Source organism: Arvicanthis niloticus, chromosome 22, assembly GCF_011762505.2.
Source record: "Arvicanthis niloticus isolate mArvNil1 chromosome 22, mArvNil1.pat.X, whole genome shotgun sequence".
Classification (NCBI taxonomy): Eukaryota; Metazoa; Chordata; class Mammalia; order Rodentia; family Muridae; genus Arvicanthis; species Arvicanthis niloticus.
Window position 1 is genome coordinate 2176645 of NC_133429.1, and position 66304 is coordinate 2242948.

Here is a 66304-nt window from a genome sequence, read left to right on the forward strand (position 1 = left end):
GGCTGTACCCTCTGTCCCAGAACCTTTAACCAGCAGCTCCTGTTGCCCTGGAACACACCATCTTGACAACTTCACTTCTATTTATTCCTTTTTCTGAGACAAAGTCTTATTAGGTAGACCAGGCTGGTCAGGAACGTGCCATGTAGCCGCTGCTGGCCTGCAACCTGCTGTGTAAACCAGGCTGGTCTCAGACTGCCAAAGATCCTCTGGTCTATACTGTTATACCACACCCAGCCCAAATGCTCCTGAAAGTCTCCTGTAGCCTAGGCTAGCCTATGTAGCAGAGGATAGATACCCTTAAACTTGTGAATGCTTTGAGCCCAATACCCCAAGGTCCAACTTAGTTCCCCCTTCAGGGTGGGGTATGATTGGACTGTTGGCCTCTAAGCTACTCTGTTTTCTGGAAATTGTGTTGGATGCATAGAACCACACATCCCTAGCAGACCCTGGGAAGGGAGAAACTGCACTACCCGAGGCTATACAGGGCAGTCGCTCCTACCGATCACCGTCACCGCGGGGTGAGCAATGCTGCCGCTTAGGGCTGCCCTCACTGCACTATTTCTACCAGATATTCGACCTGAAGGGCCAGGGATGGAAAGGTCGGTGAAAGTGAGGGGATGGGGGTGTGGTCAGGGTGGAGCCCTGGCCCAGTAGTCAGGAATTGCTGGATTTCATTGCAGATCTACCAAAAAAAAAAAAATCTAAACACCTACGTGGTCTGTGACCCCAGCTGTCTGCAGGGGCACTCGCCCGGACTCTGGCTCTGTCCCACACGGATCCCATGAGCACCGCCCAGCACTCCAGCTGCCCAAGCAGAAGTGTCAGGCGTGTGTCGAGAGCTGCTGGACATTCCTGGCTCCCACCCAAGCTAACCCCAGCTCTCTCTTTGCCTTTGCTTCTGGGGAGAGAGACGAGGGAATGAACCTGGCCACTAGTCTTCCACAGGGGTGGAGGGAGATGGACCTGCGAGTGGCGGTGTTCTCCTGACAGACATTTCTCCCTGAGGCAAGATGGAATAGTGAGAAGAGAGCGAGGCTCAGGAAAGCTGACAGGGCCAAGAGAGATGCTCTCAGCATGCACGCTGTTGGCTCGTGCCTGCAACTCCTCTGCCAGTGGCCCCTCTGCCCTTTCTGGGCACCTCGTGCACAGGCCGGCACATAGACATAAAAACAATAAAAATCTTAGAAAATCACGGGAAACCTTTCTAGTCTTTGAACAATAATGGGGAGAGGACTGGTAGCCCATGCTGGGGTGACCTTTTTCTGCGAGACCGTGCTGCCTGAGTTACTTCTGCCCTGTTGCAACCCCAATAAGCCCTGCTTCACAGACGGACCTGCCTCACTGCTGGTGTTTAGCCTGTGGCTGCCCCTCTCTATCTGGAGTAAACACTATCTTTTTATCCCAAGCAGAGGGACACCATGCATGGTGGCTCATAGCTGTGATGTCCGAACTTAGGGAGCTGAGACAGGAGAACATATGTTCTGGGCCAGCCTGGGCTATAGATGAAAATTCTGTCTCAGGAAGGACAGAGGTTTCCTGCCTGGGCATTCGTGTTTCTTGGTCCCTTTGGCAGGACCCAGGGTAGGTGACCTTGCCACCCTCTGCCTCAGTTCCCTTGGGGCCTGACCACACGGTTGGTGCTCCAGGAGTCTCATCCAGAGCTGAGCAGACACACTTGGTGAGCCTGAGCGGTGACTTTATTGCGTGCTCGGAGGATAGATGTTACACGGGGACCCCAGATGGTGTCTCACGTGCACCTGATGGAAGTGTGGTGCCACTGTGGGGGTAGTTCATATGGCTGTGTGGTAGGTGCCTCACTTGGGAGTCCACGGGCAGTGATGTGTGGAGGCCTGGCTGGGGGGTGTCTCACATGGCGTTGTGCCTGATGTTTGACTTGTTTCTATGGCGGGCAGCTATTCGATGTGGCTCTTGTGTGGTGCTCTGGTGGTCTAGTGTTTCATGTGGCTCTCTTGGGCAGGTGTCCCTTCAGGTCTCGTGGCCCATAGGTGTCCAGGCATGCCACTAGTATGCCAGATGTGGCAAAAGCCAGCAGTGTCTTGGGCAGCGCAGCTGGTGACTATATTCTGGCCATTTACAGGTGATCTCTGTGGTGGACTCGGACAAATAGTCCAGAGAGGAATCAGAGTGACAGGGGACCAGCAGATCGGGCACTGAGGTGTTGCAGGCCACCTGTGTCTTCTGGCCCTGCTTGTTGCTCTTGGAGCCTGCATCCCCTGGCTCGACAGGAGCTTTGCTGCCAGCCTGGTTGGGGTCAGGGGGTGTGCCGGGAGACTGGGCTCTAGGCGAGCCCTGGGCGGAGACGCTGACACGCTGTGTGGAAGTGGGTGCAGTTGTGGCTGCTGGCGCTGCCACTGCCACTGGTGTTGCTGCAGCAGCTGCTGCTGCCACCGCCGCCCGGCCTGCTGGCTGGGCTGCTGCGGAGACCTGAGGGGTCTGCTGGTTTGTTCCCGTGTGGCGGCCTGTTGTCCGACTGGGTCCCAAAGACCGGCCTGTGGGCTGTGAGGCACCTCCCGAGCGCATAGGCAACTGAGTGGACCCCAGTGTAGCACTGGGGAGCCGGGCACGCTGTGCAGCTCTGGGAGTCAAACTGCCACGGCTGCGATGGGGCCGGGACTTGCTGGGAATCTGGGAGCCGCTGACAGAGCCAGTGGCCAGCTGACCCCGGGATGCAGATGTGGAGCCTGGGCTGACCGGGGACGGGGACTGGCCACTCGCAGCGCGGGACGGGCTTCCTACTGGCTTACTTGGGCTTGAGGGTCGGCGCTGTGGCTGCTGCTGCTGCTGCTGCTGCTGCTGCTGCTGCTGCTGCTGCTGCTGTTGCTGCTGTGGTTGTGGTTGTGGTTGTGATTGTGGTTGTGGTTGTGTTTCCTCTGTCTGGGAGTCTGAAGAATTCTCAGAGGCCTGGGCATCATCAGCTGTGTGTTCCTTGTCAGTGGCTGGGGGATCCGCACACAGGCTGCCAGCAGACCTCACTTGTGGCTCAGGAGCAGGCTCTGACTTGACTTGGCTGTGGAGAGGAGAAAGGATGGTGTGTGAGGGTGGCTGGGGACCCTCCCGCCAGAGTAGCTCTGATGGAGAGCTGGTAAGAATGTGGTCTCTGCAGACATCTGAACATAGACCTGCACACTCTGCTCCTCCTGGGACATGCTTGTCCATGGGCACCTGCACATATGCATGCCCAGAGCAGCATGCACCGTATCCTTGCACACACATGCACACACACTATATGCACACTGAATGCACATGCCCTATAAATCTCTCCCAGAGAATTACATACGGTCCGGTTCCAGAGCGGCTGGGAGCTCCGATGTTGAGGCTGGGGTGACGAGAGCCCGGCCCCGAGCCAAGGCCTGTAGTACTGGTTCCCGACAGCCGAGGAGAGAGAGGCAGACAGTAAGAGAATAGCAGAGCCATGCAGGGGTGGTCGAGACGCAAGACAAGGAGTGTAGCCTGGGTCAGGAGGCTCGAAACAGGCGAGTGGGCAGACAAGCAAATCCAGTCACAGGGACAGACACGGACAGAGAGTCAATTGAGACCCAGAAGCAAGCTAGGGCAGGGTGATACTGTCACACCTGTCATCCCAGCACCCAGGAGGTAGAGGCAGGAAGATCAGGAACAAAAGATCACCCTCGGCTACATAAAATACTTTTTTTTGGGGGGGGGGGATTGGTTTTTTGAGACAGGGTTTTTCTGTGTAGCTCTGGCTGTCCTGGAACTCACTCTGTAGACCAGGCTGGCCTCAAACTCAGAAAGCCGCCTGCCTCTGACTCCCAAGTGCTGGGATTAAAGGCGTGCGCCACCACCGCCCGGCGCTTTCTGTCTCAAAACAACCTAATTAGCCATGGGTGGTGGCATGAACCTTTAATCCTAGCTCTCTGGAAAGAGGCTTAGATAAGTGGATCTTTAGGAGTTTAAGGCTAGCCTGGTCTACAAAGTAAGTTACTAGTGAGACCCTGTCTCAAAAAACAACAAAAGAAAAAACAAAAACCAAAACAAGCAAACAAACAAAAAACAAATTTAAGGAAACCCAAAGGGGGTGAAAAAAACAAAACAAATCCAGTATCCATGGGCATCTGCCCAGAGTACGCACCGTCCCGCGTTATCCCAGCTGCTAAGTCCAGTGCTCTTCCGCTTAGCTGGGTCGCCGCGCTGTCTAGTGCCACGTGATGTTTTAGAAACAGAGGTCTTATGACGCGATGATACAGTAGTAACGCCCCGTTCCAGGGCCCGGGGGTCATGCAAAATAACAGGAAGGCGCACTGCATAGGGACACAGTATGCTGTCACTCACAGGGCCCAGCCCCCCACATAGGAGCACACTACGTTGTCCCACAGAGCCCTGTCCCATACACAGGGACACAGCACACTGTCAAACCGGGAACCCACTGCTATGCTTCCCCACGTGCTCCCAGGCTGGCCAGTCTGCCCACCTTGCCCGCGTAGTAGAAAGGGAACCAGAACAGGAGTAGATCGCTGAAGAATTCGACCAGACCGAACAGGGCGTACACCACCCAGTAGGTTAGCCACACAGTGTCGTCGTCCTTGTTTGGGCTCTCGATAGCTTTGACTCTGTCCAGATGGGAATACACATGTCTGCCCTCAGGGTGCCATCTGGGAGCACCGGAAGCCTCCCACCCCTATGGACTGCTGCACTCACGAAGCATATGCGGGGTATACAAATCCGATGACATTGCACAGTAGAGAGGCCCCGTAGCCGAACAGAAGATACAGGCCTAGAAGGGCGAGGGCTCCTGCAAAGACAAGAGCATTGGGAATGCCTTGTGACACAGCACCTGACAGCTCCCTGTACCTCTTTCCTGGTGACATCCTGGGCAGTGAACCCCTATTGTGGCCTTGAACCCTGGCTTGATGCCCAGGGCTCAGTTTTGGGTCAAGAATTCAGCCTCTTTCTTCTTCTTCTTCTTCTTCTTCTTCTTCTTCTTCTTCTTCTTCTTCTTCTTCTTCTTCTTCTTCTTCTTCTTCTTCTTCTTCTTCTTCTTCTTCTTCTTCTTCTTCTTCTTCCTCTTCCTCCTCCTCTCTGAGACAGGGTTTCACAACACAGTCCTGCTTGGCTTCAGACTCATGGAGATCCGCCTGCTTCTGCCTCCTGAGTGCTGGGATTAGAGGCGTGCTCTGCCACAATGACTATCTTGGGGTGTTGTTTTGTTTTGAGGTTTTTGATACTGGGTCTTACTGTATAGCCCAGGTTGGCCTTGACTCTGGTCCCTCCCATGTCATCCTCTGGAGCACTAGATGACAGCGCACACAGATCACAAAGTGAATTCAATGGCAGCCTGGGCCCCAGAATCCATGTTTCAAACCCCACCACCCAAAAAGGGCAGGGGAGAGAGACGACACAGTTGAGTAAATGCTTTCTACGAAGGCCAGAAGATGTGCGTTTGGAACTCAGCACACACCAACAAAACAGAACCAACCGCTGGGCAGTGGTGGAGCACGCCTTTAATCCCAGCACTTGGGAGGCAGAGGCAGGTGGATTTCTGAGTTCAAGGCCAGCCTGGTCTATAGAGTGAGTTCCAGGACAGCCAGGGCTACATAGAGAAACCCTGTCTCGAAAAACAAAGAAACAAACAAACAAACACAGAACCTACAAGAACAGGCTTGCTGCAGTCTCTCTGAAACCCAGCACTTGGGAGAGGGTGACAGAGACAAACAGATCCTTGGACCTCTACCTGAAGTGAGGAGCTACAGATTCACAGAGCAAGTGGAGAGAAGCCAGCCAGATGGCTCAGCAGGTAGAGGCACATGCCAAACAAGTGGGCCATAAAATCTGATTGCCCCAACCTTCCAATGGAAGACCTCTCTGTCTCAGTGTCTCTGTCTCTCTGCAGCGTGTGCTTCCTGCCTCCCGAAAAACAGGTGAGCTGTTCCTTATTCTCTGGCTTCACCTGCTGTCCATGTGCAGGGGTGGCTGGGGTTGACTTCTGCACCCCGGGGCACTTGTGGTTGATTGTGGTCACCCTGTGAACTTGCCACTAGAAGGTGCCAAAGAAGAGCTAGGGGGTCTGTGTTTGGGGGATCTGGAGCCTTATTATGCTCCAGTGAAGGTCAGAGGCTGGGCAAGGGGGGGAAGGCTTATCCACATGAAGGGACCTTTGCCCTCAGGCAGCTGGGACTGGGATGGCTCCTCCTTCCTCCCCCAGAGACTTATCTGCAGGGACACGGGCTTCTGAGTCTAAGGTCAGAGTCCCTGCCCCTCCTTCCATTTGCTCTGGGTCTTATCATCTGGAACCTGAGGATGAAGGAGGGGGCAGCAGCTGGCCCCAGTGACCTTTGTACCACCCGAGTAAAGTTGCCAACCTCATTTAATGTCTAAGGGCACAGCGTGGCCTTCTGGGGCAGTTGCGATAAGGGTCCTGAAGCAGGTGGGGGATGTCACCCTATCGCTGGCATTCGTGGGGGTGGAGAGGGTTTTCCCAGTGTACTAGTCCCTCAATCTCTTTAACTGCAACCTCAGCAGGAGGAGGATAACCTTGAACAAAGGCAAAACCTTAGGGCAGGGAGCAGAGGCACAGAGACAGATCGACAGGACAGGTGAAGGGTTTCCCAATACAGCCCCTGCCTCCTGGTACTCAGCTCCCCTCCGGGCTGCCCCCTCTCAGGGTACTATGATGCAATTTGCCTAGTGATGTGGAAAGCTGGATGGAGGCTGCAGCTGGTACCTGGCCTGAGCAGCGGGACAATCGGCTGCCTTGTAGTGCTGAGTCACAGGTGGAATCCGGACGCAGATCTCAGACCCCCCCACACACACACATACACACACAGGGTATGGGAGCCCGCCCTTCAGTTGGTGAGGAAGTGACAGTACATGAAACCCTGGGGATCTGTGGCCAAGGGCTTTATGTCCTTCACACAGTTGCCATGGGCCTTTGATTCAGGAAGGGAGGCGGACTTCAGAACAAGGCTGTGGGCTTCTGAAGACCCCCAAAAAAAGCACACTAAAATCACTTCAGAAAGATGACGGACCAAGGCCTTTACCACACTACAGAAAGTGTCTGGAACAAGAATGGACCTAAATCCAGTTGGGGTGCTTGGATGGATGGTCCCTCCCTGCAGGCTCTCCACTCCTCAGGTCCCACACACCATCTCAGCTCAACAAATACTGACTCAGAGCTCTTGGTGCCGGGGCTCCGAGGACGGGAAGACTAGTGTCTGGCTGTTGGGTCAGTCCCTTTCCAGCCTTGGCCTCAACTGCCCCAGAGATACATGGGGACATTTCTCCATGAGAACATGAGAGAAGGGGTTGGTTGGGAACACAGTGGATTGATAGGGGCTGGGGGTGTTGTCTTGTTTTTCCACCCACATAGAGGCCAGTTGGGCCACTGGAAAAACCAGACTTGCGGCCTGGCATGCATCCAGGGCCCCAGGAGGAGGCAGGTCACATGGAGAGTGCTATAGGACCCTAGGGTGTTCTTTTCCAAAGACTTTGGAGAGGCAGGCAAATGAAAAGCCCCCTTCTTGCAATTCCAGGATGAGACCCCACAGGTAGGCCAGAGTCCCCAGATAATATCAGAGTCCCTGGAGGAACCAGAATGTGTTCCCCTTCCATGGATAGGGACTTAGGACATCTTGGTTACCTGTTGGGGACCCAGTTGTGCACTCCTTCCCAGGCAGAACCCTAAAGTCTAGTCTGGGTGCCTAGTACCTCATGAGGCCTTTTGCCAGATCTATCAGGGTCCTGAGATACGCACCCCTTCTAGGTCTGAGTCCTTATGGCCTTGTAGAGGCCCCCAGGGACCTAGGATGTGCACACTAGGTCAGAGTCCCCAGAACCTCACAGTGCCTAAACAGGGAGTTGTGATGAGAGTCCACTTTAGAGATGTGATGCCGCGGCTAAGTCTAAGCACCCAGGGCCTCCCATAACCCACAGGAAACCTAAGATGTAAACCCCTTCCAGGGTGAGGGCACCCAAACTTCAAGGAGCCCAATCAATACTTGGGTCATACAACTTATCCCGGGATGGGACCCAGGAGCCAGGTCTGGGTTCCCAGGGCCTCCTGGAACTCGTCTAGGACCCATGTCATGCGCTCCTTCCAGTGATGGAACCCAGGACCTCATGGAGCCCGCTGGGGACCAGGCGACAATGCACCCCTCTCCAGGCTCACCCGCGGCGAGATACCGCTTCTCTATACCGGTCCTGGCTTCGAGCGCCCCGAGCGCTTCGGTGGCCACGTTCTTCTGTTCCAGAAAATGTTCGAAGCGCTGGCGCAGACCGTCCATGGCAGCGGCGGGCGCGGGGCAGGCCGCTCAAGCACGCCCGCAGCCTCGCGCACCGGCCCCTCCGAGAACGCACCACTTTTGCCACCCGCGCACCGCCCGGCCCCGCCCCCGGCCCGCTGCTTTCGGCCCCGGACCCTGGCTCCGCCCCCGCCCCCCTGTTCTGGCCAATGGGAGGGCAGGGCGGACAAAGGAGGTGGGGCCTGCCCCGTCTCCCCGGCCGCATGGCCCTCTGGCCAGGGTGGAGGCCGGGGCGGCAGCGAGGAGAGCCCGGAGGGGGCGGGGCGCCAGGCTGCTGGCGTGTTCATTGGTCAAGAGGGTGTGGCAAGATACTGATTGGACAAGAGGTAGATTATTGACGGAGAGCGATTGACGTGGGTGGAGCTAGTTGAGGGACAGGTAGGAGGGGCCTGGTTAAGATCAGCGCTGATTGGACAGACCAGAAAAGGCGGGGTTCATCACAAAGGAGGCGGGACTACACTGAAAAAAACGTTGCTGATCTCGAAGGAGGGGCGTGGAGGAAAGTGGGCGGGGCCAAATAAAGGTTGAAGGCATCTGTTACCTTGAACCTGCTCCTAAGGGGCAGATGGAGGGGTTGTCCTTGTACAAGTGGGGAAATGAGGTTCCCGAAGGCTTAGGTCTGTATGGATGTGTCTCTCCGTGTGGGACATTTCCACCCGTCACGGATGTGGAGGGGGGTGGGGAGGGAGGAAGCGCAAGGCCCCTTGGGAGTTGAAAGCTTCGGGTTGCTATGGTGTCCAGGCTGGGGTGGCTTCCTGAAGCCCCGCCCCCGCCCCGCCCCCCGCTATGCGGCCCTCCCAGGCAGCGCTGTGGCTGGGTCTGGCTTTGGCTTTGGCCCTCCTGGCTGTGAGGTGGGCCTCAGCCCGGGCCCCCATCTATGTCAGCAGCTGGGCAGTGCGGGTGACCAAAGGTTACCAGGAGGCTGAGCGCCTGGCACGTAAATTTGGCTTCGTCAACCTGGGACAGGTGGGTGGGACATGGACAACCTCAGACCTGGACAAATGGGAGGGTGTCCCCAAGACCTCCCCAAATATGCGTCTGTGTGCCCATTCGTGTTCAATTTGGGATTCTGTGACTCTCATCTGGACCCCTGGTTGAGGTGTATAAAGTCGTGGAGACCCTATGAAAGGAGCTGGATCCCAGCAATGCCCCTGTCCCTCGCATTCCCAGATCTTCCCTGATGACCAGTATTTCCATCTGCGGCACCGGGGTGTGGCCCAGCAGTCCCTGACTCCGCACTGGGGCCACCGTCTGCGCCTAAAGAAAGAGCCCAAGGTGAGAATGAGCTCGTGGCTGCTGTGTCCTAACCAGTGACTGTCACTGTCACTGTTTTGAGTGGCCTATAGGGTTGTGAAGTGGGGCCTAGCTGGAGAAGCCATGTGTGAGCAAGGCGCATATGTAACACAAACTAGCATCGGAGGGGGGGACTCTGATGACGCCTTGCCCTGCTTGTCATGGATGGAAGGTCTCATGCACTGGTCCTTCCCCACACTGCAAGCCACAGGATGTAGGGAAGGGAACTGGTCCATTTCAACACACAGGCAAGTTGGAGTCTGCAGTGCAGTGTGCAGCTAAACTGGGGGCAGAGCCTGAGGTTTTGGTGCTTCTGTAGGTGTCCCACACACATTAGGCCAGTCTGCCTGCCATTAGGAACAGCCCTTAGATGGCAGTCAAAAACCAGGCATGGAGGTGTGGTAGTCTGAGCTATAGAGGGTTACAGGATACACTGGAGAGGGCTTCACCTCCACCAGGACCTGTCTTAGTTACTGCTATGACAAAACACCATGACCAACGTGACTTAGAGAAGGAAGGCTTTATTGGAGCTTACTGGTTCAGAGGGTGAGTCCACGGCCACTATGTCGGGGAGTACAGCAGCAGGGTTAGGCTGGCACTGATAGCTCACAAGGGACAGGGAGAGCTAGCTGGAAATGGCATGGGCTTCTGGAACCAGCCACCTCCCAGTGATAGGGATACACTGCCGCCTCCCACAAGGCCACACCTCCTAGTCCTTAACAGGTCCACCTACTGGGAATCAAAGCATAAAGGCCATGGGGACCATTCTCATTCAAACCACCATGGGGACACAGTATCTTTAGAGACCAAAGCCTCTGAAGGAAGAGATTGAAGAGAAATAGGAGGAGGGGTAAGGGGAAGAGGAGGAAAGGGGGACAAGAAGAGAGGAGAGGAGAGGAGAGGAGAGGAGAGGAGAGGAGAGGAGAGGAGAGGAGAGGAGAGGAGAGGGAGAGGGAGAGGAGAGGGTGTACGGACAGAGATCAAGCCAGGTCACCCAAGAGAACATGGCTCCTGAGAGAGACTAAGATGGGGTGTAAGGAGAAGGGGACAGGAGAGGCTTTGGGCTGATAAACAGCGCATGCAAAGGTCCTGGGGTAGAAGACAGGACTTTTTCCTGGTCACTAGCTGTAGCTTTGAGAGGAACAGGCTGGCTGCTGTAGGCCAGCCAGGCAGTAGGTATGGTGATGTTGGACAAAGGTAGAGCAGACAGGGGCAAAGACTCAGTGGGTAAAGTGTACAGTGAGACAGACATCCTGTGCTCCATCCCAGCAGTACCCAGGCATGGCAGCCTACTCCAGTCATCCAATCAGGAATTCAGTTATCCTCAGTTACATAGAATTTGAGGCTAGCCTGGGCTACATGAGACCCTATCTCTGAAAAGAGAAATAGACAGTGAGATGGCTCCGAGGGTAAAGGTGCCAGTTGCCCCGCCTAGCTGATCTCAACCCCCAGACCCAGGTAGAGGGAAAAACTGACTCCCACAGTTATGTTTTGGGGGTTTTGTTGTTGTTGTTGTTGTTGGGTTTTATTATGTACCCCTGGCTGTCCCCAGAACTCAGAGCAGCCTGCTTCTGCCTCCTGAGTGTTGGGCTTAAAAAAGTGCACCACCACCTCCCGGCCCCAGCTTTTCTTCTTAAAAGATTTCTAATTTTCTTCTTTGTATTTGTCTTTACTGACATGGATCAGTGCGTTGCCTGAGTTCTGTACCACATGCATGCAGGTGCCCAGGGACCTCAGAAGAGGGCATGAGATCTAGTCAGAACTTGTTCCAGGTGCCTGTGAGCCACCAGAAAATTGAACCTGGGTCCTCTTAAGCACTGAGGCATCTCTATAGGCCCACAAATTATCCTTTGACCTCCACACATATGTGATGGTGTGTGCACAAGAGGGTGTGCGTGCACGCACGCACACGCACACAGAGACAGAGGCAGAGAGAGACAGTGAATACAAGTGGGAAAGAGCAAGAGTAGATATAGGAGGTCATGGAGGGGCCGGGCAGTGGCGCACACCTTTAATCCCAGCACTTGGGAGGCAGAGGCAGGCAGATTTCTGAGTTCGAGGCCAGCCTGGTCTACAGAGTGAGTTCCAGGACAGCCAGGACTACACAGAGAAACCCTGTCTCGATAAACCAAAAAAAAGGAGGTCATGGAGGTTGTGTGGCATGGGCCACGGGTGTCCTGACCAACAGAGTCTCAGAAGTGGTGGCTTTTTTGAAGCGCTGCATCACTTTTGACCCCAGCACTCCAGAGGCAGAGGCAGGTGAGTCTCTGAGTTCAAGACCAGCTTCATCTCCATAGTGAGGCCCAGGACAGCAAGAGCTAGCTACACGGTGAGACCTTGTCTCAAAAGAAAAAAATCAGGTTGCCAGAGGGAGCCAGCAGGACTTGGTGAGAAGGACCTAGAAAAGGGGAGGAGACGGGGTAAGGTAGAAGAGTCCCCTACGGCTTCACTCATGAATCTTCAGACACTGGTGTCTGACACACAGAGCAGCCCCCGTCAGTGTGCCTGTCAGTTAGCAAGGACCTCACAGGTCTTCAGCCTTCCCGCCTCTGCTCCCCACAGCCCTGGAGGGAGTAGCTGGTTGAGCCCCTGTGCACCCTGCAGGTGTGCTGGTTTGAGCAGCAGACTTTGAGGCGGCGGGTGAAGCGCTCCCTGATGGTGCCCTCAGACCCCTGGTTTTCCAAGCAGTGGTACATGGTGAGCACTTGGACTGGGTAGGGTGGACAAGGGGGGGACCGTCCTGAGTCCCTCTGACCCCAGGCTTCTCCTCGCTTCTCATAGAACAAGGAGATACAACAAGATCTTAACATCCTAAAGGTTTGGAACCAGGGACTGACGGGCCGAGGAGTCGTGATCTCCATCTTGGATGACGGTATTGAGAAGGACCACCCGGACCTCTGGGCTAACTATGTGAGTTGTCCTGGGGTCGGAACAGCAGGCCAGGTCCCCTGGACACCGCTGGCCTCACGTCATTATCATCTCACGTCATTATCATCTCACTTTCCCTGCCTGCCCTCCAGGACCCTCTGGCCAGCTACGACTTCAATGACTATGATCCAGACCCCCAGCCTCGGTACACACCCAATGATGAGAACCGGTGAGCTAGACACCCTGGACCAGGCGTGCCTGGGGCTGCAGCATCGTGGGGCTGCAGCGATGCCAGGGAGGGGTGGGGCAAACGCCTATGTCTATTTTCCCCCTTGCTCTGGAAACAGGCATGGAACCCGCTGCGCTGGGGAGGTGTCTGCCACAGCCAACAACGGTTTCTGCGGTGCTGGTGTGGCCTTCAATGCCAGAATTGGAGGTACCAGGGGTGAAGGCTGGGGGTGGGGTGTCAGGTTAAGCTTGACCGGTGCAGGGACTCTCGTTCCCATCGCTGACTGCTGAGCAGTGCCAAGCCCTAGGCTGAGGGTGGCAGGGAGGTGGCTTGGTAGGGCAACCAGAGTTGGTGCTGGCGCAAGGCCCACGCCCACCCGCGCAGGCGTGCGCATGTTGGATGGAGCCATCACTGACATCGTGGAGGCTCAGTCCCTCAGCCTGCAGCCGCAACACATCCACATCTATAGCGCCAGCTGGGGCCCGGAGGATGACGGCCGCACGGTGGACGGACCGGGCCTCCTCACGCAGGAGGCCTTCAGGCGTGGTGTAACCAAGGTGCACAGGAACCACACCCTGGGAGGAGGGGGTGGGTCCCTGGGGGTTGAAGGGCTGACTCTGTTCTCGCGGGTCACTCCCCACCCAGGGCCGCCAAGGGCTGGGCACACTGTTCATCTGGGCCTCGGGAAACGGTGGCCTCCATTACGACAACTGCAATTGTGACGGCTACACCAACAGCATCCACACACTGTCAGTGGGCAGCACCACGCGGCAGGGCCGAGTGCCCTGGTACAGCGAGGCCTGTGCCTCCACGTTCACCACCACCTTCAGCAGCGGTGTGGTCACCGACCCACAGATCGTGAGCATCCAGCCAAGCCCACGCCACAGGTCCCGCCTGCAGGGGTCTTCACTAGACCCCGCCTCCTCACGCTTCACCCCCAGGCGTCCACCTGGCAGTGGCCCCATCCCTCCGGATAGCCGGATAGCGGTCCCCAAGCAAGTCCCACTCCACAAGACCTGGCCACACAGGCCCTGCCCCTCCTGTCCGCCTCCCTGGACAAGATCTGTGCCAATGCCTGGGCTGTTTGTGCCCCTGCTACATGGCGGCTTCCTGAAGACCTTTCCCTTTGCACGGACAGGCTCTTAGGTTCCCCACCATTGGGGTCATTGCCTGTGTGGGCACCCCCACTTTGACAACCTTTGAGGCTTGGCACGTTTTGGATGTAGGGCCGTGTAACATTTTGAACTCAGTGCTCAGCGGTTTTGGAGCTTAGTCCTTAGCAGACTCTTAGTAATTGAATACTTAATCCTCAGTACTTGCTAAACTAGTTAGTATTCTTTATTGGAGCCAGGATGGAAGTCACAGCTTCTCCTGCCTCTGCCCCAGTGAGTGCAGGAATTAAATGCCTTCATCACCAGTCCCTTTCAGTACCTTTTGGACTTAGTCCTCCATGTGTTTCCCCAGCTTAGTCTTCGTACTTAGCCTGATGTTCAGTACTTTATAAACCTACTCCTTAGTGCCTTCTACACAAGTTCTCCATCTGGGCTGAGCGCAAGGTCCCTCTGCTGTCTGTCCCCAGGTCACTACGGACCTGCACCACCAGTGCACCGACAAGCACACGGGCACCTCGGCCTCCGCCCCGCTGGCCGCTGGCATGATCGCCCTGGCGCTGGAGGCCAAGTAGGTGACCGTGGGGCCCCGCCCACCGCCCCGCCCCCACGGGCGGCCCCCGGCTCACCCGCCCTCGCCCCCCCAGCCCGCTCCTGACCTGGAGGGACCTACAGCACCTGGTGGTCCGCGCGTCCAGGCCGGCGCAGCTGCAGGCGGAGGACTGGAGGATCAACGGCGTGGGGCGCCAAGGTGCGGCGGGGCTAGGCAAGGGAAGGGGGTGCCGTGCACGCAGGGCCAGTGACGGCTACCCCTCCCGCGCAGTGAGCCACCACTATGGCTATGGGCTGCTGGACGCGGGGCTGCTGGTGGACCTGGCTCGCGTGTGGCTGCCCACTAAGCCTCAGAAGAAATGTGCTGTTCGGGTGGTGCACACCCCCACGTGAGAGAGGCCCCGCCCCACTGGAGGGAGGCCCCAGCCCCGCCCACTGGAGGGAGTCCCGGAGGTCCAGACTCCACGCCCACGCGGGAGGTTCTGTCCAGGTCTCCACCCTGCACTTTGTTGTAGCCCCCCCTTCTCCACTACCTCCCCACCCTAGTCCAAGGCAGGGAGGATGCCCCGAACCTCAGTTTACCCATCTGAGGAAAGAGTGCCTTCAGGCCCTTGGACACAGCCCCCCCAAACCCGCCTCTGGGCTCTACCTGGCCTACAGCAGACCCACACGCCGGTCCTCACCCCACCAGCCCCATCCCGCCTCGGATGCTGGTGCCGAAGAACGTGACTGCGTGCTCCGATGGCTCCCGCCGCCGCCTCATTCGCTCGCTCGAGCACGTGCAGGTCCAGCTGTCGCTCTCCTACAGCCGCCGCGGGGACCTGGAGATCTTCCTCATCAGCCCCATGGGCACGCGCTCCACGCTCGTGGCCATCAGGTGTGAGAAACCCCAAAGGGCCCTGGGAGCCAGCGGCGCCCTCCCTAGCCTCCCGCAGGTGGGACCCTGCCTGGGTGGGACTCAGAAGACTCGTGTGAAACGCCACGAGCCCTCTGTCTCCTGTGCCACCCACTGGCCAAAGACCCTTGGATATCAGCGGTCAAGGCTACGACAACTGGATCTTCATGTCCACTCACTACTGGGATGAGGACCCGCGGGGCCTGTGGACCCTGGGCCTGGAGAATAAGGGCTACTATTTTAACACAGGTGAGAGAGCTGGCTGCTAGCTTCGGGGCTGGGGATTCGGCCTTGGTTGGCACTCAGCCACAGACAGCGCTAGGGGTTTTCTTGGAGAAACCACGCCTTTCTAGCACACAGTAGATGGGCAAGTCTCAGCCATCTGTGAATAGTAGGTGTACAGCTGTTGGGGGAGTGGGAGGGAGGGAGGGAAGAGAATCTGACTCGTGGGGAAAGTGAGGATCTGGCCGGTGGTGCCAATTAGATATAAGGTCACCTAAAGGAGGGGGCAGTCTGAGCACAGTGGCACACAGTAGGTGCAGTCACTTAAGAGAAGTGGGGAGGGGGTCTGGCCACTGGCACACAATAGATGTGCGGCAGCCTGGGAGGAGCATGGGGGTGGTCTGACCAGTGGCAAATAAGCTATCTCCTACCTGGGAGATGTGAGGCGGTGTGTCCACTAGCACACAGTAGGCGCAGTTGCCCTGAGAAAGTGGGGGCCTCCAGCCACTGGCACAAGTAGGTGTGTAGCAGCCAGGCTTGGTTGATACGGGGCCCTGGTTGGGAGGCACTTAGGCTGGCTACAGAGCCTGGCAGGCCACCGACAGCCTGTCCCCCTCGTGCCCACCGTGCCCCCACCCAGGAACTCTGCACTACTACACACTGCTGCTGTATGGGACAGCCGAGGACATGACAGCGCGGCCCCAGGCCCCCCAGGTGACCAGCCGCGCGCGCGTGTGTCAGAGGGACACAGAGGGGCTGTGCCAGGGTGAGTGACCGCAGCACGGTCACTTGTTGGGTGAGGAGGCACAGCAGCCTGGGATGGGCGGACGGGCACTGGCTGCCCCCACCGCTGCAGCCTCACTCCCTCTCTTCCCATTTTGTCCCTATGCAGAAAGTCATGGTCCCTTCTCCATCCTGGCAGGACTCTGCCTCATCTCCAGCCAGCAGTGGTGGTGGCTCTACAGCCACACACAGCAGCCAGTGACCGAGGGACAGGCCTGCTGCAGCAGCTTAGCCAGTGGCTACACTGCCTGTTCCCTGTCCCTTGTGCTGGGAGACCCCCGGAGCCCCTCCAAGGCCACCCAGCTACCAGTCTTGTGCTGGCCCTGCTGTCCAGGGCCTTTGGGAGGACCCTCGGCTTGAGGAAGGCCTACCTACCCCAGGCTAGACACCCCAATGCCCAAAAGCATGCATGCACAGCGCCCTGAAGGCTGGAGAGCCAGAGGTGCCCGACTCTCAGAACAGAAGGCCGGTACCCCAAGGCTCTGCTCCCAGGCTGGAATAGGAGCCTGCCCCAGAAGGCCACGGCAGGTCATCTGCACGGATCACGTGACAGTGCACAGCTCAGCCTCAGCTGCTCCCAGGGGAAGAGACGTTTACGTTTCCATACTCATTTTGGAGCAGGTACGGTGGGCAAGAGGTCAGACCACAGCCACCAACCATCTGCCCCATCCTGTCTCCAACCCACCCATAGCCCTGTGTCTGACCTCATCGTTGCCAAATAAAAGTTAAACAGAAGATGTTGAGTTTGTGGTGTCCTTGAGGGTAGAGTGGGCCGAGGGTGAGACCAGGCCCCCTGGAGGAATAAGGAGCCATGGAGGAAGACACACACACACACACACACACACTGCTCTTTTGAGACAGGGTCACACCGTGTAGCCCTGGCTGTCCTGGAACTCCCTGTATAGACCAAGCTGATCTTGAACTCACAGAGGTCTGCCTGCCTCTGCCTCCCGAGTACTGAGATAAAGTCCTGTACTCCACCACAAGGAAGCAAGGCTCTCTGAAGAAGTTGCCCTGTGGCTAGGTTCCACCCAGCATTTATTGAGTGCCCACTGTGTACCTGACAATGGTGGGACACTGATTACTATCTGCTGTCCAGTCAGGGAGACTCGAACTCATGTTCACCCCCTGCCTCCTACCACAAGTGGTGAGGGATGGCAGAGTGCTCTCTGATCTTACTGGATAGCAACTAGGAGCATCAAGGCCTAGGGCTCTTTAAGACGGGGGAGGGGTTTCGCGAGGCGTGGTTCTGGAGCGGACCGGAAGTGCAAGAACGTAGTGCCGCTCAAGCAGGAAGCGGAAGCGATAGCAGCCGTCGGGGTTCTTGGAACGGAGATAGGCAGCGGGCTTTTTCTAGCGCAAATTGGCGCAGAGGTCGAGTCAAACCCCGAGGTCCCAGGAGGAGGGGAAGCGAGACAGAATAGGGACCTCGGCGCAGGTCCGTAACTGGTGCGTTCGCGAGGTGGGAGGGCCAAGCCGAGAGTGGACCCCTAGTTAGCGCGCGCTCCGCCTACAAGATGAGCTCCAAGGCCAAGAAACGCGTGGTGCTGCCCACTCGCCCCGCGCCTCCCACGGTGGAGCAGATCCTGGAGGACGTGCGAGGGGCACCCGCCCACGATCCTGTCTTCACTGCCTTGGCCCCAGAAGGTAGGAGAATGTGAGACTCCCGAGTCCCGGCCCGAGTGGGGAGCAAAACTGCAGTCAGGCACCTTTTTTGTTCCTGGCCTTCTCTTCCCCTGCAAAATGGGATCATCAAAAGTAAAGCTGAAAGTGCTGCCAAGCCTGGGGATTTAAGCCAACCCAGGGGTCTAGGGCAGGAGGATTGTTGTGAGTTTAAGACCTTGTCTCGAGGGGGCGTGGCCAGTTGTTCCTACAAGGAAATGGGGGAACCATTTCTGCGATTCCTGTCCAAGAATTCAGGAACCCAGACAGTCCTGGGTAGAGCAGGCCAGGATGGCTGGAGGGGTCCTGTCCTCTCCGTGACCCCTAAACCTGAAACTGACTCACTCTTATTTTCTAGTGCCTAAATAGCCCAGACTGGCCTCAAACTCACCATGTAAACCACTGATTTTGTAGCCTCGGCCTCTGGATTGGTGCATGTCACACCTGGGGATGGTGACACTGTTTTTTCTCTTCAGACCCCCCAGACCCATCCCCAAGAGCTGAGGACTCAGAGATACAGCTCGAGCAAATCTACCAGCAGAGCCGGGCCTATGTGGCTATGAATGAGAGGCTGCGGCAGGCGGGAGATGCGCTGAGACACAAGTTCGATGGCCTTCGGCAAACTGGTCAGAGACTGGAGCAGGATATTAGCCAGGTGACTTCAGCCACCTCCTAGAGCTGACGTTCGTTACACCCGATGTCCTTGGTCCAGGCCTGGGCACCTGGCAACCAGAGGCTCTGGGTCAACATTTGCTGTCCCAGCCGTGGCCTGAGGGGACCCAATGGCCCACCCTGCCAGCTTGCGGCTTTGTCTCCTCTTCCATCCTTAATGGCCTCTAATTCATGATGGGACTTGGGGACATGGCTACCTCCTCATTCATGGGGACACCGGCCTAGATTGCATCTAGGGCTTGACTGCAGGTCAGGGCTCAGAGCCAGCCCTCCTCCAGTGTGCTCTGCCTGCCCCATGTCATGCTGGGCAGTGAAGGTCTCCATCCCCAACATCCACGGCAGGTCAGCCACTGTCATCTTGGTTGAGAGAATGGGATGGCTGCCCCCTTCCGAGAGCCTGGCTCACCTCCAGGGCCTTCCCAGCTTCCCTGGGGCAGGGGGGACTCAACATGGGAACAAAGGGGTTTCCATTCTGTGGAGTCCAGGGGTCCAAGAGGAGCCCAAAGGCTGGGGCACTGTGTGTGGTGGGCATTGCCCCTTCTGGATCTGGGGTTTGGTTTCCCTTATTACAGAAGATCCAATGCTTTTGGGGTGTCTGAACTTTAGTTCTGGACGATCAGTGATGTTTGTTGCCTGAACACAGATCTCTCTTAAGCTGGTCTAGGTCACGGGGAGCCCAAGTCCATGCCACCCCTTGGCAGTTCAGGCCCTGGCCACTGCTCCCGCCTTCTCAAGTCCCAAGCTGGCTGGAACTGTTTTGTCAGAAGTGGCCTTGGCTTGTGGCCACGTTATTCCTGACACTCCACATTCCTGATGGTCATGGGGTCCGGCTTGCCCTGACCTGTGCAGCCTGGATTCCTGGTCCCCACCTCCACCATGACACCTCCACCACAAGCGACTGGTGGCTGATGGCCAGGTGTGGCTCAGCTGACCCTCAATCAACTTTGGCTCTAGCATGTGGGAACCTGACACACTGTCCAGTCAGCGGGGAGCTTGGAAGCTCAGAAACGCCTTATGGGGTTGGACAGCAGCTGCAGAAGGTTCTGGAACGACCTCCCCCCTCCAGAGCCCACATTAAAGATGAAGCACCAGAGCAACGGAGTGGCTCGCTTTATTAAAGATATGAACAAGAATCAGAAGCCAGGCTGGGTGTCCTCGTGGGGTCTGCATGGGTGTCGGGGGTCGGTGTGTACAGAAGTGTAACACTGTAGAACAGGGCGGAGATGGTATGGCAGCAGAGGACACACCAGGTGTGAGCAAGGGGATGACATCGGCCAGGGACAGTGCGACAGACAGACAGACACACAGTGAGGTAACTGGTGGGCATGAAGCCCTGGTCAAGCACCCAGTGGTTAGTCTCTGGTAGACCACTGGTTCCAGCTCAGAGTACTCACAGCCACCAGCAGCCTGGCAGACAGCAGACTCCTCCTGTTCTGTCTCTAAGGACAAGCCAGCTCTTACCTACCCTGGGCTGGATGTTACACTGTGTCTTGTGTCCCCCTATGTGGGGGTGGAGAAGGCAAACATGGGTCCAAGGCTGACGGGACCAGAGGAGGCGGCTGGGAGAAAGACGACCCTTGCATGCTGGTGCCGCAGCCCAGACGTCTCTGCTGCTCATTCTTGGGTCCTCCCCATGGCCCACATGGGGAAACCGAGGCACAGAGCAGCATATCTACCACTCAAGCTTCCAGTGTGTGGTACACAGGCTCAGTTTATAACCCCAGCTGCAAATCTGTCCATCACCTGTTCCCAGCTCAGGGTCATCCTGGGGTGCATCTTAGGTGTGAGAGGGCGTCCTAGAGCCACTTTGTTCTGAAGAGGGCCTTCCTTGTCCCCTCCCTACCAGTCACCCACAGGCCAGGAGCCCTGTCTAGCAGGCAACGTCCTGGCATTGAGTGGTTGATGTGTGTAGTTTCTGCTGTGACACTGTCCCCAACAGTTAGGGCCAGAGCCCCAGACAAGGAAACATCAGGCATTGCCCGGACGGTATGCTTTCAAAGCACTGGACGGGTGTCATGGTAGGTGTACCCCATACATGGCATCCCCTAGCCATCAGCCCGCCCCTGTGAGGTGCCAAACTTGGGTCTGTCAGCTCCCTGCCATAAAAGGGACCTGTGGGAAAGGGCAGCAATGTCATCAGTTCCTCCCAAGGCCTCGCCCACCCCCGTTCTCAAAGCCACTTCCCTCATCTCAGAAGAGGGGCTCGAGGCCAGCTCAAGGGACAGTTCCTTCTCTGGGAGCAGCTCATGCATGTGGTGTGGCTCTAAGTCCCCTTACAGAGAGCAGCTTGGGGTCCCACACGAGAGGTGTCAGCTCTCTGTAGGAAGGCTAAACTGAGTCCTCACTCTGCCCTGAGTCCCTGTGATGGACACACAGGTCCTTGAAGGCTTGGCTACCTTATGTCTGCATCCTGCTGTCTACCTGGATCCATGCCTTCCGTAGCAGCTCCAGGCTCCCCACACTGTCACCAAGTCCCCATTTTGATACCAGGCTGTGGCGGGATCTGTTCTGGTCCTGACACCTGCCTGACATCATATGACAGGCAGGATTGGTAAGGACCAGGCTCCCAAAGACGGGCCTGCCGCCCTTCCGTGATGCTAGCTGACTCCTTGGGTCCCCAGAGCCTAGCCAGCTTGTCCTTGGAATTAGAGTCCCATCAGTCAAGGGACATGGCATTGGCTGATCCACGGCTCTTGTGTCAAGAGGGCTGTTCGCCCTTGGCAGTCTCTCAGTGGCCATGATGACTTGGTGAGGGCTACAGCCTCTCTCCAAGCTCCTCAGCTGCTGCAGAGAAGGCAAACACCCCTGGCAGAGTCATCATTAACCAATTACCCCAGCACTAATTACAGGCTTCCACAGTACAGGGCTGAGGCAGCACCAGCTGCCAAGCAGAGGCTCACTGCCCCACCCCCCAGCCTGTCCCCACCTCGGGCAGGCAAGCTCAGTCATTTCCCTAGAAGCTATGTCCACCCTCCCTCTGCTCTGGGTGTAGCTCAGGGCAGGTCCTGCAAGGGCCCACAGCTAGTGGCCCTCAGAGATTAGCTGTCCACCCCTTCCCAGGCCAACCTCAGAAACGGCGCTGTGTGTGCCCTGCCAGTCTATAGCCGATTCCCTCAAGCCCCAGGCATAGAAGCAAGGGCTGGCCTCAAGGTGCAGAAATGCGAGCTGGACAGGGGTTCTGAGGGCATAGATGTGCCTACTCAGAGCATCTAGAGAGCAGGCCCACAGTGCAGCCAGCCTGGGCCACAGGGTGAGGAGAGAAAGTTCCAGAAGGCAGGCCTATACCCACTACTCCAGGAGGCTGGCTGGAGAGGTGACAGGGGCTTTCTCCACTGCCAAGTCACTGGTCATTGTGGCCGCTGCCATAGGGCTGGGCACATAGTTGAAGGGGGGAACCCGTGCAGCCCTGCTGGGAGAGCCATGCCTGCTGGTGGCAAAGCCGCCCATGACAACACTCAGACCCTCGTGGGTGAAGGGTGCCGAGGCAGGAGGCTTGGTGAGTATTGGTCCATCCACATCGCTGCCCAGTGGAGCAACAGGGCCACTGCCTGGGGCCTGTGGGGGATCCCTGCTCTCCAGGCTGGGTGATGTGCTGGAGTTGGTCTTAGAGGTGGCCACATCTTCTGTTTGTACCACTGCGTCACTGGTCTTGCGTTGTGGAGTTCCAGCAGGACTGTCTTCGGGCGATGAGCCCCTGAGAGGCAGGGCAGTGGCAGGCAGTGTGCTGCGCAGGATGTGGGGGACATCTTCATCTTTGATACGACGCCAGGTTGTACCAGGCGCAGCCACCCTGGGCAGCGGCCTGGCCTCACCATCACTTCCCCGGCGAGTGGCGTTGGCCTGGGTGGTAGGCACAGAGACGGCGCTCTCAGGCCTGCGGGACACACTAATGTGTGGCAGGGATGCATACCGCTTGACCGTCTCAGGCCGCCCAGGGCTCGACCGCACAGGCAGGCGTGAGGGGCTCTCAGAGCTGGTGCGTCGGGGCGCACGTGGGGCGAGACCTGGCTTGGCCTGCGGGGCCCTCCGTGCTGCCAGGGGCTGCCGTGGGGATACCCGCAGCTCATCACAACGGGAGGAGCAGAGGAAGACAGCAGGGAGAGCAGGCCGTCCACGACGGGGTGAAGCAGCCTGAGAGATGGAGGCCGTGGAGTCAGCAGACGACAGCTCCGACCTGCGGCGACGAAGGAGACCTGGGGATTCCTTGATGAAGGTCAGCTGCCTTCTGAAGCCTGAGCGATCAGAGGACTCACTGCCACTGGAGCGGGCTGAGGCCACACGCACCAGGCCCAGGGGGCTGCCACGTGCCCCGGGAGTCCCTTCAGCCCTAACTCGGCCCCTGGACCCAGGCTCTGGGGATGGCCTGGCCAGTGGAGGTGGCACTCGCCTGGCTGGCCTTTGCATGAACGGGATCCGCACAGGTGACTTCTGGGTCTTGTTTTGCTTAGCCAGAAGGGCCCGGGCTGGTGACTTGGGCACTGGGGAACCCCCAGGGCCAGGCAGAGGCCCTCCTGTTGGAGTGGCCAGAGGGGACCGCCGAGGCAGGGGCTGGGAAGCTGGGGACGTTTGTGAAGAACTTGAGGACGGGGTCTTGGCGAAGCGGGCAGGAGGGGTAGCACTCCTGGGCGGGCGGCTCAGGGCTGCCAGCTCAGAGATCTTGCCTGGTCGGTGGAGGCTGCGTGAACGTTGTTGCTCAGGACTGGGGGCTTTGGTGGCAGTTTCCGGCTGAGTGGTACCAGATGTCCCCATCTTCTTAGGTGTGGTACAAGGTCCAGAAACACCTTTGGCCTGAGCACGGGAGGCTGGGCTGGCTGTGTAGATCACTGTCCGTCCCCGTAGCATGGCTGACTCCCCTGCCGTCATTTTCTGGGTACCCTTTGCCTTCTCAGGGCAACTAGGAAACCGGGGACTTCCACTGACCTTAGTGGAAGCTGTGCCCCGTTTCTCAGGACGCCAGGCACCCCCAGCCTCAGCCGCAGGCTTTCGCCCTTTCCTAAGTTTGGAGGGCCGGAGAGCGGAGCCTGCTGACTGCCCAGACACCAGAGACAAGAGGGAGTCAGACTCAGAAGAAGCCTCCAGGCTGGCTTTGGCCGCTGCCTGATGCAGCCAGGTGACAATGGAGTTTGCACCCTCTTGGATAGCCTGCCACTCAACGCTGTCTAGGTCAGAGGCTGGATCAGAGCCAGGCACCTCCTCATGGCATTTCTGTGGTATCTCAGTGGGCCTTATGTCTGACTTCACAACTCTGGGCTTGCGACGCCGTGAGCCGGGGACCTGGGTCCGGCGCCTGGGCGTGGCTAAGCTGATGCACCTCTGCAGAAGCTCCTCCCCCGCCCGTGGGCTGGGAGAGCTGTCCTGTTTACGGCCCTGCTCCTGGCCTCCAGGATGGCTGGCCGGCTGTTCAGAGGCCTCAGGCTCACTGAGGGAACTAGCTGAGGAAGTCAGGGAGTAGCAGGGCGGGGTCTCATCCACTATCAGCCTGGGCTGGGCCCTCACAGGGACTGTGGCGGGCTGTGTCGCCCTGGATAAGATCTCCTTCCTGCCTGCGGGTTTCTCCCGCTTAAGAGCCCGAGGTATAGCGGATGCCCGCCGAGGTGGTGGTGCCGTGGCTGGTGGCTCCTCGTCAGAGTCATAGAAGCAGTACACAGCTTCCTCTGTGGGTGTCGTGAGGCATAGCGACTGCAGGGCACCGTCTCCGCGGGTCCGGGTCTGGCATGAGCCATCCCTGTTGGACCGAGCACTCTGGGGCCGGCTGAGGGGTAATTCCAATCCTGCCCGGTTCCTGCTGCCCCCCCGGGTGTGCTCTGTGTTTTTACCAGCGCCTGCTGCCTTGGGCCGGTGCCCACGGGCCTGCCTGGCAGGGGCAGCTCGGCCTGTGGGTTTCTGCCTCTCCCCAGGCCCAGCCTGCTTGTCCCTGGAGGGTCCCTGTAAGGTCTCATCACTGAGCGAGGCTGCACTGGAAAAGTTGACGGGTGTGCCTTCTGCAGAGTCAGTGCCCGAGTCATCACCCCGAGCTGGGGCAGGCACTAACATGTACACAGGGACCGGCAGAGCGCGGCGGCCAGGCACCAAGGCCGAGGCCACCTTGCGGAGTCTGGCAGGCATGGCTGCCCCCAGACATTCACGCAATGCCTCCAGTTCTTTATCAGCCGCTGAGCGAGCCCTGGAACCAGCTGGTGCTGGCCCATCCAGGCGGCTGGCAGCCTCATCCCTCCGACGGTGGCCCCCACCACCCACCGCACGTTCTGGACAAGCTGGTGGCCTCAGATGGAGCTCCACATCCTGCTGGACATACAGCTCGTGTAGGGCCAGTGCACTGAGGCTGGAGGCGCACGAGAAATTCTCGTCTGGCTTCTCCACTGTAAAGCGTACGCTGCCTGCATCCAGCTCTGAGGGTGGCTGGCATCTTTCCCGACAGTCTGCAATGTCTAGGAAGCGCTTCACGTAGCTTTCCCACTGCAGGCTGAACTGACTGGTCTCAGGCTGCCCAGGAGGTGCTGGTGGCGTCTTGCTGCGGCTTGGTGGCATCGTCTGCCCGGGGCTGTCCGGCAGCTCGCTGGGACTCACTGTGCCACTGCCCAACCCACTGCATGGGTCACTGGGGATGGAGCTGGCAATAGAGCGGCTTTCGAAGCTGCCCAGGGAGCTCACAGAACTGCAGCGGCTCAGGACCAAGGGCGTCTCCTGGACGCAGTTCTCAGATGAGCTGGATGGTGTTGCATCTTCCACCCCAAGACCTCGACTGCGCCCCCGCTGCGGGGCTGGGATGGACACGGGAAGAGAGGTGGACCCGGATGCACACCACGCCCTGTCCAGCTCGGCCTCACCAGGACCAGCTTCCTCAAGCCCATCCAGGGACGAATCGCTGTCGTCAAGGTTCTCCCCCTGGCTGGGGACCGCATGGCCCGTGGAAGACAGAGAGGACAGAGAACTGCACCTGGAGAGGGACATGGGCCCATCCTGTGCCACCAGCTTCTGCAGCACCTTGCTAGCCACGGGCAGTGGGGAGGCCACTAGTTTCTCAGGGACTTTGCTCAAGCTATCTGCAGGCATCCACGCCTGTTTCCGAGCCCCTGGGGAGGTTCCTGGTCCAACGAGGGGTCTGACACCTGCCCCAGCAGCCCCATCAAGCAGTGGCACATGCTGATAGGTTGGGGATAACTTGATGGTGCGCACTCGGGCATCGGTGGCTGCTGTGTCCCGGGCAGGAAGCTCAGCGCGGCTGGGAAGGTCCAGGTCTAGTCTGCTGGGCCGAGTCTGTCCACGTACCGCGTCATCGCGGTGCTCGGCTAACGCAGCCAGTGGGCAAGGCGTCATGTGTTCCCGAGTACAGTAGCCATCGCTGGTGCTACCACTGTTCAGGCTGTCATTAGAGAGGCTGGTGTGGGCCGCCTTGAGCCTCAGCAGAGGGTGCGCCCGGCTGCCAGCCTCACGCCGCCCACCCTCAGTGCCCCGGCATGGTGAGCAGGATTGCGCACGGCCCTCCCTTGGCACCTCCTGCCCGGGGTCCCCCGAACTGAGACTGAAGCTGTCGTCTGATGAAGTGTGCAGTGCTGAGATGTCCTCCACCAGCCGGTCGATCCGAGCCACGGCCAACGCCAGCTTGGCCTTAGCCTTGGCGGCCACAACCGCCTCCCCACCAGCCTCCTTCTCGGCTTCTAGGCCACCCTGGCGGACAGGTGGGGTGCGGGCCAGTGCCTGGCCCTGAAGGAAGGGACCTCCAAGGAACATAGACATCACTGCTGGGCTGGCGGGCTCAGCTGTGGTGGCCGCAGCAGCCAGGGATGGTGCGTCATCATCATCAAAGCAGCCAGAATCAGAGGCATAGTCCTGCACCAGCCCGTCCAGGTGGCGGAGGGGTGGCAGGGGCTTCTTTGAAGTAGTCTCTGTTTCCGGCAGACCCTGCTTCTCCAAGTGACCGAGCGCATGCACCAGGTGCCGAGTGTCCAACTCAGCTTCCAGAGCCCTCTGCTTGCGGACATACAGACTGGGCACGCAGGTGCCTGGGGAGACGGCCATGGCTGCGGCCTGATACTTGGCAGGTCGGTGGGCCAGCAGGTTCCGCAGAGCGGCCGCGCTACCCATGGCGATCATCTTGTGTTTGGAGTGGACGAGGTTTCGTAGCATGCCCACAGCCCCCAGGTCCCACAAGAGTTCCTGGTCGCGGGGACTGCGGGCAGACAGATTCCAGAGGGTGCCGCAGGCATTGCTCACGATGGTCAAGCTGTGAGACGTGAGGTGCTGCAGCAGTGTCTGTAGGCAGTTGTGGTCACGGAGCACCTGCCTGCGGGAACCCAGAGTAAAGGAAGGTGAGCTTTAGCCCAGCCCTGCGGTGCCCACCATCCACACCACACTGCCATTCACGCCATATCTGTTACACGAGAGCTCCTCCCACAAGGTCCTCAGCCCAGCCATGCTTGCCTGGCTCAGCCGCTCCTCTAGCCTAGCTATGCCCTTTGTTCAGCCATGCCCACCCCTGGCCACCGCTCCGCTATATCCACCTCTACCTTGCTCAACTCTTCGCCAAGTAAATCAGGTCCACCCCTACCTGTAGTGACTCTGCTCAGCCAATCACAATTCTGCCTTGCTATGTCCCCAGGCTTGCCCCGCCCCTCCCCGTCCTTAACCACCAAGCAGGCCCCTGTTCAATCACGACCACCTTCACCTTGCCAGAAAAGTGAGCTACCCCAGATTGTCAACAAGGTTTAGCCACGCGGGGCCGGGCGGTGGTGGCGTATGCCTTTAATCCCAGCACTTGGGAGGCGGAGACAGGTGAATTTCTGAGTTCGAGGCCAGCCTGGTCTACAGAGTGAGTTCCAGGACAGCCAGGGCTACACAGAGAAAGAAACCCTGTCTTGAAAACAACAAAACAAAACAAAAAAAAAAGACTTAGCCACGTCCCTGCTTGCCCCGCCCAGCACACCAGACCAGCACCGCCAGGTATGGCAGATAAACATGTCCATCCTTTAGGTTTGATTTTGAGAAACTCTAGCATAAGCGTTCCCAGCCTGCACTGCGCGACTCCCTGCAGTTGTTTGGTTTTTGGCCTGTTTTGAGGAAGGCTGAGGAAGCCGAGGCTAATTCAGACTCCATAGCTAGCTGAAGATGGCCTTCCTGGGCCAGGCTCATAGGTGCGTGTCCCGTACCTCCAGATCTGGGTTATCTGTTTAGCTTGTTTGTTTTTAAGACTTTTTCTTTTTTGTTTTTTTATTTTATAAATTTTTTTAAAGATTTATTTATCTTATATATGTGAATACACTGTCCCTGTCTTCAGACACACCAGAAGAGGGCATCGGATCCCATTACAGATGGTTGTGAGCCACCATGTGGTTGCTGGGAATTGAACTCAGGACCTCAGGAAGAGTAGTCAGTGCTCTTAACCACTGAGTCATCTCTCCAGCCCGGTTTTTTTTTTTTTTTTTTTGTTTTTGTTTTTGTTTTTGTTTTTGTTTTGTTTTGAGACAGGGTTTCTCTGTGTAGTCCTGGCTGTCCTGGAACTCACTCTGTAGACCAGGCTGACCTTGAACTCAGAGATCTGCCTGCCTCTGTCTCCTGAGTGCTGGGATTAAAGGTATGTGCTGTGTGTAAGACTTAATTTTAAAATTCTTTTTTTTTTTTTTTTTGTTTTGGATACAGGGTTTCTCTGTGTAGCCCTGGCTGTCCTGGAACTCACTCTGTAGACCAGGCTGGCCTCGAACTCAGAAATCTGCCTGCCTCTGCCTCCCAAGTGCTGGGATTAAAGGCGTGAGCCACCACTGCCTGGCAATTTTAAAATTCTTATCATTTTATTTTATGTGTATGGGGGGATGTGTCTGTGCACCATGTGTGAGTGCCCACCAACTCCAGCAGGGGGCGGCAGAGCCCCTGGAACTGAGCCGCCCACCCTGAGTGCTGGGAGCTAAACCCAGGTTCTCAGTAAAAGTGGTATATATATATACAGTTACTGAGAAGTACCCCATACCTCACCCCACCCCTTTTCTTTCCCTTTTTTCTGAGAAAAGATCTCATTTGCCAGTCCTAACTGGCCTGGAACTTGCTAGAAGCCAGGCTGGCCTCAGACTTGTAGGTCATGCTCCCTCTGCTTCCCAGGTGCTGGGCTCAGGAGTCCTGTCACGCCTGCCTTATTATGAACATCATTTAATAATGTGATTTCTGTTATTCTGTGTGTATTGTCATTTTGCCTGCATGTTTGTCTGTGTGCCAGCTGTGTGCCTAGTGCCCACAGATGTAAGAAGAGGGCACAGGATCCCTTGGAACTGCTACCCCACCATCCCCCGGCCCGGACGCTATACTTGGGCGGATCATGGTGGGCTCTGACCTGTAGTCCTCCCGTGTGGCAATGAGGCTTGACACATTGCGCAGGATCCCACCGCCACTCTCGATGACCGCCAGGGAGTTCCCTTGGCAACGGTATGTGAGGGTGCTCACCAGGAAACCCAGTGCGCCATCCACCTGGCAGATGGCCGCCTTGTTCTCTGTGCTGTGTGCTGACAGGTTCCACAGAGCACTGAGCACGCTCTTCAGGGTGGACTCCTGGTTGGGAGGGAAGGGCGGTCAGCATGAGGGGTGTGGCCACTCACTCACGAGCCCTCCACTACAGCCAAGAGAGTTCCCACAGACTCAACAGTCCAGCCTGGTGGTGAAGGCCTGTCATAGTGCACTCAGGAGCCAGAGGCAGGAGGATTATAAATTCTAGACCAGCCCAGAATATCTGTAATGTGAATAATATGCAAAAACTGCTGCCAAAGTAACTCTATGTTAGAGCCCCTGCCTAGATTAGCCCAGTGAGGGGCTGGGGGCGTGGCTCAGCAGTGAGGCTTCTGTCTAGCACCTCAAGTCAGCACTTTCATCCTCGTTTGGGGTTGGAAGTTTCAGAGCTGTAGGCTCATTCATCCAGTTTACCTTGGTTTCCCCAGTGAGTCTCCCCACTGAGCCTCTGGGTGGCACCCTCCGACCTCCGCAGTCCCAGGCTGCCCATGCTCACCTTGGAGGCCCGCAGCACACACTCCATCAAGGCGGTCATGCTGCCAACTTCCCTCAGCACCTTCTTGCTGTTGATGTCCGCCCTCCACGACAGGTTACGCAGAATACTGGAAACGACCTGGCCAGGGTGGGTGGGGCTTCAGTGGACCCGGAGCCCAGGGCCCAAAGGTGTCATTTCCTCCCACCCACCGTGACCCTGGAAGATGGCCAAGATGGGGTATTACTCTCGGAAGGGGTTAGGGGGCGACCTCTGGTAGTCATCCCAACCCAGGAGAAGCAAGCCGAACCTGCCTCTAACCCCCCCACCCCCCCCACCCCCTTCCCCACCCCCCTCCCACCCCCCCCACCCCCGCCTACCTGATGCAGTTCCTCACTCTCAGAGGCAAGCTGAGCCACAATGGCTTCCATGCAGCCTCGGCGAGCACACAGTGTGGCCTGTGGGGATTGACATTGAACAGTTGAGGTCACATCAGTAAGAACAGGGGACTCCCCAGCCCTTACTCTCCCTTCACCCCACTGGCCAGCTAAGGGAAGTGAGCCTCAGACACATGGACACATCTGGGCTGTGGATGTGATCCCAGCAGAAATCCCTCTCAGCTCCCACCCTCTCTGGACCACATCACCTGGCTGCTCTACCCATCAGTATACTGGGAATGATCCTAAGAGGTGAGGACCTCTTAGGATCATTCTAGTCTGGGGTTAGGTGGGGAACACCTCAAGATGGTACCTGACCCTTGCCCATCCCCCTCCCACCCCAGGAACCTTGTTGGCCACGTCTCCAAACGTGAGGTTGGTGAGGGTCATGCCAGCATAGCGGCGCAGGGCAAGGTTGAGTGGGTCCCGGGTCATCTTGTGCATCTCATAATCCACCTGCAGTAGCTCTGCCACAGCCTGCAGCCCCCCTGTAGGTGTGGGAAGGGAAGCTAGGTGTCCTGGAGGGGCTGAAGCCAGCCAGAGGGGCAGTCTCTCCATCCCACACACAGCTACCTTCCCAGTTTTTTCATAGCCCCCCACACACACACACACACTTGCCCAGCCTGTCCTCTGTGTTGTGGCATCAAGAGAGGTCAGTCAGCAGCTGTGGCTGAACCCGGCCCCTCCACGGGACGCTCACCTAGTTCATTCATAGCCCGGCGGTATTCCTCATCGAACGACAGCTTCATCACCGCACAAGTAGCCTGGCAGATCTGAGGCTCAATGGGCACAGGAGCTGTGGGCAGGCATGAGGTTAGAGTCTCACTGCTGACGAGTTCTCCCTTGCCTCTCCCCATGCTGTACCTATGGCTTCAAAATCTGTGGCATGTCACCCACCCTGGCTGATGGCCTCCTATACAAATGCCTCGTGGCAGCAGAGCTGCTGTTGGTGCTTCCATACCTCCGTGGCAGCAACAGGTCAAAGAAACCCACTCCCGTGCTGGTGGCACAAGCCTGTGACCTTATAGGCCTGTCAAGGATATCAAGGCAGGCCGGGCAGTGGTGGCGCACGCCTTTAATCCCAGCACTTGGGAGGCAGAGGCAGGTGGATCTCTGAGTTCGAGGCCAGCCTGGTCTACAGAGTGAGTTCCAGGACAACCAGGACTACACAGAGAAACCCTGTCTCGAAAAAACGAAACAAACAAACAAACAAACAAACAAAACAAACAAACAAACAAAAAAGGATATCAAGGCAGGTTCAAGGCCAGCCTGAATAAATTAGTGAGACCAGAAGAAGAAAAGGAGACTGGTGGCCTCTGTCAGTACAGCCCGGCCTAGAATCCCTCAGTGAGGAACTAGGGGCGTGGCCAGGGTAGAGCTCCTGCCCAGAATCCCCCCTCCGGTGAGGGGTTGGGGCGTGGTCATAGGTAGGGTCCCTCATAGACTATTCCAGTAAGGTTTTGAGGGCTTGGTCAGGGATAGAAAGGTTCTTGTTCATTCCTCTGCCACACTGTCTTAAGGTCCCGTGGGTTCAGCTAGAAACAGTAAGAAGGTGCAAGGCTTTGTTGGTTCCCGTCCCAAGCCTAACAAGGCCCTGTAGATGCGGCACACTCACTGTCTCCTGTACCACTCTCTGTCCCGCTGTCCCGCGCCTGAAGCCAGTCCCAGCAGGTCTCGCAGTAGGCTCGGATCTGCTCCAGCACATGCAGCACACGCATCTCCTTGCGTGCTAAGCCCTGATCCGGCTGGGAGAAAACGATGTTGTGCAGTGCCGCGTTGGCGCGCATGCGTGCATCTTTGGCACCAGGCGCTCCAGGGGTCCCTGCACGCCCCACAGACCCGGTCTCTGTGCCGTGAAGGATCTGGAGCAGCAGTGGCAGACAGCCAGAGCGGCGCATGGCTACACAGCTCTCTGGCGAGCTGGACATGGCCAGCAGCGTGCGTGCAGTATCTTCCTGGTCGCGCGTTGCCAGCATAGATAGAAGCCAGAACACCACCTCCACCTACAGGGGAACACGGGACGACTGCAGCTCACAATGCGGACTGTGCCCCAACACCTGTAGTTGGCAATTCTCCTTCAGAAGGTGGCTTTGGGACCAGTGAGATGGCCCAGTAGGTAAAGGCGTTGCTACCGAATCTGACAAACTGAGTTGTATTCCCAGGGCCCAAATAATGGAAGGAGAGAAAAGACACTTGCAACTTGCCCTCTGACCTCCACACTTACGCCAAAGCATGACCTGCCCCTATAGGCAGCCCACACTAAGTAGGACACTTTAATCCCAGCACTCAGGAGGCAGAGGCAGGTGGATCTCTTGAGTTTGAAACCAGCTTGGTGTACAGGGCAAGTTCCAGGCCAGCCAGGGCTACACAGTGGAACTCTGTCTCAGAAAAACAAAGACCTCTCACCTCACAGGGAGCTTCAGTCCAGAGTGGATTTCTAGCAACCGGGGTTGGTTGGGGACCCCCCCCAGCCCACGCCACTGGCAGTCCATCGTCAGATTTTCCTTTTTTACCTTGCTGTTGCCAGGCTGAGGGGTGCCATCCTCAGGATGCGTGGGGACTTCTGCCTCCTGCTCCTCCTCCACTGCCACTGGCTTCACCGCCAGCAGAGCCTGCAGGAAGAGCATAGGCCTGGCTGTTCAGGTTGCACTGTGCACAGGCTGCAGACCCCTTCCTGGGCCCAGAATAGGGGAATACCATTGAGTTGACAAGCATCTGTCATCACCCACTTCGGCCCTAGCTCTGCTTATCTTGGTACCTGGGGCTCCGTCTGCTGCACCCGGTCCTGGGCTTCCAACAGTTCCTTGTCAATCTGCTCCAGGCGCGAAGCCCGGATCTAGAGAACCCGAAGTAAGCGCGTTCATTTGGCTGACCCTGCCCCTGATTGACCCCGCCTCCTCCCAGCCGTGACTCCTCCCATCTCTGACCCCACCTCCCAATTCTCCCCTGCTGCGGACTCCGCCCAGTTAGCTCGGCCTCCACTCCCCGAAGCCCCTTTGGGCACGCCCCGCACCTGCGCACGCTGCACCATCTCGTCCGAGGTACCGAAGCGCTCCTCCATCAGCGAGCGGATGTGCTGGGCCTCGAACTCCAGCTGCTGCCGAATCAGATCCATCTGCATCGAAAACTGCTGGCGGGGGGCACGAGTTGTGGTGAGGTGCGAGGGCCCCCTTACCATCGCCCCCTTACCATCGCCACACCCCTGCACCTTTGTTAGGCGCGCCCCGGGATCTCACCGTGTCCACGTGTGGCAGCTCATCCAAGCGCTTGGACAGGCCCTGGAGCTGAGAGTAATACCACAGCTTCTCCTTCTCCTCTTTCTCTATCTCGCTCAGCAGGAAGCATCTGGGGGAGGGAGTGCACGGGACCTCCTTATGGGTGGTATTCTCAGGGACACCTCCTCCCCGCCCCTGCACCCAGCTCTGAGGTGGGCATTGAAAGGAACTGAGTGGAACTGAAGAAAAGCTGATTAGAAAAAGAAAAACAAAACAAAAAACAATCCCTTGGGAGGTGAGGCCAGCCTTGGTCTCAAAGTGTAACCCCACCCCAAACAAGGATTTAGAGAGAGGGCAGGCTCATCAGGTAAAGAAACTTGTGACCAAATCTGACGACCCAAGCTCCATCTTCAGAACCCATATGATGAAAACAAAGAAAGGAACTTGTGCAGGTCGCCCTGTCACCTACACGCTCACTGGACCACATACAAATAAATGCAATTGTTAATAAATATAACTGGGAAGTTAGAAGCAGCCAAGCTGTGGGAGCGCGCGCCTGCTGTACTTTGGGAAGGTCAGAGATCTTGCCCAGCGTTGGCTACTTGGCAAAGTTGAGGGCTCCTTGACAGCCTTGACCAAAAAAAAAAAAAAAAAAAAAAAAAAAAGACAAATTAGCCAGGTGGTGGTGCACATCTTTAGTCCCAGCACTCGGGAAGCTGAGGCAGGCAGATCTCTGAGTTCCAAGCCATCTTGGTCTACAGGACAGCCACAGAGCTACACAGAGAAACCCTATCTCGAAAAATAAACAAATAGCCAGATAAAAAGGAAACAACGGTGCATCCTAGGAAGGCCCAAGAAGCGTTCCAACACCTGCCCATTGCCAATGTACACACCAGGTGTCAGGCTCAGAAGTCCCTCTTCCTGAACCTTGTCACCCCGGCACTGAGGAGGCTGAGGCAGGAGACTGATCTGCTTGGACTATTCGTCGACACCCCTTTCTTTAAATTTTTTGTTTAATAGGCCGGCAAGTTAGCAAAAATGGGCGAAGGTAATTAGCAACCTAAGAATTCTGAGTTTGGTCCCCAGGATCTCTGGTGTTTTCTGACTTCCACACACGTGTTATGGTGTCCCCAAAGAAATAAATGTAGTCCGGGAGCCAGAAAGAAAAAAAATCAACAAAACTCTATTTCCATTTTACAGAGCAGAAGTCTGAGAAGTCGCATTGTAGAGCAGACTGTTTGTTGAGTGACCTTGTGCAACCCAGAGGGGCTGAGCAGGGTTGCCCCCACCAGCGCTGCCCCCTCCGGCGCTGCCCCCACCAGCGCTGCCCCCTCCGGCGCTGCCCCCACCAGCGCTGCCCCCTCCGGCACTGCCCCCTCCACTGGCCCTGGGCCCAGAATTTTTGGGCTTTAGTCCTTCCATCAACAAAGGCCTCCTTGAGGGTCTCTGGCCTTAGGCCTGTTTCTGAGCCCTGACTTTGGATGCGGCTCTGTCCCTAGCGACGCCTGTATGTCTCGGACCCGGGGATGGGGGTGGAGGCTTTTCTCGCAAGAGCCTTTCCCCTTGCCAAGAATGTCCTCATATCCTCTGTCCACCAGCTGGGGTCAGCCAGACAGGGACAGAGTGGAGAGGACAGTGAAAGAGCCTGGAGGGGGTGTGGCTTGTTGGGGGCAGGGCCATTGCCAGCGACCCAATCCGAGGGCAGAGGTTCCTGGGGGCGGGTCCTTTCCCACGCCCTCTCACCTCTCCTGATCTAGTTCTTCCAGCAGGCGGATGGTGGCCCGGCTCAGCTCTCCGAAGCTGTCCTTGGATGGTCCAGAGCCAGAGCCGTGCACTGGGCTTCCCTCTGGAGTCCGGGCGGCAGGCTCGGGGCCCAGGGCCGGGGCATGGAACTTCAGGTTGTAGAGGCTACTGATGTCAGTCTGAAGAGCTGGGGAGAGGGAGACACAGGCGAAGGTCAGCGACCTGCTCCCGCTACATCCCTGCTGGCCATGGGCAGTTCTCCAGGTCACTCACCTTTCAGTTGCTCTAACACTTCTGTCTGCCCTGAGGACACCAGCACTCTCGCCTCCTGCTCCAGCTTGCCCTGAAGGTGTTTCAGGACCTCCTGCAGGCATGGTAGGGAATAGGGTGGTGAGCATCAGGGTTGCCTGGACACACACAGCTGTCACCCTGGCAGTCCACGCGCCTTGGGGACCCCGCTCTTAGCTCTACCGAGACATCAGCGTTTCCCAGTCTGTCTTTCTGACCTATGCCCTCCATGCAGACTCTCACCTTCATGCCGGAAGTTTCTGTCTCCAGCTTGGAGAGATGGCTGGAGTTTTCCCTCAGCTCCTGCCTTAAGTGAGTGTTCTCGGCCTTCAAGGCCTCCACCTGGCGCACCAGCTGCTCATATGAGGCCATGGAGCTGGTCATTTTCAACTCCTGCAGTGCCTGGAGCCAAGGGGTCACAAGAGTGGCTGCTGGTCACTGGTGCCCCCTCAGAAAGCCCTGGACCAGAGCCTGGCCCTCCCACCCATCCTCGGTGTGCCCTCAAGACAGGAATGGCTGCCTGGTGTGAACCAGTCACCTGGAAGCCAGCATTTGAGACAGACATAGAAACATGAGGAGTGGGAGCTGAGAGCCCACCGATGGCTAACTGATGGGTGGACAAACAGAAAGACTCCAAGACACATGTACTAACAGCCAGAGGGATGTACAGACAGACATTTGTCACCCTGGCAGTCTAAGTCAGCAGGGCCACCTGGAGGCCACCAGGCTCACAGACTGACACAGGAGAAGCTGACTGCAGACAGACAGAAAGACAGACAGACAGAACTGATACCCCACCGAAGCACAGATTGCCCAGGCTGGTAGACTGGGAAGGAGGGGTCACTAGCTGGCCCAGAACACTGTGAAGGCCTAGAAGCCCTGACTAAGAGCGCTGTGGGCAGGAAGGGTGGTGGAGAAGACCCAAACTCACCACAATCATCCCAGGAGTTTGTGTCCTGGACCAGGACCCCCTGTGGTCCTGCATCCCTCCATTCATACAAGGGTCCCCAGTAGCTCTGTTCATGGCTCAGCAGCCTCCAGCGGGCATGCCGTGCCTCCCTCAGCCAGCACAGAACTGTTCTTTGTGCCTCTGCCTGTCTTTTCTCTCTCTTACGTCCAGCCTCCTCCCTCTGTCCAGCTGGCCTGTGCCTTCTCCCTCAGCGTGGCTCTCCCTCCACAGCTCTCCTGAAACCCCCGCGACCACGACCCACCCCCCTTCCGCCTTTGTTCCCTTCCATCTATGGGAGCCCCCTCCCTCCGCCTTTGTCTGAGGTCCACCAATAGCATCTCGTCCTATCTGTGGCTCCCGCCTCCTTGGGAGCTTCCTCTCCTTGCCAACCTTGAGGCTTCATCCCAAACCAACCACACCCCCCACCCTGCTTAGGTGACACCTGCTCCCCCCACCCCAATACACATAATCTAATACTTGTTTTTTTTTTTTTTTCCTCCTTCTCTGGAAAGCTCCTGCCCACCCTGATGTCACCCAGGACATGGGTAGAGGGAACCAGTGAATGTCTAGGGTCTCAGCCCCTCATCACTCCATCCCCCGAGGACCTGCTGTGGGCCTAGCCATGCCTTCTGCTTTCTGCCTACAATGGCTGTTCCCAGAAAAGAGAAACTGAGGTTCGGGGCTGGGGGTGGGAAAGCGGAGCAGGGAAGAAGGAAGACAGATGTAATCAAAACCCAGCCCCTGAGATGCTCAGAAGTCCAGACAGTTAGCTAAGCATGGTGGCGCTCACCTGTCATCCAGCATTCAGGAGGTGGACGTAGGAAGACCAAGAATTCAAGGCTAGCTTAGGCTACATATTGGGTTCATGGCTAGCCTGGGCTACATATGGCTCTGTCTCAAAAGACCAAAAATTAAAACAAAACACACCTGTCCTCTCTCCATACCTTTGTGAATCCACCTGAAGGGGGGAGGGGGACCCACCCCTGGCTGGCCCAAGGGCTGCCGGGATGTCCCAAGGGAGACCTGCTCGTGCCTGTCTTTGGGTAGGATGTTAATCCTATCCAAGCCAAATTTGGAGTGTCCCAGCTATGATGGAGACTCATATCTAACCCTTGGTTGGAGCTGAAGTCACCCATGCCATGCCCAGTCGGGAGAGATAGATGAGGCTTGGCAGCTACGACATCACCCCACACTCGGAGCAGGGCAGACGGTCCCAGTCCACACTTGCTGCCCTTCCTCAATGTAGCTTGTTGTTTGGATACCACAGGGCTACCAGCCCTCTAAACTGAGTACATTCGAATCTGCTACACACACCCACCACCACCACCACCACCACCACCACCACCACCACCACCACCACCACCACCACCACCACTAGCAGCCTCTGCACCCCTCTGGCCAGGCTACTCCTCCAGCCTCTCCTTGCCTGCTATATACTGAAGTCACACTCCCCTCCAGAGGAAGCCATGAGGATCCCATCCTTGTGCTATGGCTCCCAATGCCCTTGAGATAAACTCTGACCCCCACAGGCACACATTTGCTGGGGACTTTTGTGCACTTGTCCTCAGGTTTGCACACCAGGCCACCTTTGACTCCTGTAGCCCCACACCCTACATCTTCCTTCAGAAAGCACACACACACACACACACACACACACACACACACAGCCTGCCTCCAGCCCCAAGCCTCCATCAAGAAGCCACCTCGGCAGATGACAAACAGGGGAACAGCAATGATGGGCTGTGGGTCCACTGAGCGCGATTCAAAGGCGGAAGGCACAACACCCAGAGGGGCTCATCTCTGACTTTCTGTTATCCCATCCCCTTTACAGAGAGAAACACACCAGGGCACAGCAATTCCCCAGGGGCGCACAGCATCCTGCTCTCCTCCATTCCTTATGCATCATCTCCCAAGGATTCGATGTGGGAACGGTGTGTGTGTGTGTGTGTGTGTGTGTGTGTGTGTGTGTAGGGCCAGCCGCAGCGCCTCACACGCCTGCCTGCCTCATCCGGACTCAGTTTCCCCTCAGCTCCTATTCTGCCTTTGAGTCCGTACTGACAGGGCGCGGCAGGTTGCGCCCCTGCCCTCCGACCGGGGGAAGACGCACGGCTTACTTGCGTCTGAGGTAGCTGTAAAGCCCAGGGCCTTCTCCCTCCTCTTGGCTAGGCCTACAAGCCAGACCTTGGGTGTCTAGGTCTCCGGGGGTCTCGTCAGCACAGGCAGAGGGGGTTGTTCCAGAGGGACAAAGCCGCATCCCGGCCTGGCCAGGCGGCGCTGCCGCTCCAGCGATGGGCGAGACCACTGCAAGTGAGCAGGGGAGGATGCGGGATGCAGGCGTGGACCAATGGCAGCGCGGGAAGACGAGCTGGTGCTATGGCGACAGCCAATAGCAACCTGGGCAGGGACCAGTGCTGACCCTGGAGCATCGGGCCTCGTCTGGGGCTCAGGGTCTGATGGGGGGGGGGCAGTAGAATTGGCAAACCTCTTACTAAGGGGAGAAGGGGGCGCCCCAAGGACCAAGACCCCATGCAAAACATTAAGTTGATAAACATTACACCAAAGTCTTGGGGTAGGGGGCTACTCAATCCACCTGCCAGTTGTGGAAGTGTCAAGACAGGAGGGACAGGGAACAAGCAAAGCCCTGAGGCCCAGAGGAACCTGGGACTTGTAAAGTCGGGAGATGGGTAGGCACGCTGGGGAGAAATCCGCAACCCTTCCCTATCTTCCTGTAACCCTCTGACAGTATCAGTACCAGGGCCTGCCATTTCATGTGACAGTTACTCTCTGTCTCTCTGTCCTTGTTTCTATCTCCCCTTCAGTCTCTCCCCAGCTTCAGCTCCCTGATGCCCAAAGGGTTCTTGAAGGGGCTTAACCTACAGACCCTGGGGCTGGAGAGATGGCTCAGTGGTTAACCGTGCACATCCCTCTCCACTAGACACAAGTTCGGATCCCAACAGCCAGGTGTGGTGGCTCACAGCTCCAGGGGATCCCACACCTCTGGAGACTGCCTGCACCTGCTCATGAGCGTGTGTGTGCGGCGCGCACACACACACACACACTCACACACACATACACACACCACCACACACGGGGGGAGGGGGAGAGAAAGAGAGAGTAAGCCCAGGATTACAATTTCTGAGCAGTCATGGCTGCTAGCCTCACTCAGGGACATAAAGGTTGTCGGTGCTGGGAGAGATGGCTATGTGGTTATTTTCCCATCTGGGGGACCCAGAAACAGCATGAGCTCCTGCTCCTCTGTGAATGTGAAGGCATCACAGGATGGTCGGGGACCCGTATCCCAGTGTTTCTAGGCAGCAAACTCCTAGGGCATCAGGGGGCTGAAAGGCTTCCAGCCAAGGCTCAGCTTTGAGCCATAGTCGCAGTAACAGAAGTGTCCAGCTGACTGAAAGATGACATCCAGAGTTGGACACTGCTGTCCCTGCTGCCCCAGGGAGGAGGTGGCAGAGGGCCTCCTTCAGAAGGTGGGGAAGGCTGTTCTCCATGCCTGTTTAGGATCAGCCTGTGCTAGGTTCAGACCCTGTGTCAAACAGGGGAAGTGAGACTTGGCATGGCCCACTAGCAGTCAGCTGGGGGCTGAGAGGGGAAGGTGCTGGCACAGAGGGATGAGCAAGGTCTTGATCCAGCATGTGAGAGAGAGAGAGAGAGAGAGAGAGAGAGAGAGAGAGAGAGAGAGAGAGAGAGAGAGAGAATGAGAGAGAATGTGGGAGGGGTGGGGGTGTGGGAGGGTGTGTGTCATGAGGTCTAGCCCGGGCAAGCCGTCAAGCCTGGGAAAGCTAGGAAGGTCCCCATAGCAGCACAGAGTTGAGCAGGCCTGGAGTTGGGGTGTGGTGGGGGGCACAGAGCTGCCTCCACTTCCCTCAGGAATACAGGCCTCTGACCTCAGTGTCCAGCTTGAGTGGGAGTCCTTAGTCTACTCTGTTCCCTGCCGGGCACCACAGCTGGCTTGGTCCTCCCAGGCAAGGGCTGGTGAGAGGAAGGGAAGACTGGCCACTCTCATACAGGCAAACCAAGGCTTAGACTAGGAAACACCAGCTCCAATTCCCAGCACAGCCCCAGTCAAGCCCCCTGCCTTCTCTCCTTGGAAGGCTATGGAGACCCATAGGCAAGATGCTCCTAGCTCCAACTTTTTAGAGCACCCCTCACTCCTGTCCCCCTCCTTGCTGATGAGACACAGACACCCCAGTCACCAAGTACCCGAGGCCTGACCTTCAAGTGACACAGGAGAGCCTGTACCTGCTGACCCGAGCCCATGCCTCCCAGCTCCAGGGCACTTCAGGCTTCCCAATGGGCACGACGCACCCTGGGATCTCTATCCGTGACACTGCAGAGGTCACTGGGCCTCTTTGATGACTGCAGGTGTCCTCTTGGCATCCCACCAGCTACCCTCCCCTAAGAGGGCTCCACTGGGTGTGGGGTGGGCACAGAGGCGGCTGCATGACCACATGCTGGTCATTACTAGGCACGGCTATGAGCTGAGTGACAGGACAGCCTTAATGAGGAGGAGTTAGCAGACGCTGGACCAGAGTAATAGCCCTCAGTTTCCCCAGAGGGGAGCAGGCTGGTGGCGCAGCCAGCCCCTCCCAAAACCTCCAGCACACAAGCTTTTCTTCGACTCAGTCATGTGACCTTGACTGCTTAGCTGGGCCCCAACCTCAGTTTCCCCTTACATGTTGGAACTGCAACACCTCGGGCCTCAGAACCAGATTTGGAATGTCATAGTCAGTGAACACTGAGCAGGGAGGCCCTAGCTCAGTAATGGCCACAGGAAACTAAGGCCTAGCAAGTGTAGGGCGTGGTCGAGGTCTGCATCCTACCCTGGCTGGAGCCTGAGCTCAGTGTGCATCAACTGTAGGCCTCTGGTCTTCGGAGACCTGAGGGTCTCCGCAGAAGAGAGGAGGGAGAGAGAGGGTCTCCTACGGAGGGATGCTCCCTCAAGGAAGGCCTGCGCCTGCGCAGGACGGGGGAGGGGTCGCTGCAGTACAAGGGAGGGGAACCCAGCCCCATGCACATGCTCAGGAGGTTTCCTTGGCAACTGTCTCCAGAGCAACTACGAAAGACCCCCGACCCATCAAGTTGGCTAGCTCCAGCAATGAGTGTCCTCTACTGTTCCTGGGGTTGCCATTCCCACAGTCAGGACCTCACCTGGATCTCCCCACACCCTCATCTCCAATCAGTACTCCCTGAATCCTACCTGGTTCCCAAAGAAGGCTGAGTGCAGCAGGCTTAGGAGTCCCAAGAGCCCCATGGAGCTGCGGCCGCCCGGACAGCACGGGCCCCGCCCTCCACTGCAGGGATGGAAGAGGCGGGGGAGTATTGCGCCTGCGCATGGACAGGGGCGGGAGGGGGTGTCACTCCACTAATGAGGGATGGTGACTCCTTAGATGGAAATATAAGATAGGACTCCCTTTGGGTAGAGGGACAAAGCGTATCTCTAATGGGCCTGGGGCACCCTAAAGCTTGAAATCGGTCCAAGGGGCTCACATTTGAAGAGGAGGGGACCCATGGAGAACCCAGGTTTGTAGGAGCTAGAAGCGCCACCCTGTGGCTAGGACACCATGCGTCCCCATGTGGACAGTCAGTCACCTGGGTGCCTAGATATCCAAGACTCCCAAGTCATTCAAGAAAAATGTTCTGAACACAGGTCGTGGAGAGGTTCGCTGGATGTGGACTGTCACGTGAATACTATTGAAATACATACCGTGTGTTCAACTCCATACAATGGACAAACCCTGGTCTTTGGTTAGTTAGCAATAAGCAAAAAGTTGGCTATAAGGGGTGGCGCATGCCTTTAATTCTGGCACTTGGCAGGCACCGACAGCCTGGTCTACAGAGTTAGAGAAACCCTGTCTTGAAAAACAAACATAGAAAGGGTGTAGTGGCTCACTGAGGCCCAACTGTCACTTGTTCCAAGAGGGGCACTGGTGTCTTGTGTAGCTAGGAGGGCAGTCTGCCAGGGAAACTATTAGGTGACCAACAGGTACAGGGAACCTGATGGAGATGGCTGGGCACGCAGCCTCCGAGTGGGGGGACACAAGGGGGTCAGAGCCAGGCTTTGGTCATTCCTCACTCATACCTCCTAGGAGCCCCTGGAACAAGGGCACATTTGACCTTTTCTTTTTTTTTTTTTTTCAGGACAGGGTTTTTCTGTATAGCCTTGGCTGTCCTGGAACTCACTCTGTAGACCAGGCTGGCCTTGAACTCAGAAATCCTGCCTCTGCTTCCCAAGTGCTGGGATTAAAGGCGTGCGCCACCACTGCCCGGCAACCTTTTCCTATCTCAATGTGGCTTTCAACCTCAGAGGTTCTCCAGGAAAAGAACTACAAGGAAACCAGCGTGCCTTTAGTCCAGGCTATGTTAGACTCCATGGTAAGGAAGAAAAGCCACTGCGGTGGAGCAGAGTCTCATCACCAGGGCCTGTGAGGCTTGTCTGGTAAAGTAGAGAAAGCCTGTCCTGGAAAACACACGACATTCTCTCCACTGCAGATGTCAACTGTGTCATAGTTCCACAAGTGGGAGGCAGAGCAGCAGGCCTGGTGACACACTAAGGTGGTACAGAACACCTCTCCTAGGTGTGATGGCAAGCCACTGCTACCCCAGGGCAGAGAAAGCTCCAGGATTAACACCTACCACAGGGAAAAGCATCAAGTGGACAGAGCAGTCCCCTCCCACACACTGAACCCCGAAGTACTTCCCGCAGAGCTGCCAGCTCACCTGCTGGACTCTACACTCTGAATCTTGGGCGGCTTGCGAATGTGGCTTGGAGCCGCCTTACTGTAACCATTCACCTTCACTCTGGTGAGATGGTGGCCACAGAGAGGGCTCCAGGTTCCAAGCACCAAGCACATGGAACAACCCCAGATGCCCAGAAACAAACAAACAAACAAACAACCCGGAATCCAGGGACCAAAACCACCAGTCTTTATTGGCCTCGGCTACTTGAGGGGGATGAATCGGGAGGAGTGGGTGGCACCAATACCCGGCCGGCCGTGCTTCACAGGCTTGTAGGTGATGGAGAACTCGCCCAGGTAGTGTCCGATCATCTCTGGCTGTAGAGTAAGCAGAGTGGGGTGAGCAGCTGCGGCACAGGACAGTCACCCACCCAGTCACTCCCAGATCACTCACTTTGATTTCCACCTGGTTGAAGGTCTTGCCATTGTACACGCCCACCATGCTCCCGACCATCTCAGGCAGAATGATCATGTCCCTCAGGTGGGTCTTCACCACCTCCGGCTTCTCCATGGGCGGTGCTTCCTTCTTGGCCTTTCTCAGGCGCTTGAGCAGCGAGTGCTGCTTCCGCCGCAGGCCGCGGTTCAGGCGCCGTCTCTGGCGGGCGCTGTACAACTGCATCAGCTGCTCACTGCGGGAGGACGGGGTGCTTTAGCCCTGACCACGTCCAGACCACGGAGACTCCGGGATGTGGCGGGACCCGAGGCTCGCTGCAGAGCACAAGTCCTCACCAAGTGCCCCTCCAGGACACGGCCCCCCAAACTGAACCCACCAGCCTCCCCCACGATGCAAGCTGAGGTCACAGCTTCACATCTGACAGCCCACCCAGACCAACCGTCCATTCCCTCGGCTGAGGCTCGGTAGCTCAGGCTACACACGACTGTCATCAACAAAGCTGTAGCCGAACTGAGCTGATAGAGCGCTCGCCTGGGGGGCCAGGACACCCCGAGACCGATCCCCAACACCGTGATAGCGGCCCGAACATGTGGGAGGTGCAGATCGGAGGATCAGGAGTTCGAGGAGAGCCCGGGCTACACGAGACTCTTGTCTCTCCCGTGTGGCACGTGCAAAGGTGCGGGCTCCGTGTCCTGCCTCACCCACAGAAGCAGAAAACGCGCCAACGAACGCAGCCCCGGCGGGGCTAGGGGACGACGTCTCTTACTAGGACATGTCCAGCAGCTGGTCGAGGTCCACGCCACGGTAGGTGAACTTGCGGAAGGTCCGCTTCTTCTTCTGCTCCACTTCAGCCTGCGTGAGCGCGAGCCGGGGTTAGCAGAGGCTCGCCATCCTTTCCCGGGAACCCAGGGGCCGGGCTGCGCACTCCCCGCTACGGCGGCCCGCAGCCTTCCAGGCCCTTCCGCACCCGCCATCCGCCGTCTCCGAGGATCCGAGCACATCGCTCCATCCCCGAGCGGCGACTCTTGAGTCCTGCGAAAGGGCCCCGGGAGGATGGCGACGGATACCCCGGCGGAGAGAGCGCCGTAAGCTCGTACTCACCATCTTGGCGGCTGCTCGGAAAAGGAAGTGTTGGCGGCGTCTGCGCAGTTACCGCGAGCTCTGCCGGGAGGCCCCGCCTCCGGCCGCGAGGAGCTTCCGCTCGCCGGGGACTCGCTGTTGCCCCCTGCTGTTCGGAGGGCAGAGCGCAGCGGCCCTCCAGCGGGCGGGGCTTCCTTTGGGGTTTTTGTTTGTGTGTCTGTCTCTGATCCTATTTCTCTCTCACTCTCTCTGCCCTTCCTGTTTTTCTCTGCGTGTCTCTTTCTCTCTGTCCCTGTTTTCCTTTGTCTTCTCTGTCTCTGTGTTTCTGTCTCTCTCATGTACAAGGTCTCAAGCAGTGATTCTCAACCTGTGGTTCAGGTCCCCTTTGGAGGCATATCAAATATCCTCCATATTAGATAGTTACATTACGATTCTTTTGTTTGTTTGTTTGATTGATTGATTTGTTTTGTTTTTCGAGACAGGGTTTCTCTGTATAGTCCTGGCTGTCCTGGAACTCACTCTGTAGACCAGGCTGGCCAGGAAATCAGAGATTCCCCCTGCCTCTGCTTCCTGAGTGCTGGATCAAATGTGGGGCCACCACCATCTGGCTGACTTTGTATTTTTATTTTAAAATGGTTTTGAGTCAGGGTCTTACTAAGCACCCAGCTGTGAAACCAGGCTGTCCTCTAACTCAGAGAAACATTTGCCTGTCACTGCCTCCTGAGTGTCCACCATGCCCAGCTTAGTTTGTCTGCTTTACTTGTGGGATGCGTGAGTCTGCCACTTCAAAAAGTGTGGGGTTAAAGGACCACGTGAAGGGATCAGTCCTCTTTCCATCAACCCAGGGATTGGCTTCAAATTCCCTGATATAAAAAAGACAAGGAGAGAAGGAAGAAGTTTGGTGGATGTTCAGTCAGGCATGGGAAGGGGGTTTCTCTGCGGGCTGAGGCATCCCTTCCCCTGAGGGACCAGCCACAGGATGGTATAGTATAGAATACAGTTTATTCAGGGCATGGGGAGGGGAGAGGAGAGAAAGGCAGGTCAGGGGGAGGTTGGGAGGGCATAGTAGAGACCCGCCATGGGCAAGTGGAGAGAGACTGGAGAGAGACGGGGGAAGGGGAAGGGACTAAGGGCAGGAGAGTAAGAGATGGGGGGTGGGGGGGATGAGCAGCCCCTTTTATAGTGAGTCAGGCACACCTGGCTGTTGCCAAGAAACTGTGGGGCGGAGCCTAGACTAAATGCCAAGTGAGCCATGTCCCCACCTACTTTATGTTTTAGACAGGGTTTTATTTAGCCCAGGCTGGCCTCAAACCTGTTGTTACTGGAAATGACCTTCAGCTTGTGATCCTCCTGTCTCTGCCTCTAGAGAACTGACGCAACAGGTTTGTGCCACTGAACTGATTGTGCTGAACCATCAATGTCCCTTGGTCAAGCATGATGGCATGCACTGGTTGGTGATGGTCACAGTATGTTAAGTAGTCATATACAAAGAAAAAAACAAAAAGGGGCTGGAGAGATGGCTCAGCGGTTAGAGCTGAGCACTGACTGCTCTTCCTAGAGGTCCCGAGTTCAATTCCCAGCAACCACATGGTGGCTCACAACCATCTGTAATGGGATCTGATGCCCTCTTCTGATGTGTCTGAAGACAGCGACAGTGTACTCATATATGTAAAATGAATAAATAAATCACAAGAGGAAGAAGAAGGAGAAGAAGAAATAGTGTTCTAACAGCGAAGATCAAGCTTGCCCCAAGGAATTTTTTTGTTTGTTTTGTTTTTTGTTTTTTCGAGACAGGGTTTCTCTGTATAGCTCTGGCTGTCCTGGAACTCGCTTTGTAGACCAGGCTGGCCTCGAACTCAGAAATCCTCCTGCCTCTGCCTCCCAAGTGCTGGGATTAAAGGCGTGCGCCACCACTGCCTGGCTGCCCCAAGGAACTTGATGGCCCTAATCTGCAGGAAGTAGTCTAATGATGCTGTCCTTTTCTTTCCAACATTTTTTGTCTCTTATCTAGTGTTAGGGGACTGAAAGGATTCGAGAAGGGTGGGAGGAAGAGGAACCCACAGAGTACCAAAGTCCAGCAGAGGCATGTGCAGCACCCAGAAGGCAGAACAGTCGGTGTGAATTCCAGGCCAGGCAGGGAGATATAAAAAGACCTGTCTTTAAAGAGACAGCTGAGAGCCGGGCGGTGGTGGCGCACGCAAATCAATTGGTGGCCACAAATCAATTGGGTTCACCTGAAATCAGGGCTGGGAATGAAAGGGGGCAGAGGTCGAGAAGAGATGAAGCCAAGACAAAGTTCTCTGATCAAGGCTCAAAGCTTTAGTGTTCAGCTCTCAGTTTAAAGGGGAAGGCCCAACCCAAAGCCCCTGAAACCAGACGGAGATGAGTGGGATAATCTATAATCCATCCGTTCTAGGTCAGGGCCAGAGGTGTCTCAAGGCAAGCCCAGGGGCAGTTCTGCATATGTTCTGTGCAGCCAAGGTGGGTAACTCCACCTAGATCCTATCACTTGGTCTGTTGTGGTAAGCAAGGTCTCTCAGGCCTGCTTAAGGCTGGGGGAAGGGTGCAGGTTTCAAACTCAGGATCCTCCAGTGTCAGCATCCTGGGCTGTGGGGTGACCGATGCTCCAGGCCATGTGGCTACCTCATGTGCACACTCTGTAATTCATTTGACAGCAAGCATTTACTGAGTTATTACTTGCAAGTACGAATGGCTCAGGAGTTCAAGGCGTGCTGGAGGAGGTTAGGGGGATGTTGCAGTGGCAGAGCTACAGGTGGGGAGGGAGCATGCAGTGTTTATGGTTTGGCTCATTCACTGCACTCAATGATTATTCATAGCTCTACTCATTTACCTCCATGGTTTTATTTTTCTTTATTAGTAAATAATAGACTGTTGTGTAAATGTACCACATTGGCACCATCCATTCCTCAGTGGATGAACATCTATGCTGTCTCCGTTTTGTGGCTCTTATGAATAGAAGGCAATGAACATGAATGATCAAGTGCTTCAGTAGTGGGTATATGGTTAAAGGTACAGGGGATTCCTTTGGGAATTGTCTCAGGCGTCATGCAGCTGGATTATATGCTACATCTATTTCTAGCTTTGGGGGGAACCAGTTTGCTCTCTCACTAACAGTGAATAAGTATTCCTGGGGAGGAGCAGGTCCTGGCTTCCCTGAGAGCCCCCCAGGCTCTAATAGGCTTAAATCCAAAGTAAGCTACTAACTTGGTGCATGGCTGGGTGTGTGCCTGAGCATAGATACGTGAAGATAATGGAATTAGTCTTGGTGTGTGTGTGTCCTTAAAACCATTTGTCCCGCCTACCTAATGGGAGGCCGAAGTAGGGGCTCTCTTGAGCCAGGGATCTGAAGGTGGCCTGGGAGGTACAGTGAGACCTTTGGTTAAGAACACTGGCTGCTCTTCCAGAAGACTGGGGTTCACTCCTTGGCACTCACACATAACTCTCATCCCAGAGAATCTGATGCCCTTTTCTGGCCACCTCCAGCCCCAGGTACATGCATAGCACACACATACACATGCAGGCAAAACGCATACACATAAAATAAGTACACCTGAATTGAAGAAGAAAAAAGAGGAGGAGGAGGAAGAGGAGGAGGCTGAGGAGGCAGCTCTTGGGCATGGGTAGTGACTGCAGGGTGTGTACCAAGCCTTGGGTTCCAGTCTCAGAATAAACTGGGTGTAGCGACTCCTACCCTCCGAGCTGCACAGCAGGAGGGCGGGGAACTGCAGAATTAAGACTGGGTGGGGGGTGCTGTAGAAGTGGCTCAGCTTAGAGCCATTGCTGCTCCACCGGAGGACAGCACCCACGTGACCGCTAGCCACCAAAACTCCAGGGCCACGTGATATGATGCCCTCTGCTGGCCTCTGAGAGCAAAAGGCACAGGCTCAATGCACAGACATCCATGCAGGTAGACAGCCACACACATTAAAGAGATAAGTGGGCTGCTCCTCACCTGGGGCTGAAGCGGGATTTTCTTGAGTTCCTGTGTTCACCAAGCACATTTGTCTCCCCTTTTTTTGTTTTTTTCTTTTTTTAAAGATTTATTTAGCCGGGCGGTGGTGGCGCATGCTTTTAAGCCCAGCACTTGGGAGGCAGAGGGAGGCGGATTTCTGAGTTCGAGGCCAGCCTGGTCTACAGAGTGAGTTCCGGGACAGCCAGAGCTACATAGAGAAACCCTGTCTCGAAAAACCAAAAACAAACAAACAAAAGTTTTTTTATCTTATGTATATGAGTACACCGTAGCTGTCTTCAGACACACCAGAAGAGGGCATCGGATCTCATTACACATGGTTGTGAGCCACCATGTGGTTGCTGGGAATTGAACTCAGGACCTCTGGAAGAGCAGTCAGTGCTCTTAACCGCTGAGCCATCTCTCCAGTCTCCTCCCCCACACACCCCTTTTTTTGAGGCAAGATTTCTCTTTATGTAGCTTTGGCTGTCTTGGAACTCACTCAGGTCAAACTAGCCTCAAACTCAAAGCTCCACCTGCCTCTGCCTCTTGAGTGCTGAGATCAAAGACTTGAGGCACTACCTCCCAGCTGAGAAACCTCATCTTAAAACAAACAGGGCTTGTGCACACACCTATTATCCCAGCATGCCCCAGAGGCAGGTAGATGTCCTGGTTTGATTAACAGACTCTGCCTTGGGTGGTGTTAATGCACACCTTTAATCCCAGCACTCCAGAGGCAGAGGGAGGGGGCTCTCTCTGAGTTGGAGGTCAGCCTGGTGTACAACTTTAGCTCCAAGACAGCCAGGGCTACACAGGGAAACCCTGTCTCAAACAAACAAACAAACAAACCAGCCAACCAGAGGCCTTGCTTCCTTCACTAAGGAGGAGAAACTGCTAAGTTCCTAACCGAGCTCCTGAGCAATCTCCAACATATGCATCACACGTGTGCGTGTGTGTGTGTGTGTAGTCCACACAAATGCACATGTGAAAACTGTTGACTCTACAATTTAACATAAAAGGAGCCATTAACTTCAGAAATCAAGTAAAAAGCACCCACCCCTTGTCTCGAGCCCAGTATGTTATGTCGTGAGCAGGTTGTGATAAGGTTTTAGGGTCCCCGTGGGGAGAGGATCGACAGGTCCTCTCCACTCAGGAATCGTATGCAGGATTGACTGTGAGATGATCAGTTCCCCAAGAGGGGAGAGAGTATGCCAGAGACGGAGGTTTGATATTTAAATGCTCTTTAATAATGCACAGCAAACAATATATTATCACCAATGCCAAAGCTATTGTAACAACGAGGTATTGCCACATTTCCTATGCATTGACTCTATCAATGTCAGCACAATTAACATGAATATTAAGTTGCTGATTGTTAGCATTCTGTCTAAACTCTACCTCCACAGTTGCCTGGCAACAACCAGGTAGGCCTGATCCACTATAAAAGGGCTGCTTGCCCCCTCCTCTCTTAATCTCTTGAATCTCTTACCCTCTTACTCTCTTGCCTCTCTGTCCCCTCCCCCCTTCTCTTCCTCTCTCTCCACATGGTCATGGCCGGCCTCTTCTTCCTTCTTCTTCTATCTTCTTCCCCCCACCTTTGCCCTATCTCTTGAATAAACCTCCCTCCTTTGGAACCCTGTGGTCTAGAGTGGTCTGTTCTGAACTTCGGTCGGACTTCTAGCAACTAACACTAATTACCAAGGAAATAAGTATAGTAATAAGTACATAATTATTCATGAGTTATACGACCTGAGTCCTTAGGACTGCAGTTCCCAGCAGCTCAGGTCCGGAGAGTGCTTGACCAGGAAGATAGGCGCATTGGTCTCCAGGGTGCAGCAGAGTGCTTGGTCTCTTGGCTGCTGCTTTGATGGTTGGGTGCAGAGGAGGATCACAGTGCATGGCTACCAGTGTGATGGGATGGATAAACCAGAGGCTTCTGGTTATCTGTGGGTTATGACTTCATTGCAGGTGAACTTTTGATTATCATAGTACTTTAAAACATGTCCAGACTTGTTTTCTGGACGTGTCCTGATTTGTTTTCTTTCCTATTACAAAAATGGAGTCAGCTCTGTTAAGGGCCTGCTCCTTACACCCCTGTAAAGAACAAGCAGGGAGCCGGCCGGTGGTGGCGCACGCCTTTAATCCCAGCACTTGGGAGGCAGAGGCAGGTGGATCTCTGTTACAAGTCAGTTTGGTCTACAGTGTGAATTCCAGAACAGCCAGTACTACATAGAGAAAGCCTGTCTCAAAAATTGGGCTGTTGCTGGGCAGTGGTGGCGCACGCCTTTAATCTCAGCACTTGGGAGGCAGAGGCAAGCAGATTTCTGAGTTCGAGGCCAGCCTGGTCTACAGAGTGAGTTCCAGGATAGCCAGGGCTACACAGAGAAACCCTGTCTTGAAAAAACAAAAATAGAAAAAGAAAAAAAAAAAGAAAAAAATTTTTTTGAGACAGTCTCACTGTGTAGACAAGGCTGGCTTTGAACTCAAAGCTCCACCTGCCTCTGGATTAAATAAATGCTGGGATTAAATAAAGGTGTGAGCATCCATGTCTGGCCATACTTTTAATTTGAATTTTTTAAATTAAAAGCATTCACCTCACAGTCAAATATCAGGGCTTTCTCTCCCCCAGCACCCCCTCATTAAGTCTGCCACCCAATCTCCTTAGCAGGGCAAGCCTCCCTCTGGGTGTCAGCCTCCACCTCATCCCATGCTGGACATCAAGTTACAGAGGGTAGTCTTCTCTCACTGAGGTCAGACGAGACTGTCCATTTAGGGGTGCAGAAGCCACAGGCAGGCAACAAGCTCAGGGACAACCCCTGCTCCAGCTGTCTGGGGGACCCGCAAGAAGACCTAGCTGCGCATTTGCTACACACACGCTGGGAGCCCGTGCTCACTCTAGTTGATGGTCAAGTCTCTGTAACCAGCCCCCAAGGGTTCAGGTTAGTTGAGTCTGTTGGAGTCCCTGTCCTCTCCGGGTCCCTCAAATCTTTCTTTCAATACTTCAGTAAGACTCCCCAAGCTCTGCCGTCTGTGTGCCTGGCCATACTTTAAAGGTTTATTTAAGGGTATGGAGAGATGGCTCAGAAGTTAGAGCACTGGCTGTTTCCTGGTGAGGGTTCAGTACTGACAGTGTAGCAGAAGCCAGAGACCGTGAACCAGACCAGTGACTCATGGCAATGAACACATGTCAGAACATGGACAAAGGGTGTGGTGTGACCCATCAAAGCTTCCACAGCAAGGTGTCTTCTAACTTTTCATGTTTCCTTTTGGGGGGAGATTGCGAGGCCAGAGAGGTGTGGAGGGATGGGGCATTGAGTGAGTGAGTGACGCACAGGATGTGAAATTCATAAGGAATCAATAACAAAAACCCCACCAGCTGCTCTTCCAGAGAACATGGGCTCAGTTCCCAGCACCACGCAGCGGCTCGCAGGCAGCTCACCAGAGACCCAGGGGACTGAGCGATGGTGTCTTCTGGTGGCACTGCATGACATGGTGCACAGACAGGCAGACCAACACCTCGGTACATAAACGCAGATAAGCTTATGGTTGAGCAGGCTCAGTAGACGAAGGCGCTTCTCACAGAACCGGGAGACTCCCACTGAGGTCTGCCCTTTGTCCACACAAAATGCAAGCCCCTCCTCACACCAAAATAAATGCAAACCAAACCAAGCAAACCAAAACCCAAACCCACCTGTGTGGATGTCACTTCAAGGCCAAAGATGGGACTCCATGAACCCAGCCCTGTCTCCTGCTTTTTGAGGGCTCAGACCAGAATACCCCACTTCTCTCTAATGGGTCAGGTTCTCCAAAGCACAAGGGGAAGGACAGAGGGAACAGGCCAGAATTACAGACACAAGCAAATAGCACTCAGGTTCTGATCCAAACACGCTGCTTTATTCAAACCGGGTCAGACTGGTCAATGGGAACCTGAGGCCTACCGAGGGGCCTCCAGCAAGGCCTCGCCTGCCCGTGTGGGGCCCAGGCCACCCGTGACTTCAGCACCGCCACCTGTGCCAGGGGCCCTGTGGCACCCACAGCCACACAAGCCGCTCAAAGCGAGGAATGAACAAAAAACCAAACGCACGCAGTAGTCTCTGCCCGCACCCCAGCCCGCGCCGGCGGGAGCCAGGGCCCCCGCTTCCCACACCCAAACCCTGCTTTAAATTAAAAAATAAGCCAGTATACATCGTAGAAAATTTCTCTTAAAAATCTCACAATTTGTAAATGTATATTTTTTTCTTTAACATAAAAGTTTACAATATACGGTAAAACAAAAGGCTCAAGAAAATAATCTCAAAAAAAGGAAAAAAAAAAAAAAGAAAGAAAAAGAAACCTGAAATTCTGAATTAAAGCTGAAGGCGTTTTTTAAACCCTGTTGTTGAACCAGTGACGTGTTTTTATTGTGCTGATGGGTCAGAGAAAAGAAATATATTTAAAACCTCAGTCCAGACGCGGCCTCCGCTGCCCCTCCCCCCCCCAGGTCGAGTGGTCATTTATTTTGTCCCGAGTGTGTGATTGTCACGAGTTCACCAGTCCCGAATCCTGCCCTGCTGCCGTCCCCCTGGCTAGCGCCGGTAGGGATGGAAGCCCTGCACGTTGTGGTTCTGCCCGCGTCCGAAGCCACTGCCGCCAGCGGGGGGACCCCCTGAGCCCGGCACAGAGGGACCCCCATAGGAGGGTGGCTGCTGGCTGGGGTCCGAGAAGCCCTGGCCAAAGCCGCTCAAGTCCTGCCCGTAACCTGCTGGGAGAAAAACTGCTTAGCTCAGGGTCAGGGGACAGTGGCCCAACCCATGGTTCTGCCAGAGCATCTCGCCTGGCTTTGTCTCAGGGAGAGGGGCTGCTGTTCAGGCCTCTGGTCTGTGGGTACCACGGTGGCCCTGGTGGACGTCACCCTACCCTGATGCATCACACACATACACATACACACACACACAGAGCCAGAACTGGGGTGCTCAGCACACTGTGAAGGCACAGCCTGAGCTGAGGAGGAACAGGACAGCACAATACTGGGTTCAGTCTAAGTTCCCAAGAAACCTTTCAGCTAAGCCCAGCCTTCCTGAACAATTGCTGACAATCTATCCATCAGGGGTGAAGCTTTTTTTAAATTATTTTATTTTTTAGGGGTGAAGCTTTGTGAAGGGCAGACGACACCATTTCCTGCCTGCCCTGCCAGTAGGCAAACCAAGCCCTGGAGGCCCCCAGCCTGAGCAGCAGCACAGATGGATGCAGGCTCCACGGGCTTGGGCTTGTGCTCGTTGGGACTTGATGCCTAGGGCGGTAGGGGAGTAGGTCTACCCACAACCTGAAGCCCGGGGCTCAGACCCAGGGAGAGCAATGCCCACCCCAAGGGTGAGCAGCTCAGTGCCGCCTCACCAGGCATGCAGCATGGCTACAAACAGCAGCGCTCTGCGGTGTTCGAACATCAACTCCAGGAGAGCAGGATGTGAACACGATTCGAGTACATTGTATTCGTGACTGAAAATGCCACAAAAAGTCAATCCTCCATTCAGAGAGCTGGCTGCTTTCAGAGGACCCAGGCAGGCTCGGTTCCCAGCACCCACACGGCAGCTCACATGCAGCCTGTAAGTCAGTTCTCAGAGCGTCTGATGCTCTCTTCTGGCTTCAGATAGCTGTTGCACACGTGTTACACATCAACTCACCCACGTACACATGAAATAAAATAATTTTTAAAAAGAAATTTTCATTCTAAACAAAACAAAACAGGAGCCAGGTGTGGAGATACACACTTCAAATCCCAGCTCCTGAGAGGCAGAGGCGGGCCAATGTCTGTGAGTTCAAAGCTAACCAGGGGCTACATGGCTGAGACTGTTTCAAAAAAGAAGCCAAACCAAACCAACAAAATACAATAGCAACAAAAACAAACCTAGGTGTGGTGGGACACAGAAGTCACCAAAGTCCACTGGGAAACTGAGTTCAAGGCCGCCTGTGCTCTGGAGTAAGACTCCAGCAAAGAACAAAACAGGAGGAGGGCAGGGCTGGCAAGACTTGGTAAGATGCTTGCTGCCCACCAAGCAGGATTGTGTGAGCTCCATTCTGACAGGAGAGAACAAATCCCCAAGGTACCCTCTGACTGCCCTCGTGTGCCAGGGCACATACATGTACACAGAACTAAAAATAAAAAGCTTTTTCTTCTTCTTTTTTTTTTTTTAAATTAAGGCTGAGGGACACATGCCCAGCATGTGTAACAATGGCAATTCAAACCCAGGGCAGCATTACAGCTGTGCACAGCACAGAAGTCCAGTGAGGAGAGAGTTCCTGCAGCAGCGGCAGAGGCACAAGAGAAAGCAGCTTTCCACAACAGCCCTAAATCACCCATGCCAACGTCCCGGTGCCACAAGAAGCTGCCAGTGCAGAGCCTGGGCACTTCCCTAATCCCCCGTCCAAACACTGGGCTCCAAAGGGGCGAGAGCAGACAACTTTCCCAGCAGTTGACACACTCGGCACTCACACACTCCCCCGCCCCTGTACACCAGAGACTGCTTGTCCTAGGCTATGACTGCATCACAGAGGGACTTCCCCAGGAAGACAGATGCAAAAGGTAGAGCCTAGAGTAATCCTGACCAAGGGTTCCACAGGACCCCTGGGAGCCCACACTCCCACAGGGGCACCAGATGGGGGTACAGCATCCCAAAATCCCGTCTGCTAGCCTCTCCTGCTCCTGGCTGATCTGGGAGCAGCTGGCCACAGCCACTTACCATACTGACCATAGGGGAAGTCCGGCTGGGCTGCTGGGGGTTTGCTCATGTCTGGGGCAGCCTGAGACGGAGGTGGTGGGAAGGCCAGCGGGGCAGCCCCTGGGGTGGCAGGTGGAGGGGGGACCCCTGGAGGAGCAAACTGATCAGGGGGTGGGGGTGGAGGACCGTAGCCAAAACCTGCAGGGATAGAAGAGCAGGGCATGAACAGCCTGCCAAGACGCACAACCGACTGAGTGTGGGCCACAGTGCCCACCCAGCACAGGGCCAGCATCCCACAGAGACAGCTCAGACAGGCTGGTCAGGACAGAACCAGACCAGAGCACCAGGCAGTAATGTACACAGCTGGGAATTCTAGGTGAAAACTGCAGGCCACTACCAGGGCCAGGGTGCAGCTATGTACTGCATGTCTAGCCAGCTGCAGGAGGCCCTGGCCTCCATCTCAGTACCAGAAAAAAGAAGCCACCACTAAATCCAGCATCAGACTAGTCAGAAAGGTCAGTCACTTGAGCTGGTTTGTCTGCTAGGCCAGGTGAACTAGGCCTAGGCACTGCTCTGCCTTGGGCAGCATGGGTGGGGTGCAAGTCTCATCTGTCATGTGCCCACTGGGAATGCTGGTGTGTGTGTGTGTGTGTGTGTGTGTGTGTGTGTGAGAGAGTGTGTGTGTGTGTGTGTGTGTGTGATCCTGGGTCAGCTCCTTCCCAGAGTTCTACGAGACGCTAACTGCACAGTCCACAGACATCACTGGCCCAAGCCTACAGGAAGCACAGCCCAACAATCTGAGACGCCCCCATGGACTCCTAGCTCCATGGTTGAGTTGACACGCGGGTCTGTCCAAAGGGGTAGCACTCACTGAACTGTGGTGGAGCACCATAGCCCTGTGGGAAGCCCTGTGGTGGGGGGAAGCCTCCAGGCGGTGTGGATACGATGTAGGAGGTGAAGGGTGGGGGCGGGGGTGGGGCTCCTCTGCCCGCAGGGGGTGGGCCATAGCCACCTGCAACACAAGAGTGGGTAAGGGTAAGGGCGGGTAAACGGCCTAGCACAGCCCAGACCCAGGTCAAATCCATGGTCTCCTCCCAACATCAGTAACCCAGTGCCCACAGCACCAGGCTTGCGGGGTGCACTTGACCCCCTTTCCACGACTCACCAATAGCCTGTCCTGCTGGCACCCACATTCCTAGACAGAAAACAGAAGAGAAGGGGCCAGTTAGTCTGTCAGTGACTTCCCTTGGTGTTACCCAGGAACTCTTGGTCAGACGCACAAGTTTTCAATAGGTCTAAGGAGGGAAGGGCTGTCCACAGCTGGGGTCCCAACCTCATAAAAAGGAGAGCCAAGCAATAGGTCCCCTCTCTGCTGGACCTGCGCTGCCGAGAGGGCCTGTGCCCTCAAACCACGAGCCTTTGCAAACTTAAACTTCCTTAAGCTGCTTTTGTCAGAGCAACAAGGAAAATCCAACAAGGGGTTGTGTCATAAGCAGGGTAGCCTGGTGTTTACTACTCAGAGATCCAATACTTGCCAAGGCTGTACCAGCTAAAAGCAGCTAGAATCTCTTGGATGAAGCCCGGCCCCACCCCCATCACCAGCAGGCACTGGGAAGCTGCACACAATTTGCAGCAGAGGGGATGCAGCCACCTGCAGAGCCATCAGGAGAGTAAAAACACAAGGCGGCCAAGGAGCCTGCCTTGTACAGTGGTTTGGTGTTGGGGTGATAGAGGTCTACCATCCTAGCCCTTTGAGAGTGAGGCAGGAAGACTGGAAAGGCCAAGGTTAGCCTGGGCAACACAGTGGACCTGTCTCCAGAAGGAAGGAACTTGTCCCGAGGCTGTGGTGTGTGTCAGTGTAAACATCAATGCAGCCTGCGACCTAAGCTCATGTCCAAGGGAAACAAACTTTCACGCTCTGTTCAGGTCAGAGGGAACCGTAGAAATAGGAGTGGTCACCTGCAGACTGGGGCCTCCTAGGCAGCCACTACCAAGCTCCTGTGTTTACTGTTGCCAACCAGGGACTGGGCACAGGAGGTGACACATTTAGCCAAAGTGACACCACATGCTCATCAAAGGATGATGTGAGCCCCAGCGCATACGTGCACACCTGCCTGGCCCTCAAGCCTCCTGCAGCCTTGCTCCTCGGCAGCCACTTCTGAGGTGGTGCTTGTTCCACCCCTGGACAACAGGGAGGCAGCCAACACCTCCAGGATGTGCTAGCAGGGACAACACTATATCCATGCCTTACCTTGTGGGCCATATCCTTGTTGCCACGTTGGTGGGGGTTGGCCTGCCCAGCCGTTGGCTGCACTGGGTGCCACTCGGCTGCCCCACTGGCTGGCTCCTGGCTGTCCTGGTGCTTGGTTTTTGCTGTCCCGAGGTTCAGCCCGTTTAACCTCCACCTAAACAAACCGAGTACACTTTAGGGAGAAGCCGGGGTGGCACCCCTGCCCTTCAGACACCCGTGATGACTTATGACTACACTTAACGCCTTACGACTTAAAGTGAGTACTTAAGATAAGTTTACTTAGGCCAGTAAGTTTCTTTCTTAAAAAAAAAAAAAAGTTTGCTCTTTAATTTCTTTTTATAAAAAAAAAATGTTTCTCAGGTACAACAGATGCATCTGGAAGCCGCCCTGTGGCCCCTCCACTGCAAGCAGCAGGAGGAGGCCAAGAGCCCTGGGGAGACAGCCAAGGTGGGGCACCGAGGGGTACCCTGCTTAGAGAGAAGGCAGTCACCTTGCACCCAAGAGCCCACCTACCCCCCCGCATACCTGAGAAACACGCTGGCTTTGACTCAATTATTTAAAATGTCTAGTGGGAGACAGACTTACCTTCCCCAGGCTAATGCTTAAAAAATCTCAGTTAACTCAAAGGCATGTCAGAGGGAATGGATGTAAGAACCTTACGATACAGCTAACAAAAAAGTCAACAAACATGCAATAAAATGGACATTGGGATCAGTAAGCAACCTTCATACTGTGTTTGGCAGCAGCCCAGCCCTGGCCCAGCAAGGGGACAGGGGACAGCATCAGGGCCCTAACAGAAGCTGGTGTGCATGGCCTACTTAGGCCAGGGTGTGACCCTACCGCTTTCAAGGGCACACTGACTGACTACTCAGCAGTCCCTGCCCAGGCTGCCTGTGTTCCCAGGGTTAAGCCCAGAACACCGACTCCAGTAGGGCCTTAGGGCAGGAACTAAGCACTCTGGCCGCCCCAGTGCTTAGTGTTTTGCCAGCAAAAGCACAGCCCCACCCCCACCCTGCCAGTGGCCAAGAGCAGTCTGCTGTGAGAACTTGGGAAGCGGATGCTTTAAGCCCGGGCAGTGTGAAAGAAGGAACCCAGCTCAAAGTTAATGAGCCCCCAAGCCCCCGGGGACTTGTCCTGCTTACGGAGCAGTTGTGTACCCAAGACTAGAGGAACCTGGGCTGTGGCTTCTCAGACTGGGCTTTAATTATCATGCAGGCCCAGCTCTGGACACTTAGTCCCCCAGAGGCTGCAGTATCCAGTGAAGGTTAGCAATGGGCAGGCTGGGCTCTCATAGAGAGGACCTGAGGATGATGGGGACCATCACACTACACACAGCACTCTCTGCACTGCTGGCCAGCTGCTTTACTCTCCACTGCATGCTGGCTTAAACTGAGGCTGCAGGAGTGTCAGAACAAGGCTGCCCCATCTCACTGGGGTCTGTCTGGGAGGACGAGAGCCAAAAGCCCAGAGCCTGGGCTGCTGCACGGTCCGGTCCCAGAGCCTAAGCCTTCCTTGTCCCTCTGTACCTGGGCCCAGCACAAACAGGCAGCCACAGGAGTGGCGGGTGGATCTAGTCTCGGGGCTGAGGCCTGACACAGCTGGGCAATCATGCATGCCGAGGAGGCTGGAGTGGACCTCGGAAGGTCTGAATGGGAACCCTGCGCATGCGGCTACAGAGAGCTGAGGCCCTGGGCCTGCCCTGCCCTCTTTGGCAGCAACACAGTATGAAGACGGAACACCAAAGGTCACTTGACTGCACGTGGTTAAGTGCTATCAGAGCATGTGGCTGGTCCCGGAGTTTCACAGTAAGTGACCCGATAGAAAACCAATCCTTCAGGATGTTTCAGTGCTCAGTTTGGAGCTGGACCTCGGACCCCTGAGGCTCCCGCTCATCACATTAAGGTCACTGTTACAGAGAAGGGGCTGGGCCACATCTGAAGGAGTGGTCATAAAAACCAAGCCTGAGGCAACACTAGGGTCTCACTGAAGGTTCCCCACCTCCCAGGGCCCCACCCTCTATCCCATCCCCCACCCCTCAGGGGCAGAACCCCATGGATGTCCTGCGGGGAGCACCCACTTTCCAGTGAAGCCCCTCGTTGCCTAAGGCTTGGCTTGGTCTTAAGGTAAAATAAAACTACAACTACACACTTTTTTGCCCATGATGTCGTGAAAATGCATGTTGACAGCCTGGTCCACTGATTGTTCGTCCTCGAAAGTAATAAATCCAAAACCTAGCCAACGACGAAGAGTGAATCAAGGTAGCAGGGCGTGTGACACAAAACAGGATGATGAACAGTATCAGGGCGGCCACAGGACAGAGCTGGGTTTCAGACAAAGCCTGTGTGCAGAGGGGCTATGGCCCACAGCAAGTCGGGGACAGTGGGTGGTATTCACCCTTCTCTGGGCTGAGTGTGGCCATGGGGAAGAGGGGTGTCTGGGACAGGGTGTGTGTGGTGTGTCTGGCTTTTCTGAAACCCAGCTTCTCCCCTGGGGTTTGCAATTCGCTTCGCAGCTAGTGCTGACAGCAGCCCCCGCTGTTCTAGGCGGTACCGAGTGCAGTTACTATCACGCCTCGCCAGGCTTACCCAACACTGTTGGCTAAGCCCGCGGAGTGAGTCCTATGGCTAACACTCCTACTCCTCTATGCACGGACGATATAGGTAAATACAGTAATACACAAAGATACAGGCCACAACGGGTTCCAGCAGGTCAAATTCTGCTGTCAGCAGCAACAGCAAGAGGCATGGTGTCATCAAAAAGAAAAAATAAAAAAAAAAAAAAAAAATAAAAAAGAAAACCAAAAAAAGAAAAAAATAATAAAAAAAAAAAAAAAAGAAAAAAGAAAATTTCAAAGGAAAAAAAAATTTAGCATTTCCCAAACACAAGAAAGTGGCAGTATAAACGAAGTTTGGTTGGTCTGGGGCAGCGCGGCCACCCGACTAGGGGCAGGAGGGGCAGGGTCTCTGGCCTCCACTGAGGCCAGACTGAGCGCTAACATGTCCTGCAGCTGCGCTCAGGCCCAGAGACCTCAGGGAACAAAGGGAAGGAGGTTCCAGACAGAAGGGCCCAGAAGGGCTCCAAGAGAACTAATGTTACAGCGGACAGAGGATGTGTGACAAGGGTCCCTGTGCACTGTGACACGGGAGCTGGGAAGGAGTGGCCTAAGGATAGGACCACAAGCTGATGAGATGGGGTACTGGGGCTGAACCCGGAAAGTAACCCTAAGAGGACACGAGAAGGAAAGAGACAGAAGTAGGAAGAGGTGAGATGGGAGGGGAAGGAGGGCGGGGGCGGGGCTCCTGCTGTCCTGTGCAGATGACCAGGGCAAGAGAGAAGACAGATTGATGAAGATGGACTCTAGCAGAGCTGAAGGATGAAGAGACAAGACCAGGGACAAAGGACAGAGGAGAGTAAAGGAGACTGCAGACAGGGGGCTTAGAAACTAAGAGGTGGGGACAAGATGGCCTGCTATTAAAGTCAGCAGACATGAAGCAGGAAGGAGAAGAAACACTGAGATCCACCAAGACCCTCGAGGGGTCAGCAAAGCCAAGAAGACAGGAGGTGCTGTAGGGGGGCCCTGCTGACCCAACCCTTGCTATCTGCCACCCGATGGGTCACTTCCAAGCCCCCAAGGGACACAGGCCCACACGCCAGCCCCAAAGCTCTTAGCCCAGTTCCTGCTGCCCCTCCAGCACGGGTCAGCAACACTAGCTGGGGCTGGCTAGGCCACCCGGGTGGCGGGAGGGCGGTGGCGGCAGCTGTGCCAGCCGTGGGCGGGGGCACCTAGGAACTGCCCTCAGAGTCCCGCACACCGAGGCTTCGCAAAGTCAGAGGCGGCATTTAGAACACAACATAGTGATGAAGACATGTGAAAAGTTGACATTCTCTCAAACGGCGGGAGTGTCTGAAGCCACCGGGCTGGCTGGGTCCAGGCACAGTGCAAGAGGCCGTGGGTCGTGGGGGAGGAGCCGGGGCAGGCTGTCTACAGCGCTGTGTCAGAGGCAGCAGCGGGACAAACACACTGAAACTTCGTTTACACCCCACGGGAGCAAAGCCGCTCCGTCCTCTGACTGCGGGCGGGCCTGTACCTGTGTGACTTAACTTAGCACCTGGAGAGAGATCTAGAGAGACATCGTTAATCACAGACAATCACAGAGAGAGGAGACAGCTTACTTAACGGTACCGTATTCTATGACACTACGTACATCATTAAGCATGTATGTCTACCGTAAATTAAGACTAAAACTTAACAGCTAAACCACACGAGTGAGCAGTGCGTCCTGGACGCGTGAGGAGGCTCAAATGGCAAACTATGCTCCTGAGCGGTGGCGCCACGAGCACCTGAGCAGGGCCTTTGGTGACAGGGGACTCGTGGATGAAGGCTGTGTGTGTTGAGGGACACAGAGTGTGAAGGGTTGTGTGAGGTGAGGGTTCTGTGGCGTGGAACACTTTGGTCCAAAATGGATGCTGAACCAAAAACGAGGGTAGCCAACATCCAGAAAAGGCAAAGGGCTGGAGAGCATGGCTGGCTCCTGCTCCGGGGCCAGGGTGGACTGAGTGAGGGTAGCTACGGTGTCAGCACGGTAGGCTGGGACAGCTGGATGAGGGGAAGGTGCCTGTGCTTTGGAGGACCTTTAGAAACACAGCTGTGCTCGTCTTCATGTGAAAGGGTCCATGTGACGGGAGTGAGTGGAGGGCGGGGACTGTGTCTGGCATGTGGCCCAGTGGCAGTGGCTGTGCAGCATCTGACCGTGGCTTGTCTAGGGCGAGATAGTTTGCCATCTGAGGGGAGGACATGGGTCAGGATGAACGGGCTCAGCCCTTACCTCGAGGCCGCTGCTTCTCTGCATCATAGATCATAACCACCTCTGTGACCTGTAGACAAAGCATGATTAAGGCAGACTGTGTGGAGGTAGGTGCCACACACCCACTCAGCCCATTGCAGGAAGTCCCAGGGTACCAGCTAACGGCAGACCAGCAACTGTGTTGGGATGAAGTTCTGATGGACATATACTACCCAGGGTCAGCTGCTGTACCTGCTAACACCCCAGTGCAATACCTAGCAGGTTAGGCCCCACTGTCTTTTTCTGCCCCACCCAGCTGCTCAAATCCTGACAGTGAGCAAACAGTGTCATCCTGTCCCAAAGGCTAGACCACACCCAAGAGTTCCGCCCCTGGAAGATGCCAGGTGAGACAGTGCAAACACCTCAGTACCAGGCCAGCCGCTCCTATAGCAGAATCCTCTGTGGGCATAACCCAGGTGTCCAGGTGGCACAGGGCTCAGAGGCCCTGGTCTAACTAGGGCCAGCTGCCTGGTCACCACAAGGCAGCATGTGTGCCTCCCAGGCATCGCCAGCTCCTCACTGTCCACTGCCCTGCTCTCCCCAAAGCCCCAGGCAACACTGATGGTGAGAAGCAGTAATTAAGGTCATGGCAGGAGACGGGCCAGGAATGGCCATGGCGGCACGCAGAGCTCACCACTCCAAACTTCTTGAAGTATTCCCTGAGCTCCGTCTCGCCGCAGTTGTGGGGAATGCCCCCAACAAAAATCTTGTTGGATTTGCTGCTGTCGCTCCTGGGTCCTTTCTGCTGTCAAGAAGGGGGTGGGGAAAGGGAAAGTCAGTGACTTCTGAGGGAACATGCGCCCACAGGCTGGCATCACACAACCCTTTTCCATGGCTTTGTACTTCTGAGATGGCCCAGGCTGGTCTTAAACTCTCAGCAGCCCTGCTGCCTTGGGCTCTGTGATGCTGGAACAGCAGATGCAAAGCCCTGGCCCGGTCTCTTGGGAGGTATCTCCTTGATGTTCTATTTTGTTGAGGCAGTCTAAAACCCTGAAGTCCTGAAACCCACTATCCAGACAAGGGTGACCTTCAATTCCTGATCCATCTGCCTCTGCCTCCAAGCACCAGGATTAAAGGTGTGCACCTCCCATGCCCACAACCACTGCCCCAGCTTATCTGCTTCTGAGCCAGCTAAAACCAGAGCACACCCCGAAACTGCACGGCTACTCTGAGGATACCAGGAGACAGGCACCTGCCTGCAGCACCCTAGGCATTACACATACTGCCTTGGACCACAGGAATGGAAGGTCTGTGGGCAGGGCAGGTACTGTAGGCCTGCGTTTACTACTCGGGATTGCTGCAGAGGTCACCTGAGAGGCAGTCTCAAACCAACAGAAAGCCTGCACTCTTGGGCTGGCAGGATGGCTCAGTGGATAAGGGTATTTGCCATCAAGCCAAACCCAAGTTTGATCCCTGCAATATACATCATGGAAGGGGACCAACTCCAAGTTATCCTCTGCCGCCACCTATATGCATACTGTGGCATTCATGTCCACAAACACCAAACATATAAATGCAATCAAGAAAACACTTAGGGCCGGGTGGTGGTGGCACACGCCTTTAATCCCAGCACTTGGGAGGCAGAGGCAGGCGGATTTCTGAGTTCAAGGTCAGCCTGGTCTACAGAGTGAGTTCCAGGACAGCCAGGGCTACACAGAGAAACCCTGTCTCAAAAAAATAAAAAACAAAACAAACAAACAAACAAAAAAAGAAAAAAGAAAACACTTAGGAGGACTGGAGAGATGGCTCAGTGGTTAAGAGCACTGACTGCTCTTCCTGAGGTCCTGAGTTCAATTCCCAGCAACCACATGGTGGCTCACAATTATCTGTAATGGGATCAGATGCCATCTTCTGGTGTGCCTGAAGACAGCGACAGTGTACTCACATACAAAAAAATAAATAAATAAATCTTTAAAAAGAAAGAAAGAAAGAAAGAAAGAAAGAAAGAAAGAAAGAAAGAAAGAAAGAAAACACTTAGAAATAGTAACAACAAGAAGCCTGCAATGTCTGAAGCAGGTAGATCTGTGAATTCTAGGCTAGCCTGGTCTACACAGTAAGTTCCATAACAGCCAGGGATATGACTACTCTGTCTCAAAAACAAACAAAACAACCTGCAATGTGAAGATGAGGCTTCTGGCCTGACTTTTTTTTTTTTAAAGTGCTTGGGACAAAACTGGGGCCTTCCACATCCTAGGACGTACACACCAATGATCTACATTGCCAGTGCAGATGAAGACCTTGGCAAGGTTAAAAAAAATACAAAGGCAGACTGGAGAGACGGCTCAGCAGTTAGAGGTCCTGAGTTCAATTCCCAGCAACCACATGGTGGCTCACAACCATCTGTAATGGGATCCGATGCCCTCTTCTGGTGTCTGAAGACAGCCACAGTGTACTCACATACATGAAAATAAATAAATCTTTAAACACAAAGGCAGTCTCAAGAATAGCAGCTGGGTGTGAAAACCTGGGGGCACAGGGGACCCAGAAACATTTTGACACTACAGCAATTGTGGAGGACCTTGCCCTGCCCCCCACCCTGTTTCCACTGCTGCTCCTGTTCGTGGCTCTAGCCCTGTCCCCAGCCCTGTGGAGACTGAGGCAGGAGAATACTGGGTTCCAGGCTGATTTGAGATACAAGGTAAGACTGGAGAGCAGGAGAACACAGCAGTGATGTGCGCTCCCCTGGCAGGAGCCCATGTGTGCAGTGTGGCTCAGCAGGCTGGCTGAGGAGTAGCAGAGTGAACTGGTCAGTGCCATGTTGTGGATGGACAGCAGTTCCTCACCCCCACCGCCACCCCACTGATGCCCGTGTGAACAGCTCTAAGGCAGCAAGCACAGAGCTGTGCTCAGCCTACAACCTCTGGGAACTGGCTTTCCTACATGAAAAGGGGCGGGGCTCCTGATCACCACTGCACACCTGTCGGAGAGAATGTCTTAATGGGAAAGGGCTGGAGACACGGCTCCGCAGGTACGAGCACCCACAAGGTAAAAATCACAACTGTTACAACCTCTTCTAGCTTCCTGGGCACCAGGTACTCAAGCAGGGCATAAACAGACATGCAAAGAAAATACCCACAAGTAGAAAAATACAAATAAATTTGGAAAGTAATTGGGGAATGGCAGCTTACAGCTAAGGTCCCAGCACTTGAGAGGCTGAGGCCAGCTCACCAAACAAAGGCACTGCTTGCAGAGGCCTGGGGGGCCAGTTACAGCATAAGCACAGACTCCTCCTAGACAGCTATCTCTGCCTGCACAGCTGGCCCAAGTGGAAGTGAAGGCATAGCTTGCTGCCAGGCAGGAATTGCTGAGGTATGGAGCAGGGTCTGGCTCCACCCACCCCAAGAGCAGCTGGACAGGCGGTGGGCTCCTGCTGCTAAAGCTAAAGGGCTAGGTAAGACTGCACCCAGCCCAAGGTGCTCTTCAACTTGGCTTTCAACGGCTCCAGCATCCACCGGAATCCCATCTCCCTTACAACAGTGAGCAGAGTGGGATAATGATGGCCACCCTCTAGAATGACAGAGCACCCAGCCCAGCCCAGCCCAGCCCAGCCCAGCCCAGCCCAGCCCAGCCCAGCCTTACCCAGCCTTCCTTGGGCCTTGTTCGCTCTGGCTGCATCCCCCGAGGTGTGCATGGCTTCGGATCAATCTGTGGGAAATGCCAAGTCAGAGCCATGAGCAGGAAGCCACCCTGCCATGGGCACTGAATCAGCCTGTTTCAAGCACCTATCACATCCCAGGGCTTGTCATCTCAAGGGTCCACCCTCTAATACACCCCGCCTTCAATAGCCTGAACCCTACAGCCAACTAATTCAGACAAGTGGGCAAAGACGGGAGGACCCATGAAGTCACTTACATTCCGGCCATCTAGGGTGTGTGGTCTGCTGGCCAGCACTGTCCCCACACAATTGGGGTCTTTAAACTTGACAAATCCAAAGCCTCGAGACTGGTTGGTGGTTTTATCTTTCATGATGACAGAATCCACAACCTCACCATATTGGGAAAAGTAGCTGCGTAGAGTCTCTGCTCGGAGACAGGAACAAAAGCACACGTGTCCCTAGCTTAGGCACAAGCTCAGCCTAAGTACACACACACACACACACACACACACACACACACACACACACACACACGCGATGCAGCACACCAGCTTCACCCAAGCTGCTTGGCAG

At 55.7% G+C, this 66304-nt stretch overlaps 6 protein-coding genes and 1 long non-coding RNA gene across 30 annotated transcripts in view; 3 read left to right on the top strand and 4 right to left on the bottom strand.

The window, feature by feature from the left end:
- Positions 1–1679: 1679 nt before the first annotated feature.
- Positions 1680–8496, bottom strand: Reep6 (receptor accessory protein 6). 3 transcript variants are annotated; one of them, XM_076919477.1, is made up of 6 exons: positions 8144–8377; positions 4678–4771; positions 4451–4589; positions 4112–4280; positions 3299–3379; positions 1680–3028 (listed from the first exon to the last, which is right to left on the bottom strand). In XM_076919477.1, exons 1-6 carry the CDS (start codon positions 8256–8258, stop codon positions 2991–2993), a joined length of 636 nt encoding a protein of 211 aa, XP_076775592.1. In that variant the 5' UTR covers positions 8259–8377; the 3' UTR covers positions 1680–2990. The 3 variants fall into 3 exon arrangements, with proteins under 3 accessions (XP_076775592.1, XP_076775593.1, XP_076775591.1); XM_076919478.1 differs by lacking the exon at positions 3299–3379; XM_076919476.1 differs by lacking the exons at positions 3299–3379; positions 4112–4280; positions 4451–4589; positions 4678–4771 and having other exon boundaries at positions 8144–8496.
- A 450-nt stretch (positions 8497–8946) lies between these two features.
- Pcsk4 (proprotein convertase subtilisin/kexin type 4) lies at positions 8947–17019 on the top strand. 8 transcript variants are annotated; one of them, XM_076919464.1, is made up of 15 exons: positions 8955–9242; positions 9447–9551; positions 12174–12266; positions 12351–12479; positions 12590–12666; positions 12785–12873; positions 13051–13223; positions 13312–13524; positions 14246–14346; positions 14423–14526; positions 14599–14716; positions 15019–15204; positions 15347–15471; positions 16085–16158; positions 16337–17012. In XM_076919464.1, exons 1-15 carry the CDS (start codon positions 9063–9065, stop codon positions 16427–16429), a joined length of 1860 nt encoding a protein of 619 aa, XP_076775579.1. In that variant the 5' UTR covers positions 8955–9062; the 3' UTR covers positions 16430–17012. The 8 variants fall into 8 exon arrangements, 7 of the variants coding, with proteins under 7 accessions (XP_076775581.1, XP_076775580.1, XP_076775578.1 ...); XM_076919461.1 differs by having other exon boundaries at positions 8956–9242; positions 16085–16210; positions 16337–17016; XM_076919463.1 differs by having other exon boundaries at positions 8951–9242; positions 14423–14716; positions 16367–16569.
- A 483-nt stretch (positions 17020–17502) lies between these two features.
- Positions 17503–19654, top strand: C22H19orf25 (chromosome 22 C19orf25 homolog). Its single transcript, XM_076919479.1, has 2 exons — positions 17503–17874; positions 18366–19654. The coding sequence occupies exons 1-2, from the start codon at positions 17745–17747 to the stop codon at positions 18563–18565; spliced, it is 330 nt and encodes a 109-aa protein (XP_076775594.1). The 5' UTR covers positions 17503–17744; the 3' UTR covers positions 18566–19654.
- Positions 19655–19656: 2 nt separating this feature from the next.
- Apc2 (APC regulator of Wnt signaling pathway 2) lies at positions 19657–41468 on the bottom strand. 5 transcript variants are annotated; one of them, XM_076919458.1, is made up of 15 exons: positions 41366–41468; positions 35448–35606; positions 35190–35280; positions 34917–35103; positions 33195–33303; positions 32972–33085; positions 32717–32794; positions 32472–32570; positions 31574–31961; positions 30659–30754; positions 30307–30446; positions 29902–29979; positions 29546–29662; positions 28880–29094; positions 19657–26845 (listed from the first exon to the last, which is right to left on the bottom strand). In XM_076919458.1, exons 1-15 carry the CDS (start codon positions 41417–41419, stop codon positions 21850–21852), a joined length of 6921 nt encoding a protein of 2306 aa, XP_076775573.1. In that variant the 5' UTR covers positions 41420–41468; the 3' UTR covers positions 19657–21849. The 5 variants fall into 5 exon arrangements, with proteins under 5 accessions (XP_076775573.1, XP_076775572.1, XP_076775574.1 ...); XM_076919457.1 differs by having other exon boundaries at positions 32972–33088; XM_076919459.1 differs by lacking the exon at positions 41366–41468 and adding an exon at positions 38268–38538 and having other exon boundaries at positions 32972–33088.
- On the top strand, positions 35153–37085 carry LOC143435850 (uncharacterized). Its single transcript, XR_013106212.1, has 2 exons — positions 35153–35291; positions 36666–37085. It is a non-coding gene; the product is annotated as an uncharacterized LOC143435850 (long non-coding RNA).
- Positions 41469–43069: 1601 nt separating the features above from the next.
- Rps15 (ribosomal protein S15) lies at positions 43070–44518 on the bottom strand. Its single transcript, XM_076919480.1, has 4 exons — positions 44398–44518; positions 44063–44148; positions 43297–43531; positions 43070–43220 (listed from the first exon to the last, which is right to left on the bottom strand). The coding sequence occupies exons 1-4, from the start codon at positions 44398–44400 to the stop codon at positions 43107–43109; spliced, it is 438 nt and encodes a 145-aa protein (XP_076775595.1). The 5' UTR covers positions 44401–44518; the 3' UTR covers positions 43070–43106.
- Positions 44519–52218: 7700 nt separating this feature from the next.
- Dazap1 (DAZ associated protein 1) overlaps positions 52219–66304 on the bottom strand; it is a 25184-nt gene continuing 11098 nt past the window's right edge. For 5 of the 11 annotated variants that reach the window (XM_076919493.1, XM_076919489.1, XM_076919496.1 and 2 more), the window contains 10 exons: positions 65989–66155; positions 65716–65781; positions 62771–62881; positions 62119–62167; positions 59441–59523; positions 57293–57446; positions 56207–56236; positions 55913–56053; positions 55063–55239; positions 52774–53087 (listed from right to left, as the gene is read on the bottom strand). In XM_076919493.1, the coding sequence (XP_076775608.1) occupies positions 52912–53087; positions 55063–55239; positions 55913–56053; positions 56207–56236; positions 57293–57446; positions 59441–59523; positions 62119–62167; positions 62771–62881; positions 65716–65781; positions 65989–66155 (1154 nt within the window). In that variant the 3' untranslated portion in view covers positions 52774–52911. Of the gene's footprint in view, positions 53088–55062; positions 55240–55912; positions 56054–56206; positions 56237–57292; positions 57447–59440; positions 59524–62118; positions 62168–62770; positions 62882–65715; positions 65782–65988; positions 66156–66304 lie in introns of those variants that run through there. The other 6 variants (XM_076919494.1, XM_076919492.1, XM_076919491.1 and 3 more) reach the window with 4 other exon arrangements.

What these genes read in the sequence shown, in the direction of transcription:
- Reep6 (XM_076919476.1), bottom strand. Translation starts at nt 8,481, where the DNA reads ATGCGGCCGGGGAGACGGGGCAGGCCCCACCTCCTTTGTCCGCCCTGC. An exon ending in GAAGCGGTATCTCGCCGCGG is followed by an intron (nt 3,029 to 8,143) that starts GTGAGCCTGGAG and finishes TCCTCTCCACAG; the next exon opens with CCAAGTCAAGTCAGAGCCTG.
- Pcsk4 (XM_076919460.1), top strand. Translation starts at nt 9,063, where the DNA reads ATGCGGCCCTCCCAGGCAGCGCTGTGGCTGGGTCTGGCTTTGGCTTTG. An exon ending in TTTCCAAGCAGTGGTACATG is followed by an intron (nt 12,267 to 12,350) that starts GTGAGCACTTGG and finishes CGCTTCTCATAG; the next exon opens with AACAAGGAGATACAACAAGA. An exon ending in GGGCTACTATTTTAACACAG is followed by an intron (nt 15,472 to 16,084) that starts GTGAGAGAGCTG and finishes GCCCCCACCCAG; the next exon opens with GAACTCTGCACTACTACACA.
- C22H19orf25 (XM_076919479.1), top strand. Translation starts at nt 17,745, where the DNA reads ATGAGCTCCAAGGCCAAGAAACGCGTGGTGCTGCCCACTCGCCCCGCG. An exon ending in CACTGCCTTGGCCCCAGAAG is followed by an intron (nt 17,875 to 18,365) that starts GTAGGAGAATGT and finishes TTTTCTCTTCAG; the next exon opens with ACCCCCCAGACCCATCCCCA.
- Apc2 (XM_076919455.1), bottom strand. Translation starts at nt 36,228, where the DNA reads ATGAACAGAGCTACTGGGGACCCTTGTATGAATGGAGGGATGCAGGAC. An exon ending in GTGTGCTGCGGGCCTCCAAG is followed by an intron (nt 29,095 to 29,545) that starts GTGAGCATGGGC and finishes CCTCCCAACCAG; the next exon opens with GAGTCCACCCTGAAGAGCGT. An exon ending in GCCACACGGGAGGACTACAG is followed by an intron (nt 26,846 to 28,879) that starts GTCAGAGCCCAC and finishes GGGTTCCCGCAG; the next exon opens with GCAGGTGCTCCGTGACCACA.
- Rps15 (XM_076919480.1), bottom strand. An exon ending in CAGCTGCTGGACATGTCCTA is followed by an intron (nt 43,532 to 44,062) that starts GTAAGAGACGTC and finishes GTCCTCCCGCAG; the next exon opens with TGAGCAGCTGATGCAGTTGT. An exon ending in TCAACCAGGTGGAAATCAAA is followed by an intron (nt 43,221 to 43,296) that starts GTGAGTGATCTG and finishes CTTACTCTACAG; the next exon opens with CCAGAGATGATCGGACACTA.